At 32.6% G+C, this 72,089-nt stretch overlaps 6 protein-coding genes, 1 long non-coding RNA gene and 1 pseudogene across 8 annotated transcripts in view; 4 read left to right on the top strand and 4 right to left on the bottom strand.

Moving 5' to 3' along the window:
- The window catches only part of LOC100789305 (transcription factor CSA), a 2,796-nt gene extending 2,170 nt beyond the window's left edge, over positions 1 to 626 (top strand). Inside the window, exon 3 of the mRNA XM_003520035.4 lies at positions 1 to 626. This exon is cut by the window's left edge and continues 267 nt beyond it. Within this exon, the coding sequence (XP_003520083.1) occupies positions 1 to 56 (56 nt within the window). The 3' untranslated portion in view covers positions 57 to 626.
- Positions 627 to 3,651: 3,025 nt separating this feature from the next.
- Positions 3,652 to 4,527, bottom strand: LOC100784685 (calmodulin-like protein 7). The gene has a single exon (XM_003518689.5). The coding sequence runs from the start codon at positions 4,325 to 4,327 to the stop codon at positions 3,767 to 3,769; it is 561 nt and encodes a 186-aa protein (XP_003518737.1). The 5' UTR covers positions 4,328 to 4,527; the 3' UTR covers positions 3,652 to 3,766.
- An 18,280-nt stretch (positions 4,528 to 22,807) lies between these two features.
- LOC100788246 (cyclic dof factor 1) lies at positions 22,808 to 26,829 on the bottom strand. The gene is made up of 2 exons (XM_003520033.5): positions 26,232 to 26,829; positions 22,808 to 24,545 (listed from the first exon to the last, which is right to left on the bottom strand). The coding sequence occupies exons 1-2, from the start codon at positions 26,442 to 26,444 to the stop codon at positions 23,301 to 23,303; spliced, it is 1,458 nt and encodes a 485-aa protein (XP_003520081.1). The 5' UTR covers positions 26,445 to 26,829; the 3' UTR covers positions 22,808 to 23,300.
- A 22,174-nt stretch (positions 26,830 to 49,003) lies between these two features.
- Positions 49,004 to 49,654, top strand: LOC113000394 (uncharacterized). The gene has a single exon (XM_026126991.1). The coding sequence runs from the start codon at positions 49,004 to 49,006 to the stop codon at positions 49,652 to 49,654; it is 651 nt and encodes a 216-aa protein (XP_025982776.1).
- Positions 49,655 to 56,982: 7,328 nt separating this feature from the next.
- On the top strand, positions 56,983 to 59,349 carry PHR4 (MYB-CC domain-containing transcription factor PHR4). Of its 2 annotated transcripts, none has more exons than XM_014766434.3 (6): positions 56,983 to 57,455; positions 57,586 to 57,659; positions 57,765 to 57,822; positions 57,913 to 57,991; positions 58,106 to 58,175; positions 58,463 to 59,349. In XM_014766434.3, exons 1-6 carry the CDS (start codon positions 57,323 to 57,325, stop codon positions 59,099 to 59,101), a joined length of 1,053 nt encoding a protein of 350 aa, XP_014621920.1. In that variant the 5' UTR covers positions 56,983 to 57,322; the 3' UTR covers positions 59,102 to 59,349. The 2 variants fall into 2 exon arrangements, with proteins under 2 accessions (XP_014621920.1, XP_003520080.1); XM_003520032.5 differs by having other exon boundaries at positions 56,986 to 57,455; positions 57,583 to 57,659.
- Positions 59,350 to 60,332: 983 nt separating this feature from the next.
- Positions 60,333 to 61,212, bottom strand: LOC121174031 (uncharacterized). The gene is made up of 2 exons (XR_005889718.1): positions 60,842 to 61,212; positions 60,333 to 60,499 (listed from the first exon to the last, which is right to left on the bottom strand). It is a non-coding gene; the product is annotated as an uncharacterized lncRNA (long non-coding RNA).
- A 3,188-nt stretch (positions 61,213 to 64,400) lies between these two features.
- On the top strand, positions 64,401 to 68,662 carry LOC100786626 ((R)-mandelonitrile lyase-like). The gene is made up of 3 exons (XM_003520031.5): positions 64,401 to 64,736; positions 64,940 to 65,590; positions 65,958 to 68,662. The coding sequence occupies exons 1-3, from the start codon at positions 64,586 to 64,588 to the stop codon at positions 66,833 to 66,835; spliced, it is 1,680 nt and encodes a 559-aa protein (XP_003520079.1). The 5' UTR covers positions 64,401 to 64,585; the 3' UTR covers positions 66,836 to 68,662.
- On the bottom strand, positions 67,162 to 68,396 carry LOC100783623 (E3 ubiquitin-protein ligase MPSR1-like; annotated as a pseudogene).
- Positions 68,663 to 72,089: the final 3,427 nt, after the last annotated feature.

Genomic DNA, 72,089 nt, shown 5'->3' with positions numbered 1-72,089 from the left:
CCCCAGATGGTGTTCCACCCCCATTTTTTGACTTCTTTGGAGTAGGAGCCACATGAGGATCAGGAATCAGATTGTATCCAAAAGCTGCAAAAACTTCCCCGGAAGTTCCTCTATATAGGTGTGGTCCAACATTTACTGAGAAGCCATTCGAGGCAAATAGAAAGGAATAGTTGCTTGAGTTTGGTACACTGTGTAAAACCTTGCGTCACTCACTGCCTCTGTGTTGATGGTGATATCACCACCCGTGTCTCTATTTCTGATTTTTCTTCCTTTCTTTTCTCACACAATGGGGGACCCTTATGCAAAAACTATTTGAAAATAATCACGATAATTTAATTCTATTACTATTATCTTCCTATGTGCTCATTCTCGTTGTCTTTTTTTTTCCTCCTTTATATGATTAATTTTTTTTAGTTAAAGCCAAATAGGGTATGTGGGATATTAAATAATGGCCTAGACATTCTTTGTTTCTTGTAATGTATAAGCTAATTCGTTAGGAATGTGTGTGTGTGTATGATAGTGCTAATCAAAACATTTTAGCATGAAAAATGTTGGGATAGGACAAAATTATTGGCATTGTCTTGTTTTATTTTTATAAGGTTGTTTTTGGGCTACTAGATGTAGATGTATTTTTTTTCAAGCATAGGGTTGTTTTGGTTGTTGCTACAGACAGGTGATTTTCTGACCATTTGGAAGATGGTGATGAAAAATAATGACGAGAATAGTCCAAGTCCAAGAAGAGGATAGAAAAGAAGGGGGGGCTTGGTTGGAACTGTTATGAACATCGCTTTCTCATGGGCCTTGAATGCAATAACTGAGGCACAATTTTCTGCAACTGACTTCATATATGCATTCATTGTGTGGAACTGTTCAAATCAATATCCTTCTCATCAGCAGAATCTGAGAATTCATGCCACACTTAGGTGTGGTGTGGGATTTATTTTATCATTAGGCAAGCCACGGTTACATCATCCCTAACAAATTTACTTTTGTATGGTTAATCATGTTGGTGGAGGGGTGTTTTTACATTTAATTATTTATTATAATAACAAATAAATATTTTTAATATAAAAGTTATAATTAAAATGTATGATAAATCAATATTTTAAAAAATATATATATATATATATATATATATATTATATTTTAGATTTATAATAAATAATTTAAATTGATATATAATTATTTTAAAATTAGAAAAGTTTGATGGTTAAGAAGATAAAAATGATGGGGTAACTTGAAATGGTGGAGTCTAAATAAGCGGTATAATATATTTTTAAAATCATTTTTCTTCATATTTTGCATTAAAAAAGTATTCTTAGTTTAAATGGGTGAATTGGGCCCTATTAGCCCATTTAGCTTGTCAAGTTGTGAGGCAAACTGATTTTTTAGTTGCATTTAATTAGATTGGTTGAGTTGCATTAATGTAAATGTTTTTATTATAAAATTTCATCACTTTAAACAAACTTCAGTTAATCACAACACATATTTATAAGTAGGGTTTACGAAATTATTTTAGTAACATTTTTGTAAATATTATTACTCTGTCCCTACATAGTTGCTTAAATAATTAAGAGTTGGGACATGAAGAGAAGTAGAAGAATGTTTTTTTTTTTTAAAGGGTGGGACATTTATTGATAAAGTGAGCAGGAAAAAGGTGGTACTTGAAAGTAGAAAGTGCTAGTTTTGCTATAAAATGAATAACTTTAACACTGTTTTATACTAACATGAAACAAATCACAAAGTCAGCAGAAAGAATTGGAGAATGCTTTGAAATGTCCTCAAAGTAGTTGAAAGGCCTTTTCTTCAAGCACTTCCAACAGCTTAGCAGTTGCAAGAGGTTGACCTTCATCGTCTCTGCAACTGACTCCTAAGCCCATTAATTTCCATCACTACCATGCACACACATGCATCAATGTTTGCTTTAATTAATTTTTCCTGTTTCTGGAGGCTTCCAACCCACATTCCAAGTACTTGTGTCCTGCTCCTTATAGAGTGCTTTATCAATTATCAACACTGCATTGCTGAAATAGTATTAGTACACAAAAATTAGCTCATTTTCTTTTTTCTTGTAAAAAAAGTTTAGATGAATTGGATTAAAAAATTTATTAGGATTAGGATATCGGACTTTATGACTGCTCGTGAATGTTGAAAGATTTCTTCTGAGACAATATAGCTGTCAATAAAAAATTGGTGACTCTAAGAAATTCAAATCCACATTTTTTTTGGGTAATATTTGAACCCATATTTATTGGAAAGATGAAAATTTAGTTTGAATTTATAGTTACTTATATCAATTATTATTAAGATTGTTGGACTCAGTTGATTAAATAAAATAAATGAGTATGTTACACTTAGGCCAACTTACATTAAACTTTATGAACACTGCATGGACCCTAATATTCTCCCCTTAAAATCCCACTGACTACTCTTGTACCAAATGTCCAAATCACCCTGATTAGAATGAAAACCACTCCTACAGCTTCTGCATCCCCATAGGTAGAGTAGTAGAGTTCGAGCCGTAATAAAATAGCTTTAATCCCTTTTCCTATCTCCCGTCCCTAGATAAAAAGAAAAAATAAACAAAATTGTTTTACACCTATATCACGATACTATGTATTAATAATGTGCAATATTTATAACTGGATAAACTTATCTTACATGTCTTTCATTTTTTAACTTGAGAACATAGTTTAAGATAAAAAAAATTAGTTTAAGTAAATAATAATTATAAATTTTGTTCTATTAATGTTTTAGCTATTCATAGTAGAGTTTGAATTCCTACTGTACCAAAAAAAAGAGTAGAATTTGAACCCTAATAATATACCTTTCATCCCCTTTCCTATCTCCTAGATAAAAAGAAAAAAAAACAAAATTGTTATACACCTATATCACTATATTATATATTAATAAAATTATCGTACATGTGTTTCATTTGTAAACTGTCAAAGAAAATTTTGATTTGATCTTCAAAAAATACACTTTTAAAGAGAAACGACAAACTTTAAGTATGATTCTCTAAATTGAAGATTAATCTCACAGTTAACTCAAAAGATTAAAGCTTGTAAGGATACCTTGATATTTCACTGAGAAATCAAAGACCCTAAATTATGATGATTACAAAAAAATTAAGATAATTCAAGTAAATATAAAAAGAGTACATCATAGAAAGAATATTACAAGAAGAGGGTAAGAGAGAGTCTTCCGGCATTCTTCTTACATGTTTATATGTCATAACGAGTTAAAGATTTTTTAACATGAATTTATAAATGCAATCTTAGAAAAAAAAAAGAATAAGAAAGTATACATCTCATGTCATTTTAATTTAGATATAAAAAATAGTCATATGACAGGAGACAATGGTTTCAATGTATTCCATAACTATAGTTTTTTGGGATCCCTTCCAGTTAAGGGCCCTGGGTCGTCATTCCTCTAGCCTAGGCCTAATCCTGGCCCTGATGTGTGCGTTAATACTAATTGTTGAAGAACACAGACAATGCAATTACTTGAGATTGTGTTAGATAATACGAAGTTTTCAAAATAGGCACGAGTAGAGCAAGTAGAAGAGACGCATTACACATAAAAATAGGTTTAGAAACAGAATCTAATGAGCTTGATAACTAAGTAGCAATGATACTTGATTCACAATTATAATCATAGAAAGTATATTTTTTCATTAAAAATGAAAAATCATAGAAAGTACATGAAATATTAGATAGCTTGTAAAGGCAACAGAAATTAAGATAGCTAGCATATGGAGAAAATTTCACCCAAAACACTGTTCCATAATCCTAAAAAACTCATTGCGATCAATTAGTTCATCTCCGTTTTGATCAACTGCATTAATCATTTCTTCACATTCCATCAAGTCTTTCCCTAACCCCAAACAGGATAAGACCCTTTGCAATTCTCTTGCCTCTATAAACCCATCTTTGTTTTGGTCAAACACATCAAAGGCTTGCTCTACCTCTGACAAGTTAACATCCTCATCATCAAACAATTCCCCAATAATTTTTAAACCAAACTCCTCTATACCATCATCACATAATTCAGCATTGATTCCCAGCTTTTCCATCACCAGAACTACGTCTTCTTTGCTCACTCTTGCACTTCTCTCAATGTAGTCCAAACTCTGCTTCACATGTTCACAATTTGAGTTATTAACTCTAGTTTTGGTCCATGCCTTCCATGTTTGAGAGACATAAATGAACACAACCTTGAAGTAAAACAAAAAAGACAAGAAACCCTTTATTCTAACGTTCCATGTTAGAATTCCAAGACATAAAGAGAGAAAAAATAGGATTGTATTACCATTTTTCTTCTCCATATTGATATTTGATATCTAGACTAGGGGAAGATTACACTGAACCAATTTGTATGTGAATCAATTTCAATTTATAGAAAGAAAAAAAATGCATTGACTCGTTCTGTCTGAGCTTCAAGTATAAGAGTCAACCTCAAACGTGATAAAAGGGTGAAGGTGTACAGTGACTACATTTGCTTCAAGATTTCCCGGAAGAAAGAAAATGTTTGTTTAAGAACATTTTATGGCTAGTGTACTGAGAAGTATTTTTTTTCATCAACTTGAATTTCTATGGAATTTACAAAGATAAAATATTGACTTGTCGGTTGAGAAAAGTATGTGAAAAGACTCGGGAACAAGATGACTGAAGACAAGTATTGAAATTTCTTAATTAATGGTTCAATTATTCATAACGTGTTACGTGAAAGTATGTGGAAACATACTAATTTGTCAAAGAAAAACGCTGATATATAAAATGAACGCGAAGTTGCCGTTATTTAAAAAACACGCAAACAAGTGAAATTCTACCACAAGTTCCAACGAAATGGGAATAGCTTTTGCCTCGTACGCCAACAAAGATGTCCTAGTCACTTCACGAATAATATTCTTGTTCTTGCTTTTAGGTGACATGATTTGATTTAGAATTAAAGTCGGTTTTACTTTTGCATATTGTTCATCTCGTGTAACTTAAATCGGGCGTGTTCAATTCACAATTAGAATTTGAAAATTTGTAAAAAAAAGAATTTGAAAATTTTGGCTCAACATGTTACATGTATTGCTATTGCATTGACTCGTGTTTCTTTTTTCTTTTTTCTTTTTCAAATTTGAGTGTTAATTATGGCTTAAGTTAAACAAGTTAGCGTAGGCAACTTACCCGCCTAATTATTCCTTTTTCTTCTTTTTTAAAGGAAATCGTAGCTAAGACAAATTTTTTCTTTCTTGAAAAAATCTGTAGAATAACACTAGCACAATTTCCATAAATCAACATGTGTTTTCATAAACCATCATTTCGTGGCTTTTGTGCAATGCGAATCATACTAAATAACACTTGTGTAAAGCATAAAGAAAAAACTGTAAGATAAGAATGAGAAAGCAAAGTGTTATGGAAAAGTAATCCTAACATCAAGTGAGACGGGATACTCGTATAATCCGGATTATCAAAGTTGAATCTCTGACTTCATCCCTACTAACCTATCCTGAGAACCTCCTCAATACTCGGGCTACCGCAATGGCCTTCTCAGCCACAATGAGAAGATGGTCATGCTGGACATAGCTGGATAACTGATTTTTTCATCTTAAAGCATGATATAAAACATGTCAAACATGGGTATAATAACTAACTCTATTTCATTCTTCACTCCACCTTGTGTTGTATTATTACTGACTTGAGCGTCAAAGTGTATGTAAACATCTCCAACACAACCGTGTCAATGGGAATCACTGTCGTGGTTCACTTCTAGATATATCAGGATCTCTCTTGAACTAGATCTCCATCTCCTGAACTGAGCATGAGCACAAGGTCCTAATATTAATTAATAATGTGAATTTTGCTTTTTGGACAATGAATTAATATGTGATTTTTAATGACTATTAATAATGTGATTGAATCTTCATTCTTTCTATCTTTGTTTGTGGTCAGGCTAAAGAGGAGGGAGTTGCTACGTGCACCCAGCATTATTGTTGGGGCACCCAGCAAACAGTGAAGTGGCGAAACTGTCCTTCAGTAATTCTTCTTCCGGAAGAAGTTTTTTTCCGAAAACTTTCCGAAAGCGAAACTGCCCTTCAGTAATTCTTCTTCCGGAAGAAGTTTTTCTGGAAAATTTCCGGAAAAAGGTTTTCCGGAAAGTTTCCGGAAAAAAACTTCTTTCGGAAGAAGAATTTGTGACTTCCGGAAGTACCCACAAACTACTTCCGGAAGAACGTCATCCGAAATGTTTCCGGAAGAACCTTCTTCCGGAAGTTTCCGGAAGAAGCTTCTTTCGGAAGTTAGCTTTTTTAAAAAAAAAAATTATTTTGTAATAATTTACTTTTAATGGATAAACTAAATTATAAAATAATTAATATTATTATACATAAATAATTAAATAATTAGTGAACGTAATTATGACTAATATTTGTAATTTGTTTTTTAAACCATAAAAATTAATTAATTCGTAAATTTTATTAAAAATATAAATTATTTATTATGATAACATTTAATTTCTATTACAAAAGTTAATATATAAAAAAATGATTATTATTTTATAACAAAATGAAGAAAAAAGAATTTTCATTTTATAATAATAAGTAAAAATAAAATAATATTTACTGCGTATGTAATGACGATTTTGCCCTTGTGTAATTTTCTTTAAATTAACGCGTACATGCTTCTTTTTACTGCGTTTTCTTCTCTGCTTGTTTCTTCTCTGCTTTGTTTCTTCCGTTTTGGTTGCTTGCTGTTGTTTCGGTGGTGGTCCCTTTTGCAGTTTCCATTGGTTGTCCCGTGAAGTATTTGAAGATTTGGTGGTCCCGTGTTTCGTATTTGAAGTTTTGTTAGTGGCTGTTCTTCCTATTTCGTCGGAGGTACGCATTTATGAGTATTTTTTTTCCTTTTCCAGCTAGTTTTTAGTGAAGAAAAACAGTAAAAAAAGTGTATCCGGAAGAAATTTCTGAGGTAACTTCCGAAAGAAGTGCTTCCGGAAAACACTTCCGGAAGACCTTCTTCTGGAATGGGTCTGAGTAACTTCCGGAAGAAGTTCTTCCGGAATGTTAAATTATTAACTTTTTATTTATTTCTGTTTTATAATATATATATATATATATATATATATATATATATATATATATATATATATTTTATTTTATTTTATATATGTTGTGAATTATTGATTTAATTAGGTATAATGGTACAAAAATGTTTTATTAGTTGTTTATTATAGTGATAAGTTTAGTTTAAGTAAATAATGTAGTTATAAATTTAGAATATATTTGTATTAGTTGTTAGTTAATAAGTAGTCAATTTATGGATGTGGTTATATGATAATTTTAATATAGTTGTGTATGATGCATATGTCCTTAAGATGGACGCAGATCAATGGAGGTATGACTTTGCGGTGTCACAAGAAGTTCATATGGATTATGATTATGATAATCAAGAAGAATGTGGGGTGAATGAACCACATGTCGATTGTTCAAATGCTTTTAATACATCTCAGGTAATCATAGATAATTTGAGTCATTGGTTGAATTGATGGTTTGTATGAAAATTAATATGTTAGGGTTGCGTTGTAGGTATTCGCTACTCGAGATGATGTTTTGCAATGGGCTCGAACAGTTGCCCATGAAAATGAATTTGTTGCAGTGATTATGAGATCTGACACAGAGACCGGTAGCAGAGAAAGAAGTTCATTTTTCTTAATTGGGTGTGAAAGGAGTGGTACGTACAAGTGTAGAAATAAAGAATTCGTTAGAAATGACACCGGGAGTAGGAAATGTGGTTGTCCCTTCAGGCTTCGTGGGAAACCAGTGCATGGAGGGGAAGGTTGGATGGTGAAGTTGATCTGTGGGATTCATAATCATGAATTGGCGAAGTCCTTAGTTGGACATCCATACGCTGGGCGATTGACTAAGGAAGAAAAGAAAATTATTGCTGATATGACAAAGTCGATGGTGAAACCGAAAAACATCTTGGTAACGTTGAAGGAACACAATGCTGATAGTTGCACCACGATAAAGCAAATTTACATTGCAAGAAGTGCATATCGTTCTTCAATAAGAAAAGCTGATACCGAAATGCAGCATCTGATGAAGCTTCTCGAACGTGATCAATACATTCATTGGCATAGATTGAAGGATGAAGTTGTGGTGCGTGATCTGTTTTGGTGTCACCCAGATGCAGTAAAGTTATGTAATGCATGTCATCTGGTGTTTTTTATAGACAGTACCTACAAAACAAACAGGTACAGACTCCCACTACTTGACTTTGTTGGAGTGACACCAACGGCGATGACATTCTTTGCTGGGTTTGCATATCTGGAGGCTGAGCGTGTTAATAATATTGTATGGGCTTTGGAACGATTTCGAGGCCTATTTTTAAGACACGATCGCCTCCCTCTTGTTATTGTCACTGACAGAGACCTAACACTGATGAATGCAGTGAAAACTGTGTTTCCCGAGTCTACTAATTTGTTGTGCAGGTTTCATATCGATAAGAATGTGAAGGCGAAGTGCAAATCTTTAATCGAGGAAAAAAATACGTGGGACTATGTAATGGATAGCTGGGGTACTTTGGTTGATTGTCCGTCCGAACACGAGTTCCATGAGTCACATCAGAAGTTTCAAGTTGCTTGTTCGCCTTAGCCGATGTTCATTGACTATGTTAACGACAAATGGATTATCCCCCACAAGAAAAAATTTATTACAGCATGGACGAATAAGGTTATGCACCTAGGCAACACAACAACAAACAGGTATTAAGAACTGATTTTATTTGTTAGTAACGATTAGTATTAAATGGTATTTAATTGTTGTATATTTTCATGTTTGTTGTGTATTTTAAATGTAGGGTTGAATCAGCTTATTGGGCTCTCAAAAGAGTACTACAAAATAGTGTTGGAGACCTATGTAGTGTTTGGGATGCCATGAACAACATGATCACGCTGCAACACGTCGAAATTAAAGCATCCTTTGAAACCAGTACGCATGTAGTTGGCCATGTATATAAAAAAACCTTATACAAGAGGCTTCTTGGGATGGTTTCGAGGGATGCTTTAAATCAGATTGCTTCTGAGATTGACCGTCTATGTTATCTCGGCAACAATCTCTCTTCTTGTGGTTGTGTGATGAGAAGCACGCACGACCTTCCTTGTGCATGTGAGCTTTCTAGGTATACTGCTGGCAGCATCCCATTGGAGTCAGTCCATCTTTTTTGGAGGAGACTTTACTTTTCAGACCAAGGGTTATGTGAGACGGAAGTCACCATCAAGGAAGAGATAGAGGTCATATCTAAAAGGTTTGATGAACTTGATGTGGCTGGCAAAGTAACTCTGAAGAGTAAACTTCGAGAAATTGCATACCCTGATCATAACTCTATGTGCCCTCCTCCGTCAAAGGTGAACACTAAAGATGCACCGAAGAAACCGATGAAAAGAAGTCAAACATCCACAAAGCGTGATCCGTCTTACTGGGAGTATGTTGATGCTTTTCATTCTGTTCAAAGCAGCAACTCTCCAGTGAAACGAAGTGTATCATGTTCTCAACTGTGTCAGCCAACAAGGATCATCCCGATGTTGGATCAATTTGCGTCATTCTTTCAAGGTTTCATTCGTGACGTTGTGGATGTGAAAGCGGACGGTAACTGTGGATATCGGTCCATTGCCGCTTTATTAGGTATGGGGGAAGATTCGTGGCCGTTAGTGCGTAATGAATTGATTAAAGAACTTGGCAGGTGGTCGCATGAGTACATGAACCTCTTCGGTGGCACAGAGAGATTTGAACAATTAAAGTTGTCCCTACTTGTTGATGGCTTTTCAAAGGTATGTTCTTAGGTTAATTTTTTTTAATAACAATGTTTAAATTACTTACATGTGTATGTTTGGTTCATTGAGGTTAGTGTGGACAAGTGGATAGATATAACAGACATGGGATATGTGATTGCTTCACGGTATAACGTAATCCTTGTATCGTTGTCCCAACAACAAAGCATGACATTTTTCCCTCTTAGAAGTCAACCACCACCTGACTCTTCTGGCCACCGCATCATATGTGTCGGTCACGTGTTTGGAAATCATTTTGTTCAGGTACATTGAATATAGTTAGTGTAACAATTATGCAATGACTTCGCTGGTTCGTTTGGCACGGTCAGCGCATGATATAATGTTTGTTCATGTACAACAGGTTTATTTGAAAGACCATTGTCTCTTGCCGCCTCCAGCGCTGTTGTGGTCAAGCAATTGTTATTCTCAAGCAAAACAGTGGGCAATTCCATATATTAGTAGAATGCAGCAATACACAAGCTTGATGTCATTCAAAACACACTATGTAGACCTAAATGAAGACTAAACATGCATTGTTTATGTAATTGTATTCATTATGCGATATAATTTATTGTAACCCGTTACTAACCAATTAATATTATCAAGTACTCGTTTGGTTAAGCAAGGAAATTGTTGGTCCAACAAAAATCATTTACGCGTGCAGCATACATCATTGTCATAATTGACTACACATAATGACATGCATGCGTATTACAGTTTGAGCGCGACAACACATTGGCTGACTTCAGTACACATTCTGAAACTAGCAGTCGCTCGACAACACATTGGCTGACTTGACTACACATTGGCGACAACACATTGGCTGACTTGACTACACATTTACGCGTGTCTATTTTTTTGTAAACAAAGTTAAACAAAGGCTCGGTCACAACCATCTATATATATGGCAGACTAGGCTACTAAATCACACATTATCTTGCTTTCAAATAATCTCCCAACTGATACACAAACTATGACATTTTTAGGAGAAACTAGCAGTCAGACGATTGTCAACTCAAGGTTGGCTTTCATTTATCCAAATGGATCGATTATTCACAATGATACTGGGGTTTACTTCCAAACTTCAACTCCGGTGCCTATTCGAGTACCAAATAGGTGTGATTTTGCAAGCCTAAAAACCAGAATACACAATACCCTTCAGCTATCCGTCAAACAATTTTTGGATGAAATTCACTACCGGAAGCCATTCACCGATACAGGTAACCAAATTCGCTTTGAGTGTATCAAATTGATAAATGATTACGATGTCAACACAATGTTAATGTGTAATGATCAATTTTCTTGTGTTGGTTCGATTGAGTTATTATGCACCATTGGAAGAACACCAGATGGAATAATAAACTTACTTGAACGCACTATGCCTCGTATTCATGACGCGATCCTGTATTACAACGGGAAATGGAACATGCAACCGCAAAACAAATTTGTTGGATGCGCGTTCACAGGAAAAAATCCTAAGAAATTTCAAATTCCTTCAACATGTACCATCGATGAACTGAAGAATTTAATCAAGGAAGTTACACCTAAAGGGATTCCCCCTCTTGGAATTCACGAATCACAAACGGTAAGACGATTTTTTTTTCGGCAACCAGCTCGGTTTGAGTATTCAGATACGATTATAAAATATGAAATAAATGAGCTGATCACCAACGAAGAACTGCTGAAGGTGTTAGTACAATCTAACTACTGGAAAAAATATGGACCAATAGAAATTTTAGCTGTCTTTACTAAATATGTTGAAGACGAGGTCAGTGGGACGTCGCTAAACAACTGAATGTGATGTTTAATTTTTTGTTTTTTCATTGATGTAACCTTTATCTATTTACGGCGTGTTTAATTCCCATAATAAAGTTGAATGTGTTGTTTCAGTGGTCCAAAAAATTAATTGTTAAAAGGGTCCATTTCCTATTTTTTTTTATTTTGAGGCTTTGTTTTGACGTGTTAGTTGACGGAACCGGGGAACGGGACTATTTTTTTTGGGTTCTTTGACGTCCAAACATGACAAATGGCCGCCCCCCATTGTCTCACGGCACTGGCACACCCACGCAAAAAAATCCCAAACATGAGTACTTGAACATGGAAAAAGGGTCCATTTCCTATTTTTTTGGATTTTGAGACTTTGTTTTGACGTGTTAGTTGACGAAACCGGGGATCGAGACTATTTTTTTTGGGTTCTTTGACGTCCAAACATGACAAATGGCCGCCCTCCATTGTCTCACGGCACTGGCACACCCACGCAAAAAAATCCCAAACTTGGGTATTTGAACATGGAAAAAGGGTCCATTTTCTAATTTTTTGGATTTTGAGGCTTTGTTTTGAAGTGTTAGTTGACGGAACCGGGGAACGGGACTATTTTTTTTTGGGTTCTTTGACGTCCAAACATGACAAATGGCCACCCTCCATTGTCTCACGGCATTGACACACCCACGCAAAAAAATCCCAAACATGGGTACTTGAACATGGAAAAAGGGTCAATTTCCTATTTTTTTGGATTTTGAGGCTTTGTTTTGATGTGTTAGTTGACGAAACCGGGGAACGGGACTATTTTTTTTGGGTTCTTTGACGTCCAAACATGACAAATGGCCCCCCTCCATTGTCTCACGGCACTGGCACACCCACGCAAAAAAATCCCAAACATGGGTACTTGAACATGGAAAAAGGGTCCATTTCCTATTTTTTTGGATTTTGAGGCTTTGTTTTGACGTGTTAGTTGACGGAACCGGGGAACGGGACTATTTTTTTTGGGTTCTATGACGTCCAAACATGACAAATGGCCACCCTCCATTGTCTCACGGCACTGGCACACCCACACAAAAAAATCCAAAACATGGGTACTTGAACATGGAAAAAGGGTCCATTTCCTATTTTTTTGGATTTTGAGGCTTTGTTTTGACGTGTTAGTTGACAAAAACGGGGAACGGGACTATTTTTTTTCGGTTCTTTGACGTCCAAACATGACAAATGGCTGCCCTCCATCGTCTCACGGCACTGGCACACCCACGCAAAAAAATCCCAAACATGGGTACTTGAACATGGAAAAAGGGTCCATTTCCTATTTTTTTGGATTTTGAGGTTTTGTTTTGACGTGTTAGTTGACGGAACCGGGGAACGAGACTATTTTTATTGGATTCTTTGATGTCCAAACATGACAAATGGCCGCCCTCCATTGTCTCACGGCACTGGCACACCCACGCAAAAAAATCCCAAACATGGGTACTTGAACATGGAAAAAGGGTCCATTTCCTATTTTTTTGGATTTTGAGGTTTTGTTTTGACGTGTTAGTTGACGGAACCGGGGAACAAGACTATTTTTTTTTGGTTCTTTGACGTCCAAACATGACAAATGGCCGCCCTCCCATGTCTCACGGCACTGGCACACCCACGCAAAAAAATCCCAAACATGGGTACTTGAACATCAATTTTTTTTTAAAGTCAACCTTGTAGTATCTTATATGGCGATTTCATTGTCATGTAATTTTTTTAAAATATTTAGTTTTTGGTACAACCTTATATATTAATGGTGTAAATTATGAATGATGAATTATTAATGATTTTAAAAACTTTTATTTTTTATATAATTCTTACAAACAAAACTCATGATTATAGGTTCCTTTTTTTTAAAAATAAATTTAAAACAACCGTAAACTTCATTTAAGGACAACAAACAATCGGAATAATAAACTATATTATAAAATAATAAATTGTGCAAAACACGTCAACTATATTAAACAAAAACTGTAATAATTACAAATATTCATGTCAACTACAACACAAAAAATAAATACAATGATCAATGGTCCGTGCGGCGTCTCTGACGAGCCCTGACCGTCCCATCAGCACTGGATCCCTCTCTCACGATCGTCAGACAGTCCTGCATAATGTCATATAACTCTGTGCCTGCAGTGACTATCCTAAGGTTGAGCACACGCTCCAACCTCTGTGCAATCGCCTCATATCCCTCGTAATCATCCTGTCAAAGTCATTAAAAACATTTATTGTGAAATATAAAATAAACAACAACTCATAAAACATTAAACGCGCAAATAATCTTACCACATGTGGAGGGGGGTCAAATGTCATTGGAACCTGGGGGCTGCGCGGCTGTATGTAGTCCTCAGGGTCTACAGCTGGTGCATCCCTCTGCTGGTCACTTGCCTGGGTCGGTGTCATGAAAGGGTGAGATATGCGGAAAAATCACTCCATGTAATCCGCAGATACCTGCCCAGGCACTAGACAAAGCTGACCCGCAGGTAGTAAGTGATCCGCAAACTCCATCCACCTGTCATCTATCTGATCGTGTGACAATCGTGCACTAACAGGCGGCGGAGGGATGCTCTGGATGTAACCGAACTGGCGTACCACCCTCTCCGGTCGAACTGTGACAATCATAGGACCCCATCTGAGCTGACCCTGGAATGATGAAATCTCCTGAAACGCCCTAACCGCCCGATGCTCAGTGTACGGCAACCAAGACACATCTGTGACGGTCAAACCATCACAACGTGCCCTGTAAGGTGCTCATGTGATGCCCTTCATGTGCGCCTTCGACGTCAACCACCGGGAAGCACGTGGGGACGTCTCCTGGTATGTATCGTCAGTCACGCATTGGTGCACACTAGGGAAGTGCTCATAGATCCAGCACTACACAATAATTGAGGTTAACATAACATAAAAACATGTTTAAATTATAATCGAACCTAACATATTAATAAACACAAAATTTACCTGAAGTAGCGTCAAGTACCCCGCAAGCTGTCGGGTGGTGGTCCTACAAGCCTCATCTAACTGGTCATACATATGAACCAGCGCGGAAACCCCCCAAGCGTAACCACCACTATGAGCGAGGTCTCGGAAAGCGTCAAGGTGGACCACATGCACGTATGTTGCACTCTTATTAGCAAAAAGAGTGCAACCGACAAGGTGCAGCAGATAAGCGCGAGCTGCGACAATCCACCGTCGGGCCTGACATCTGGTCTCATAAATGTCACGAACCCATCCTAATCGTACATATGCTCCATGTGTGAGTGCTGTCTCGGCTCTAGCATCCTCGGCAGACACTTCCAGCAACTTCGTAAGCAAGAATTTGGCCTCCTCCGTAGAGAGAGCATGGAAATTGTGCAAGGCGTCAGTGATGGGCAAATGTAGGATGGACGACACATCATCCAATGTGATCGTCAGCTCTCCTACAGGAAGGTGGAAGGTGATAGTCTCACTGTGTCACCTCTCCACAAATGCGGATATAAGTCCAGGATCGCCAGTAATAACTGAACAATCTATCAGTGGACTTAATCCTGTGGCAGCCACCAGGCCTTCAATCTCAGGCACTGGCCTCCCAATCAGTGTCACCTTCCTCCCATGTGACACTAACTTCAAATCAGGACGTTCCTGATTTGAAGTACAAATTATACAATTATTAAAAAAAATTAATCATAAACAAATAAATAAACAATGACAAATAATTAACAAATTAAAATACTTGTCCACTCCACACGGCATGTGCAACATGCTCGACAAATGATGTGAGCACTGACAGGTCACGTGGACCACCAGGGAATCCCTCTGCAGCATCATCACCACCTGATCCGTCAGCACGATCAGCTCCCTGTGCATCCGCAAGCATCTCAGGTGCCTCCGTAGGCTGCTCAGGGACATCATCAGTCATGTCAGCGACGTCCTCAGCCATATCACGTCCCTCCGTAGTCATCTGATGAACGCGTAGCCTACGGGCTGAGGCAGTAGGCCTACGCCTCTCGGGAACATCGCCAGCAGGTCTATCTCTGCCTACAACTCTACCTATGGCACGACCTAAATCTCGTGTTCTGGCCATGATCTGTAAATCATGTCGAACACGTATTTTTTTCGGTTAAAATATACACAATTTTCTTTATAAAAAAACAACTTTATTTATAAATAAATAAGACTAACTTAAATCAAATTATTTTCAAACATACACAACCTAATTTTAAAAAAAAAATTAAACAACTTCATTTATAAAAAAAAAACAACTAATGTAAAAAAAATTTATTAATAAACATGCACAACTTAATTTTTTTAAAAAAATTAAACAACTTCATTTATAAAAAAAACACAACTAATATAAAAATAATTCATTACTAAACATCCACAACTTAATTTAAAAAAAAAATTAAACAACTTCATTTATAAAAAAAACACAACTAATGTAAAAAAAAATTAATTAGTAAACATCCAACTCTTAATTTAAAAAAAATAAGAAACTTCATTTCTAAAAAAAAACACAACTAAATTACTTAGTAAACATCCACAAGTGGTTCTTCTGGAAACATTCCGGAAGAAGTGGTTCTTCCGGAAAGGTCTTCCGGAAATTTGAAAGTTCTTCCGGAAGAGCGTGTCTTCCGGAATTCTTCCGGATGAACCACTTCTTCCGGAAAGTTCCCAGAAGAGGTTTTCTGGGAGTCTTCCGGAAGACGTGTTCTTCCGGAAGACGTTTGGTTACTTCCGGAAGAACACTTCTTCCGGAAACTTTCCAGAAAAGGTTCTTCCGGAACTTCCGGAAGACTCCGCCGTCAGCCTTTTCCGTCATTTTTTCCGGCGTACTCTCGTCTTCTACCCTAAGGTTACTATCCTAAGGTTCCACTGCTGAATCAATACTGGATAGTAAAAGCAATGGAGAGTTAGGGAGACTAACCTCGAAGGCTGTTCGCGGAGAAGAAGAAGAAGCTTGGCTCGTGGTGTCGCGAAGAAGATGAAAGCTTGGCTCGCGGTGTCACGGAGGATCAACAGGAATGGAAGAAGAAAAGAAGCAGCAGTGGTCTTCCGAGAAGAGGAGCGCGTTTTTAAATTTTTAACTTAAAGGGCAAAATGGTCCATTGACTAAAATTGCTGGGTGCACCAGCAATATTGCTGGGTGCACCTAGCATATCCCTAAAGAGGACTGTACATCATTCCTTTAGGCCCATAGGCTTGATAAAGATACAAAGTAGGCCTCAGCCCAGTTGATGTGGTAGCATCCTAATTTGTTTCCGTTGTTCTTCATGTGTATTATTTATTTCTTTTGCACCATTCCCATTTTTTCTAAAATGAAATTATACTTAATGATCAAAATTGGTAAAAATAAAAGGAATGATGTAAAGCACTACCTGAAAATGATATCTTTATGTCTTTTGCTATAAATGTAACGGGATTGTGATTTTTTTAGGTTCCTTCTGCTTTCACTCTTGTGATTACGATTAGTATATATGATGTTTCTTTTTAATTTTTTTTCCTTTGGTCTAAATTATCAATATGTTTTTTATACTATTTTTTTATATTCAAATCATGAACATCCATTGAACGGTATGTTTAAGTAATTTTTTTCATACTGTAAAACAAAGTAATTTTTTCATACACAATTTAAATTTAAACTTTGCTTAAGGAAAATTCAAGTAATCTTTTTACCTCTAGTATTTCCCTTCATTCTATTCCATTGATTTTTATAATCCAAATATAAGGGTAGTTTCTTAACTATAGCTCCATTATCCATATTCTGTGTGTGTGTGTTTCATTAAGCAAGTTGATGTTCAACTTCCATACCTCTAAATAAACGAGGGAATGCTATGTTTTTTTGTTTTTTTACCCTTTAGTGTAAGGAAAATTTATTGCGTCCCCACTGTCTATTAATGGTATTGGTAGGGTCAAAACAGTAGCAAAGCTTGCATGGACATTTTGCTTGTATTTTTCTCTGTGGGGTGGGAAATAATAAGGGCGCACTTCCACAATTTTGCTGAGAAAAAATTGAAGCCTTTAATTTATTAGACTTTATTGCACCGAAAAACAAAAGGATACCTTAATTTCCAAAGTCTTCGTTCTTACCTGTAAGTGAAGCAACCGGAAGTTACTTCATATTAAATGCACAACTTCAATTCCACTCTATACCTAAGCCCTAGTTTGTATATATAAGGACATCTAGGCACAGGCTGAGACAGGAAATAATTCAATGAGTTACAAAAAGATATTCTTACGTAAAAATGGCGCTATCATTCTTACGCTATTTCTGGTTCGTATAATATAGTAAAACAAATAGTATATTCCAACACATTTTTTCTTTTAAAAAAAAACTAGTGTAAAAATAATAGATTAAATTATTTCGCAGTTTCTAGTAGTGTTATTAAATTTTTAATAGGAATTTATAGTTTTTGAGTAGGGCTATGAAAAAAAAAACAGTTGTTTCAAAAATTGAACCAAGTATTTTATAAAAGCAATTTAGTTTTTAGTTTGGGCTTATATGTTTTTAAAGAGGGATTTGATTTGCTTTTTTCTCAAAACGGTTTGGTTTCTTTTGATTTAGTTCCGGTTTAGTATAATTATCTTTTTTATGCTCTTATATGATTTATTTTTTTTAATTTGGTTAGAAATGTCACTTGAAATAATTCGAAAATTCACGATCTCTTGATGGTACGAAAGATATGCCACGCACATACTTGATAAAATATTACCAGGTGAAATTATAAACTCTTTGTATGTTTTTTGAGAATTTATTTTCTTTTAAACAACAGAGTTATATATGTTGGGCCTATTTGCTAATATATGTAATTTTTGGTCTTCATACGTGATATTTTTGTTATATAAAAATTAAGAACAATTTTTTTTTGATAGACCTAAAACTTAAACTTTGTTTTACGGTTATATATACTCAATCTCATTTTGGGTCAACTTACCTAAAAGAATTTAGGTAGAAAAATATTAGGCATAGAGAAATGCTAACAACACATTTTCACACACTCTTTCCCTTACATTCTTTTTATGATTGACTTAAAATTTATTAAAAATTATAAATTTTCATGATCTCTCTTTCAAATCAAGAGAAATAATCATTAAATAAAAAATAAAACCTATCAAAATTGATAACTTTTAATTTTAATAGATTTCAATCAATTATAAATAAAATGTTAGAAAAAAAATAGCAGAAAGTATCATTAACATTTCTCTTAAATATTATATTATTTATTTGTTTGTTTATTTGACTATATATAATGATCAGAATAAGGTTATGACTTCATACGTATTATCTCAACTTTTGATCACTAAATCGACCCTAGGAGTTAGGTATCTTGTTTGGTTTCTCAACATCTGAATTGGCAAGCTCATGTCCCCTATTTGTTCTGACTTGATGATGCCAAACCAAGATATGCCGATAGAAATAGGGACCAAACAGGCCCTTTCTTATAAAAGATCGAGAAGGAATGAACAACCAGAAAAGCAGATCATAAAAAGGGAGAGATTAATTAAGGACCACTAGCTAGACTGAGTAATGCCAATACACAAAGTGTCCCTTAACATTTAACAACCATATATGCCTAAAACTTGTGGCCACCCAAACTTGACGGCAACAACGAAATATCTCTGTGTTTCTAAATTCCCCGACTCATATATTTAAGTGACATGTGTAGGTTAATTATCTGAACGTGACATTTGCCTATCATATAAATAATTAAATAAATACAAGATATAATAATTAAATGTTGGCTTTTAACGATTTCTCGTTAGCCGGACCTGGCTTGGCTCACACACATAAAAGATGAAAAAAAGTAAAGAGGGTGCGTATAAAGTTTGATGGCTTTATGTTGTTTTTCCTGTTTTGGATGCTATCAACTATATGTTTGAACTTTTGTCACAATTATTCGAGTTTATCCACACAAGTGAAAACCTACAAAGTTTCTTTTCTCTTTTTGAGTTCTGCTTTGCTATATATAATCTGAACAGTTGTGTATTTTAGGAGGTAGAAATACAAATTAAATTAGTTGTCAAACAAATAAATTCAAATATTTTTGAAGTAACAAATGTAATAACTAATAAGTAAAAAAAAAAATGTAAGGAAATCTCATGTTAAATAGGAATAAATAAATTGAGTAACATATAAATAAAAAAGACTCCTATATATTATTAAACTAATATATGATATTAAGTTCACTTGTATATACTTAAGTTATATAATTTGTATATATTAATCAAATTAGTCAAGTAAATTATTGAATCATGGATGAACCAACTTTTTGTACCTAGTAGTATATTAAGTTTTGGGTTTTTATAATTTATATTCTTCTAACATACTATCTTAATTTGATTCTATTTATAAAAAAGTTATAATATTTCTTATAAATAAAATGGGAGGTAGTATTTGTTATTAAGGACTTCAATATTATGGCAAAGAAACCCATGGTATTGTTTCATTCTTTGAGAATTTGGTTTGGGGTTTATCGTGATTATGAATTTGTGATGGCTAAGTAGGTAGTGGTGAGCAGCAAGTGAATGGAAGAGGGCGAGGTCATGGTGTCTTTTAAGATGAATAAGTTATTCCACAATTTCAGATTTATTGTTTCCTTTAAAAGTACTGGTGAAGATGATGTTATGCTGCGTTGATTAAGGTGAAGAATTTAATGAGTTTAACTTAGTTAGCAACACATATAAGGGTGTACAATCAAATCAAACTTATGACCTATCCAAAATCAAATCAAAATCATTTTATAAAAATGGTTCAGTAACCAAACCATTATTATAAAGTGATTCGGTCACCTTTAGTTTTTGGAAAACAATCGGAATATTGGTTAAAAAAAAAACAATTGGACTATATATGAGTGTAAAGTGAATAATTGAATTAAACTAAACCTAATCTATAAAAAATAAATTGTTCCTATAAAAAAATCAAACTGAACCATTTTATAAAATAATTTGATTAATTGAATAATTTTTATAAAGTTCATCAATTCCGGTTTTGAATTTTGAAAAATATATATGAATTGTGCACAACCCTAAACACATTAAATTTTTTGGGAAAAATATGAGTTTGATTAATATAAATTTATACATAATACTCCTTTGAATAGAATCAGTGAACTTTAAATATCACTAAAACTTTGACTAAGGATTAGTTCTGTAATGGACCTAAGAAATTAAATTGTAGAGATATTTTAAAATATCACTAGAAAACTAAAAAGTTCTAATTAGGATTTTTTTTATAAAAAAAAAAAACTAAAGTGGAGATAAATTAGGTAACTCCTGCGCCGCTGACAAATTAGCTAACCATGGTCTCATAGTTAACTCTTTCACTTGGTGGGGTTTCATTTTCTCTTTTTGTATATCTGATTATATGCACAATAGGTTAGTCCGTCTTAACTATAGATTTTGTTGATTCCTCTATGTTCATGGAGTTTGGTACATTCTTCCATGTTTTTTTGTATACCCAGTTTTCTTTATTGATATTTTGGCTTGCTGAGGATGTTTAAGAAGTGACGGCTAATCTAGTTGGGATTCATGTTTCTTTTTCGTGACTCCAGCTTGCCATTTCCAAAAAAAGTGAAGATAAACTTTCACAAATTTTTAACTTCCTCAGTTAACTAATTAAGGTGAAAAATGTTGGTGTTGTAATGGAAATAGAATGGTGTTTTTAGTGAGTTCATCCTAATTTCCCATGTGTGGGTCTTTTGAGCCTTTCCCACTCTCCAGAAAATTGTTTTCCTTAGTGGGTGGATGAGTTTTTCCTAATTAGTTAGAAGGGTTCCACCGCTCAGAACGCCTGGGATTGGATCGGGGAGCCTGAGTCAAGGCATTAACATTAATGATGCATTTGAGATGTAGGATTTGTTTGAGTGTTCACTGCAAACCAATTTTCAACACAACTGTAAATTGCAAAAATTATTAGTATAATTTTACTCCTTGCATATAAATAGTTAATTAGACTAAAATCTCAACCACATTTTTTATGTGTTAAATCAACAAATGCCATTACTTGGACAGTTGGACCAGCTATCGACCATTTCCTTAATTTTCAGAGAATTCATGTTAATCTTGTATCATTCAATCCCACAAAGATATCGACATAAGACATCCTCAAAAGAAATAAAAATAAAAAATAAAACTAAAACTTACCCAGAAGAAACGACAAAACTAGCTACAGGATTTAGTTAAGTTTTAGTTTTTTGTTTAATTTACCATCTAGGTTTTTTATTTTACTATGCGACGTTTTTAAATTTTTGCTTTTATGCATATCATTATTCTAAGTTTATTAAGTAACAAAAATCATTGATGTGATACGTTAATGATGATATGATATTAATATATTATGATACAAATAACATGACAAACTAACACATATTTATATGACATTAATAATTTGTTAATATCAGCATATCACTCAGTATCATGTTAGGACAATGTTAATACCATATCAACATATTTATTATTCTACCAGATTATCATGTTAATGTTATCTCATCATTAAAAAATTGACAACATACTAACCATGAACTAAAATGGTTTAATTTTAAAAATATGAGATCAAAATTGTATCATCATGAAATTATTATAAGGATTAAAAGTAAATTTAAGTCTCATTTTTGTTTTAAAATTATTTATTTTTAAAATCATTTTTGTTGTGATTAAATGTGAGGGTCTCATTCTATAAAGTATAATTTGTTATTGAATGATAATAAACATATGACCTTGTCTTTTACATTGTTAGATCAGATGCAAGAATTTGTCGCAGATGATAGTGTTGATACTTTTTTAAAGTGTAATTAATTATTCTAAAGACTCTTTTTAAAATTTAAATCATTATTTTTTCATTGGTAGTTATCAACTTTATTAAGTGATCAATATAGTCTTTAGTCCTCAGCCACCATAAAGAAAATGCTGTTTGACTCCACTCGTGCGAAGGTCACATCAGTGCTTTATCGCTTTGGCACATCATGGATTTCTATATTGTATACCCATTATTGAGCAATGCTTGCTTGGTGCTGATACAAGATATTTAAAATTTGTCAGAACTGACAACAAAACATTAAAGGTACGCTAAAATAAGATAATAACAAATTAAAAAGTCAAAGTTACACCGAGTATGTAACAGCATGTAAAATAAACAAACATTAGTATTCTAAATCTAATAAAACTTGCGGAAACTGACCTAACACAGTAAAAAGAAACAGTGAAATAAATGTAAGTGTGTCACAATCTTTTGGAACTAAAATTATACTATATTAATGCAGAGAATCTCAAAATTCAAAATTAAAAACATAACAAAAGAAGAAAGAAGAAGCAACAACATAACAGGCTTTTGATGAAGACCCTTAAACCATTGGATTTTAGTCCAAGAATCTGCTTTGGTTTGTCTTTTCTCCTTGTTATTCATGCTGTCTCTTATATATATATATATATATATATAATATTTACATGTACATCAAAGATATTTACTCAACAAGTCTTCTAAAACTGAAAGAAAAGAAAAAAAAAACACCTGTTCACTCTGACAGGCTCAAGAAGGAAACTATACTATATATGTATATATAACTCCTGTCCTACAAATGCTGCAGAAAGGTTGGTCAATAATACAAGTTCTCATGGAGAAAAGCAAAAAACATGTCACCATTCACTACCCCAGAACAAGGTTATAATAGTTGAAGACTTGAAGTACTTGCATGGCCTACTTCAGAAACATTTTTTGGAAGTTCCAATTATGTCCTCTCATGGAAGACAAGGGACCTTGACAAAGCTGCAGGGTTGGCTTGCAACACTGGTGATGGGGATGCTTCAACCATCACCGCGTGGTTCTTCTTGTCATCACTGTTACCCTTTGATGCAAATGCCTTGAAAAGCCCTCCTCCATTGAGGGAGTTTCCCTTCTCATTCTTGATCCCTAGTGTTGACCATATTGAGCTCTTAGCAGCTTCAGTTGGGTCATCAATTCTCAGTGTCTTTGGGATCAACACTGTGTTGTTGTTGTTGTTTGCTGCCATGTCTGTGCTAAACAAGATATCACCATCTCTTGAGTGTTTCCCTAAGGTGGGTGAATTTGGACCAGAACCAGGGGCAGATTGGTAGTTTACACTCCAAGAGGGTGGTGGCATGGAACCCCAGAAAGCTTGTGTAGGGTAGAATGGCACAGGGTGGCAAAAAGCTGAAGGAGTCATTATAGGGTTATTGGATGGATAAGGCCAAGGAGAAGAAGAAGAACCTGGGAAGCACAATTGAGGAGTGAAACCTTGATGATGATGATGATGATGATGATGATGATAACTCTTATGATTATCCAATGATTCTTGACGTGAGTTAGTACTAGTAGTAGCATTGTCTCTCCTTTCACTCAAAGTTGAAGCCATAACAGTATCATAATATTCATCCCCATTAGGTGAATGAAAACCATTTTGTGTTGTTTTCTCAGCAAGGCTCAACACAGAAGCCATGGAGTCACAAAGGGGAGGGTCTGATCCAAAGGTCAAAACAGCAGCACCGTGCAGTGATCCGTTCTGAAGGCCCTCAGGAACCATGATCTGGCGAAAATGCGACAGAGAAGAGGGAGTGTTCTTGTTCTTACGGCGGCCTGCACCCACCGGCACGTTCCTCATGGTTCCTCCGGCGGTCCAATATCTCTGGCAGTTCTTGCAGAAATGGCGCGGTTGGTTCACGTTGTAGTTGTTGTAGTAGCAGAACTTTGTGTCCATGCTATTGCAGCGTGGGCATGGAAGCACCTTGTCTGGTTTCTTTAGAGTTTTGTCCTGTGATGGACTTGTTGTTGTTGCGTCGCTTTGGTCTCCGTTTTTGGAAGATTTCAGTATGGAAGTTTCTCTTTCTGTTGAAGGGGTCTTGGGGTTCTCAAGATTGCATGAAGATGATGTTGGAGATTTTGGTTCCTCTATGGTTTGATGTGAGGCCTCCTCGTCTTCTTCTTGTGCCGAGGTGAGTTCTTTCCTTGATGGTTCCTGAGATTCATAATCAATAATTAGATTAAACAAGCTTATGATTTACTTATATTATAGAGATTTTTTATACTGTGATGTAATTATATTTTATGATGTATAGTAAGATTGTTTGATTTTTGTAAGAATTATTTAAGTTATATTTAGAATGATTTGCAATTTGGTTGATTGTATAAAAATATGTATTCTCATGTTGTGTAAAAATAAAAGCCATTCACTAGTTTATATAGCTTACAAAAAAATTGTGAGATTGCAAAAATAAAAAAAATGTGAGAAGCTAAATTGGTTTATTTCATATCATATAGTGGCAAAGAAGATTGCTATGTGTGTTCATAAATTGACGATAGGAATCGATTTGTTTGTTATTCTTGATATTATGTTATGTTTTAGAGGCACAACAAGTTTTTTCTGCAATCTCCAGGTGATTTATAGCAAAGTAGATAAAACAGGGGAGAAAACAGAGGCCAAATAGATGCTTTATACTTCCTTGTTAATCAGGTTTTAATTAATTAAATATGACCTTTGTTTGATGAATGAGAGCGTATGTGAAAATACAGATTAGAGATAATCAATAGAATATTTAGAACATTTTATAATGAAAATCTTCCTTAATTTCTGAAGAAAAGAGAGGGATACGGAATGGTATTTCTTGAAGTTGAATTGTATAATCAGACGAAGCTTTCAGAAGAAACAAACTAGAATATGGTCATTGGAGGAGAAGTAATAAAGCGAAAAGCAAATTAAGTCCTGAATACAATTGTTTTACATCAAAAACATTGAATGGAAGAATTTTGATTTTCTTTTTAAAAGGTCTAGGTAAGAAATTAAAAAGTATAAAATAAATAGTTCAACAATAAATAAAACAAAAATATTCTTCTATAAAGGATTCCTCCGTGCGACAAGTCTTGTTTGGAAACAGAATAAGCAATTGAATGTGGACTGTGTCGAACTACAATAAAATTAGATCCAATAGAAGTCCAACGCGTGAAAAGCAATTATGGTTTGGTAGAGCCAGAAATTCAATAAGAAATCTTCAAATCATATATCCAAATGGTTACAGAACTTCAGAGATGCTGCAATAGATCCAATAAGAAATGAACTTGAAGTTGCAAATCAAACCGGTAGGATCAAAGTTTTCAAACATGAATAAACTGAGCTCTTTGGAATTTGGATTACTAAAGTCTAAAGCAAAAAAAAAAAATTATTGATTCACCGATAACATGGACAAAAACCAAAGCAAGTCCAACCACATAATATTATTCGTTATTCTTAAGATTATATTCTGGGAATGAACTGGATCCAGTTTCGCTGACAGTGCCCCTCAATGACTTGTAGCCACCACTTAAGAAAATATTAAATAAAATTTAATGAAAAAGGAAAAAAAAGTAAATAATTTCAGGAACCATCTGTGATCATGCAAAACACTTTGTGTACTTTTTCAAACAAAAAGGTTCTAAAAAAAACAGCCATGGGAAATTGCAGTGAGCCTCACTAGACCCCATAACAAGGAACCAAAAAGATGAAAAATTTGAGCGAACCCATTAACAATTAGGAGCTTTTGAAAAAAAAGTCACTCTTAAATTTTCAAAACACACTAGTTCTAGTTAGATAGCTCCATAATATATATATTTTGTTTTTCTATTCATATTTCAAACTCAACCCTTTAATATACACCATCATGGTTCATACCTTATCCCTCCCAGCTTCATGTTCCGTTGTGGAGCTCACTTCACGTGGAAAAGATGAAGATGAATCTTCAGGAGGAGCAGGTTCATCAGAAGAAAAACCATTAGCAGAAGAAGAAACCTCGTTGTTGTTGTTGTTGTTGTTGTTGTTGCGTGACAGAGAAATTGTTCTACCAAACAGCTTTATGGCAGAGTCTTTAGTAACAACCTCAGACATTCCTGTGTTCTTAGTAAATTGTAACTAAACTAACAGCCACTCAGCTTCAGGAGTATTTCTCTCTCTCTTCTCTATTTTGGCTCAGACTCTTTCTCTTTCTTGAGAAAAAAAATGAGGGAAAATACAAACACACGTATAAAAGTTGTTGATGATGTTGTAGGTGTAGGTAGCAGTGTTGTTTTTGTTTCTTTGCTCTCTCTGATTACTTGATCATCGTGTGCAACGAAAAATGGATAGTGAATAGTGGAGAAAAGGAAAAAAGAGAGAGAGGGGAAGATTATGTTGTGGTGTGAACTGGTTTATTAAGTAAGGTTGGAATGGAATGCCACTTCAGCAAAGGGGAAAATTTGTGAGCCACAAGTTCTTGTGGCCTATGAGATCTTTGTGTGCGGTTGGATTCCCCCACGTTACTTATAAAGATAGTGGCTCTATGTCCCACCCCCTTTTTCATTCCACATCAGCTGCTTTCATCTTTTGCCTTTTTGTCAATCCCCTCAATACTACTCTTCAACTTCTTCCTTCTTGTTAGTCAAATAACCTCACAATCCAACCTTTCATTTCTGACCTTAACCTTCTTTGTTTCATTCTTTTCTGCTTCGGCTTCAGCTCTATTTTTCTTTTTGGTCCATTTTATATCTGTTTTCTCTTTGAGGAAATTTTATCCTCCTAGATTTTATATTGTTCTTTCCTAACTTTTTAAGTAGTAATGATGCAAGAAAGAAATATGTTCACATGTACAAAATGTTCTTTTAATTTTAAAATTTTATGCACTAGTATATTTTTTTTACCATTAAACACAGATAAATTAATGTGAAGTTGTGGTGCCGGCTTAATTAGCATTATGGAGTTCAATTAATGGTTATGCAGCCACATTTTGAGAGAGAATTTCGCCTCTTGTGAAAGAAATTATTAGCTGGTCTTGTACACCATGATTTCAGTTAATATCTACATGATATATAATTACTTGTTGTGTTGTTGATAATGTGTGTTTAGTGATATATATAGTTGAAGAAGCAATCCACTTTTGAAGCTTTCTAATTTTGCAAAGGAACTTCTTGCTCGTAAAATAGTGATGACTAATGCTAAGGTTGCCTTTTCTTCTTATCTCGATTATTGTAAAAAATTAGTTTGGGTTGTGAATTGTGATTAACATGTTAAGAAAATGTTCGAGCCAGATCAGGAAGTCAATTTTCTTGAATAAAGTGTAATATTACATGCTGTATTGTTGATAATGTGTGGTTGGTGATTGATAGCAGTATGGAGGTAACTATAAAAAACTACTAAGATCTCTCATAATTTTTGCAGAACAAGGCCCAACCCTAGGTATTCTTCTAGAGACACAATTCAACGGCAGGAAATTCATTGATTGTAGAATTAATTAAAACTAGAACACGAAGTTCAATTAAAAACTGAAAATAAAATCAACGCAAGTATCAAAGTTTTTGGTTAAATAATCATGGTTACAGAATTATATGATAAATTCATAATTATGCAATCTAATTACAAGTTATGAGATAATCATCTTAAATCATCGTATATGTATTCAGGAAAAATGAAAAAAAAATAATCAAGTATTTGATTTACCCGAATTCAAGCACTCGATCTAATCAATCAATCACAATAGGATTAATCAATCCTATTCTTATTCTGAATTTACTTCTTTAAATCTAATAATAATAATCTATTAAACCCAAAAAAAATGGAAAATAAAAATGGGGAAGAAGTAGGTTACAAATTTGAAATTTAGGTATAGAGAAACTCAATTTTACTATAGGCTTTGGGATCTTTGAATTGAAAAATGAATTTAGCTTTCCATGAACATCTTCACTGAGAGCTTCAAAATAGAAAATTGCAAAGAAGAAGACAAAATATGATGGAAATCATTAAGTAAAATACTCAATTCTTCACCCCAAAATTCTTTGTTATATGACTCCCTATTTAATGGGAGTTTATGATAATTGTTGTGCATGCTTAGTTTTTGCACATATTTTTCACAACAATTATCTTATTTCTTCTCATTTAATGCTTAGTTTGATCTCAATAAGTTAGGTGTTAGTGTTTCCTTAGGTTTTATCCTCTTGAAGTTAAATTTTAACATTTTTTAGTTTTTGAATGTGTTTTTTGCTGGTGTTGTTGCATCAAGAAGGAATTGGAGATTTTGAAGCTTGGAGTGGCTCGCTTAGCAAGTTTGGAGTTGCTTAGCACGAATAAGGCAACAAAGAAGGCCATGTGTCAAGAATTTGGAAGCTGAAGGGGCTTAGGCAAGTTTTCTCTAAGCACTTGGAAAATGGAGATTGGAGATTTTGAAGCTTGGAGTGGCTCGCTTAGCAAGTTTGAAGCTGCTTAGCACGAAGAAGGCCGTGTGTCAAGAATTTGGAAGCTGAAGGGGCTTAGATAAGTTTTCTCCATAGGTACTTAGAAATTTGTTTGCAAGCTGAGTACCTGCAATTTCTATCTGTCAAATTTATTTTAAGAATTCTTGTAATTGGGCTTAGCGAACATGTTGCACGATAAGTCCAACATAGTTTTTGTCAGCATAATTTTGCAGCTTACTCAGCGAGTCATGTCGCGCTAAGCGAGTGATCCATTATGCATAAACGACGAAACAAAGATCTTGGACCTATTTAAGTTGTCAAGTCATTGTATTGAAGAATATATCCACTTAGGGTTTTTGCTATTACGATTGAGACCTATTTTTCACTTATCTTCATCTTCTCCACTTTTCTCCATTGTTCATGAGTTTTGGGGTGGTTTCTGATGTCTGAGTAACTAACCCTTTTGTAATTGGAGATCTAGTGTACTAGTAACTTTCATGTAACTATTCTCAATGTCTATTTAATGAATATTCAGTGTTATTACTATTTCTCAATTCTTATTGTTAGTTTGTGGATTAACCAACCATTTTCTTATCTTATAGTTTTCTTTGTCATTGGAAAATGTTTTGAAAACTGAGTTTTGAGCATAATAACTAATGAGTGTCTCTTCTAGGGATAGAGTGATGTTTGTTAGTCTCTTAATGACTTTTGCTTATACCAAATCATTTTACTAAGGAATAAGGAGTGGGGTTAAATGATTTAGCTTCTATCTATTAAGGGATCAAGGTTAGAAGATTATAGTGACTTGAGATGACATTGTAGCTTCATTGAATAGGAAAAAACCTTTATTCTTGCTGAGATGTTTGTCGAATATCACCATTATCCCCAACTATTCCATTTAATTGTTGTTTACAACATTTGCATTCTACGTGTTGGATAAGTTGCTTGTGTGAAAATTTGTTATGTTTTTACATTACTTCTTAGTTCATAGACTTTAAATTCTGCACTTATTGCATTAAAAAAAATTATTCCATTTTCCTAGAACTTGATTTTACACTAATAGCCTAGTACAAACAAGATCATATAGATATGATACTTGGACTTCCTCATTTATACTATTTATCCGATATTTTGGTATGCTTGTCAATGACAAATCAGTTTTAAAAAATTAACAAAAAATAAACCCTAAATAAATATCAGACCTAAAGATAAGATTAGATGAGCTAAAAATGATAATCCTAATAAAGGAAACAAATCTTAATATAAGATTCTCATCTTAATAAATAAAACAAATTCAAAGATAAGATAAAAACATATTCTAGTCATCTTAAAAAATCTTTTGATAAAGTTCACTCCATAACAACCTACCTAAAAGTGTAATTGGGACATTGATTACAAGTTAAGCCCAAAATGTTAATGCTGAAACATTTAAGTATAGAGAAGTTACATTGGAGTTCGATTTTAACCATTGAAACGTCCCAAATTAGACTGAGTCTGTGAGACACAAAATTGTAGAATTCCTCGTTAGCTTTAAAAAAAACTAAAATTAGTTTAATTGAAACTGTGTAAAATATTATAACATGTACCGTAAAACAATGACAATCATGAAAAAATGTATGAAAATATATAAAAATCAATACTTGGGCTATTGAAGCCCAATGTCACAAACTTGACTAAGTGTGAATTTTTATTAATTTATGTACATTTTCTGATTATTGACATTGTTTTATTGTACATGCCATAATTGAGGACACAATAAAAATGAGATAATTTTTTAGAATACTAGTTCATGTTAAGAGTGATGTCTCAATGTTTTTGTATGAATCTCTTTTGCAAGTGACACAACTTTACTTAATAGGCTATATCAGTTATCCTCGCACGAAAACTGATAACTTTTACAAATACTTTGAGATGCTGGTGGGTATTTTTTTTCTTTTGTCCAAAAATATTAGAATTATTGCTCGTTTTAACAACACATTTATTCCCCACTTAGGAATCCTGGTTGAAAGAACTACAATAACAACCTACGTGACACAAGAACATACAAGTGAAATATTGAAGACAAGTTGACAAGTCAACTATAGAGGTGGAAAGCAGGATGACCACGTTAATGGACCAATTTACCCTATTACTAGTAAACCTTACCCATGGGAGATATCCAAAATCTATGCATGATCCAGAATTATTACTAGTAAACATTACATTTGTTTTTGATATTTTGATAATCATATATTTCTCAATTTACAAAGAGATTGTATGATCTTATCATTTGCCATTTTTTTGGCATGTTTCTTAAGACTAGCATCAATTGTTGATTCTATTATTAAAATTGTTGTTGCTAGTCAAAATTGAGACAAGGCGGACTATTTTAGTGAGATTTCTTACTTTGTTGCTATTCTCGTAAAGCTTTTTTTCCCCTACTTATTCATCTATGGAATCATATCAAAGTGGAATTTCAATATATTGTCTGGTATCAAGTCGAACTATGCTTGTGAGACCAGCGAAATTCATTGTATCCAAAAATTAACTCACTTTCATTGTGCCCTTTGAACTCAAGCAGGTATTTCTTAAACAAGTTTTGAATTCCCATAAATTAACTCACAAGTTAATGAAATTAAAGTCCCAGATATTCTTGATGATTATTCATTTTCTTCGTTATATAGTGCAACATATGCCCCAAAATACAATATTGTAAATATATATATATATATATATATATATATATATATATATATATATGAATTTAGTAAACTGGACAAAAAATGGAAGTGCGCTCTATAGAGTGGAGAGAGATCGAGTGTCCTGGTAGTATGTTCACATAAAGCTGCATATCTTTTGGCATGATAATGTGATGAAAGTAAGACAAGCACACTGAAAAAAAATGTTATGATCTGTTTGTGTTGCCCCGTATAACCAATGAAGATTGAGAAAACATGTTTTAGGCGATTGTTTAGTTCGCTACAAAAAAATCTGACATGTAAAAATAAATTAAAGTTAGTCCATGTAATCCAATTTGAATCTTAATCTTAATTATTTATCAATTTAATTTTAATATGAAAATTATTATTAGTTATTTTTATATTCTCATACATAAATTGTTATCCCAGGAGTCATTTTTCTCTTTATAATAATTTAATCCAACCCGTCTAGTGTACGGGTTTAAAATTAAATCTAATAGATATGATTTTATACCAATATGCACAAACTACTTTTAAAATAGTCTTTTCCTAATCATTAATGACACGTTAAACATACAAATTGTATTATCTTTTTGTTTTTATTCTCGAGAATCGAGATATAGCTCATGTCAATCAAGTGCAAAATGGGCTATTTACCAAGAATAGGACCAAAGAGTGAATTTGTTGTGAGGAAACTTTTGTAACATTTTCTAAAAGGTTAATTTATGTCATTTGATATAAGTTTCTAGTGTACTTTTTTATCATTTATATTTCCTTATCATATTATAATTCCTTTTTTTCATATTTTTTAATATTATTTTACACTTATCAATTAATTTTATTAAATACTTTTAGTTCAATTAATTAACTTCTCAAATTTAACTTTAAATTAATTTTTGAAAGTTCAACTAATATCTTTATATATAAATGCACAAGTCTGTCTATCTTGCTATTCTTCCCAAAGTCCCTCACATTCACTCCATTCATTTGAATACTCTTTTTTCCTTTTGGTGAAGTGCTGTACTTCACTCTCCTATCTCCTCACTCTTCACACATGTTTCTGTATATGTAATTTTTCCTAAATTTTTTCTAGAAACTAGAGCAACAAAAAATAATAATAACAAGATGACAAGTAATCTAAAAACTTAATAAAAAAAAGTTAAAAACAAACTAAAACAAGTTATCAAACATAGCCTAAAACACTATTCTATGTAATAATTTTGGTAAACGCGGCCAAACTCTCAAAAGTCAAAACACCAAAACTTTTTGCAAACAGTTTGAATGTCTAAACAATAGGCCCAATACGGCCAATATGTGTTTTCTGAGAATATATAACAACTAAATAGTCGAAGAATCGGCATTTAGAGGCTTTGAAATAACTATTATAAAATCCCTTTCTGTACCTAAAGATTAGTGCTTGCATGATTTAGATGAAGTTGGAGAAACTTACACCTATGTTCGGTTTAGGAACCTAATCAAGTGGAAGATATCTCAGCGCATACTCCTATAACCGTTAATCTACATAATCTTAAGCAGCTACGTGGCTATGTGCCACATATAGCATCATAACTTAAGAGTCTTAGACTAAGGAAGCGTTTGATCTAACTTTATTTTTAAATTTTTTCTTAAAAAAGAAGTTGAACCAAACAATTTTAGAAAAAAAAATGAATTTTTGAAAAATAGCTTTTTATGAATAAAACTCCAGGAAAAGGAATTGAACATCTTAAAAAAAGTTAGCTTTTTTCTTATTTCAAATCCCAAAATCTAATAATAATATTTAATTAAGAAATTTTAACTTAAAAGTAATTTTGAAATTAAAAAATTTATAAAATGATCCAACAACTTTAACCTTAAATTAAAAAATCTTAACTTTTTAACTTAATTTAAACAATAAAGAAACTTTTGATATAAATTAAAAGACAAGAAAAATATTACCTAGATCTGATAAATATAATAACACTTGGCCTCATCCTATTTCTTTGGTAAGATATATAAGTTCAAGCACATTCCAATCAGTTTCTTGAGCTGATTTCTATCGTTGGTGAATTCCCCATGTGTAAACTAATTAGAACGAAAGAAGACATATTGCAGACCGTTATTAAAGTTGTGAACAACAAACTAATTGATCTTAGAAGAATAGAGTGTTATGTATTTTCAGAATGTATATATATATATATATATATATATATGCTTGCTATAAGAGAAGCAAAACCAATACCATGCTGCTGCCGATGTAGAGCAGTTTCGTTATGACTTGAAAGAAATAAAAGAGATTATCTCGAGACATGATCAATTAATGCACATTCAATCTCATGTTGCATATCTGAGTTCTAAATAATATTCAACTAATTTGAGTACTATAAGTATTAAATATTAATAGGGTTAGTTTTAGGTGAAGGAGCGAATTTCCTACAACGTGATAACTAAGTTCAAATTTCTATTTGGTATTTGCAAAGAAAGGAAGAGAGAAAAGAAAATGAAGAAAGAGAGTGGAAAGAAGAAAGTGTAGGTTGTCTGGTAAAATGGAAGTACAAAGATTTTTTTTTTGAAAAAATGTGTAGAACCCACTCTGAAAAATTTCTATGCAAAATAGAGTGAAAAAAATATGGAATAAGCTTCACAGGCTTCGCATAATGGATTACGCTATGGGCAACTTTTCCACACGGATTGTCCATTTATTATGCCTGTGTGTTGTGTTTTAGTTTAATAATAATAATAAAATATTTTTTAAATTTCTCTTCAACCAAATAATATTTTTACTATACTTTTTTTTTCTATTTCTCTTATTTTTTTCCTCACGTATTCACTTCTATTTCTTTCCTCCTAACCAAACAAAGGCTTAATATTTGACTGATTAAAATTACTTTTACAGAATGATACCTGTAAAAAAAAAAAAAAAAAACCACAACTTGGTCTTTCAACTGATAATAGAGGATATAACAGGTTAAGAACCTTGTCCACAGATTGGAAAAAAATTGTAGTGGTGGGACTTCGGCATATTTGTCGTTTTGTAATAAGGAATTTAGGTAGAAGATAAAGTTACTCATATTTATATTATATATAAGGAATTTACAAGTCACTAAGTGCTGAGACTCTTATAGCTGATCAGTTGGAGGTTTCTTTGTTAGCCTTTATACCATGGCATGCACAGGAATTGGTTATTGTCTACAGAAACAGTGATAGTTTATGGATTATAATGGAGTATGAAAACCCTCATAAATCAAAGTATTGTACAATTTGTTCAAGTAGCTCCATTCATTTTAAAGAAAATATTCACATTTCGCTATTCATGCACGTATCTTCAAGGGAAAGAAGGAACAAGGAAGAAAGAAGAATTTAATTATCTTATATGTATCTTTGAGGTTATCGATGCATCATATTAATTTTATAAATACTAGGGGAATATTTTCATTTGTATTGTTTCTCAAACTTTGTAAATGGTTTTCGGTATGCTCGTACCGTGCGTGATTATAATATACTTTTATTTGCGGTTATTGAAGCATGACTATTTTGTCATAATGAATTACGAAATATAAAATGTTACTTCTCTTTTACAGTTAAAACCATTAATTTTATTTTCATATAAATAATATTCTGTTTACAGCAACAACAAAGACTCTTTTTTCTTACAGAGAAGTGGGGCACGTAGTTTTTTTTTTCTAAACTGTTTTCTTGACTTAAAATTTGATAATTTTATTAATATCAAGTTTGTCATTAAATTTATAGAAAAAATTCTATGTAATACTTAAAAGTGCGGATTCAATATTGTTCGTTAATTAAATTATAATTTTACTTTTTAATAATAATAATCAACATTAGCATTGAGTGTTCGTTAATTAATTTTTATTGTGCAAGTTAATAGGATAAAATTCTAATTTTAATACGAAAACAATACTAAAAATATATTTAAAATATTGCATCGTCTAAGTGTTGTCCTAAATTCAGTAACATCCAGATGTCACAGCAGTGCATACAATTAAGTCACATCGCGCTTAGTTAACAGTACTTTAATCAATCTTTTTATTGGCCACTTTAAATAAGTCCCACCTAGGAACTTTTTGTAAAGAAGAAAGCTACTTTTTTGGAGATAACATGGAGAGTTTGGTATCCTTGCGTAGAAAGTTTGCCCTTACTCTTCTAGTACTACTCTTGTGCCTTTTTTACTTTAAAGTAGTGTTTGCCACTCTCTCAATGTTCATGCCAATAATCTGTTAATGTGTGTGCATAAAGTATGAATTAATTGAAAGCTAGTTTGGTGAAGAGATAACAATGTTTATAATAGACGCCATAATGTCAATTTAATTACTTCCATTTTACTAATTGTAGATAAAAATTTGATATGACAAGTTAAAAAAAATTCTTCGCTCGTCAACTTGTCATTATTTTGATGTAGTCACCTTATAATGTCTACCCAATACCCATTATAGTAAACTTCGGTAGTGGACTTGGTTATTTTATTTCACCTTTTGATTTTTGTTCTTGCATAAACATTATTTTTTATTTGCGAACGTACGTGGGAACTAAAAGTTCAATTGATCATCTCAAGATATTTTTACATTTAGCATTAAATAATTAGTAACAGCCACATGTTACTCTAAAGATGCATGACCACTAATCTACTATTAATTAAACTTTGGTTGTATGTCAAGGAAACAAATTAGGATACATTTGAAGCCGTTTATAGTTTGATTCCTTACATAATCTCTCTCGATCTTATAGAGTGAAGATTTCTTTTTATCGATAAATAATTATTAATTATTAATTATTTTAAAAAAAATCAAATTAACCATATTTTTATTTTTTTCTCTTTTATTATCCAATCATCCTCATAACTCCCTTGTACAAACTCCATTATAAGTGAAGATAACTTTAACAACTACAGTCTACGTATAAACCAACACACGTTGTGCGGTCAGTTACATCACTATAATGAAACTTTGATTGGCCACTTTAAATGAAGCCCACCTACTAACCTTTTGTAAAGTAGAAAGCTACGTTTTGGAGAGCATTGGCAAGTTTGGTAATCCCGCGTGTAGAAAGTTTAGCCCTTCTACTCTTGTAGTGACTAGCGGTTCTGTTTTGATTTTTTTTTTTTTAACTTTAATCAAGAGAATAAAATGTGTGATACTGATAATTGTTATTTATAGGTATATTTTAAGATTAAATTATATAAGAATTGATAATTTTTCTCTCTTATTTTTTTCTTGTGTAAATAATTATTATTTTAACATCATTTAAGTTTTTGTGCACAAAATATTAAAAGTTGATGAATTTATGATGCTTAGTGAGTAAAGTAAATCTCAAAAGAGCAAATTGAAAATATGAAGAAGCGCGCTTAGCGCGTCCCAAGCACTCAGTGCAAAGCACAGACTCAGTGGGCAAAACACGCTCAAGGTTAGAAAGATAATTCAAGATAGTGAAGGTTAATTCAAGAAAGCATGCTAATTCAGGAAAGAGACATGTTTAGCGCGAGACACGGGCTGAGCGCGCGAGGATTACCATCATACTCGCTAAGCGCGGCAAGCGCAAATGTTGCATAAAAACTAAGCTAATATGTACTTATAAAAGAAGGAGAGAGAAGAAGAAAAAAAACAAACAGAAAATTCAAGAGAATATAATTCCTTATAGAAGACGAAGACTAGAAGAAGGAGAAACAAGCATTAAGCGTCATTCCTTCTCTCTATTCCGTTTCTCAATTTCCCTCTTTATTAGATATTCTCCTCTTGCAATTGTAAAACCTTCTATGACAATGAGAGGTTAAATCTTTTTTTGTTGGAAACTTAGCAGTCAATAGTCATCTGCTCTTGATGTAATTTCTCTTCCTATCCATTATGAATATTATTTTTGCATTATCCTTTCTTGTGCTTAATTTTATTGTTTATGGCTTGATCATCCATTTGAATGATAAGTTTTAGGGGTAGCATCGAGAAATGTTATTTTCTAATAGAACTGAGAAAGAGTATCTAAATAACTTCATCACTAGGGATAGGTTGATTTTATTTAACATGTTATACATCTCTATTCTTAATGTAATTTAATTATTTTATCTCTGCAAAGGGATTTGGGAGAAAAGATAGATAAGTTAGACTCTTTCAATTAAGGGATCTTGGTTAGAATATATGAGTAGATGCAAATGTAAAATTGGAATAAACATAATTAGAGAAAAAATCATTAATATTTCATCAAGAGTAGTTCTGGTAGGCCAAGTTTTCAACATTCGCATCTTCTGAACTTAACTTCTATAATATTGGTTTTTCCTATCTTTTCTGTTTTTAATTAATTAATTTAAATTCATGTTTAATTTCTTTCCTTATTTATTTTAATTTTCTACCAATTTATTTTACTGTTTTCTTCACAACCTTTCAAACCAATTTAATTATTGCTTAAAAATTATATATTTACCTACCTAAGTACAAACAAAGTCCTCGTGGATTCGACACTTGGACTTGCGTTTTAACTTTACTACTTAGAACAAATTGGTACACTTGCCAACTGTTTAACAACCACTTAATCAAAGTTATTGGTATAAGTGATTTGACATTTGAGGCTTTTATCCAAGGTTTGTAGTTTAATTTTCAACTTGGGCATAGATCAATAACAACTAAAAGCACCACTTTGTCCGAAAAATACACCAACCCAATGAGAAAAGAATTGCACCTCCTCCTTGTTTCCCAAAAATAAAAAGTGTTTATCACTTAGAATTAATGTTCATTCCAATAATTTGTTATGTGCATGTGTTGAGAAAAAATTACACATGTACACCAATAAAGATTGGAAATGAAAACCCACACAATTGAACATAATATAGAGAGAAAAAAAAAACATGTTCAAGTATAAGTAGAACCATGCCATAGTATACCAAGAGAACAATAGACCCTCACATACTCCACGTGATAAGAGGCTAACAATTCTAGTTGGAAAACCAAACTACCTAAGCGCATTTTAGAGATAATCCTAGTTGACTTTGTCATATGCCTTCGATCTCCAAGTTAATTTTTATAGCTATTGGACCTCCTCTTTCTTTGGTCGTATGAACATGATTTAGGGCTTGTTGAGTTAATATTTCAATATCCATAATGCCTCTACTAGGTATAAATTTCTCCTAAAAATTCCTAATCAAATCATATATATCCAACTAGGAGCATAGCATATTGGAACACGCCACTTGATTAACATATCGCCAAGTTGACTTTCGACACAAAAATCTCATACGGATCTATCATCAACATTCTCAAACTTCTTCAATACTCATCTTTGGTCATCAAGCCATAGGATCAATTCATTCTAATACTAATTGTTGTGTGTGCATTAGAGTGGATTGATCCTATGACCTGATGGCCAAAGAAGAATATTGAAGAAGTTTGAGGAAGAAAATGGTGGATCTATGTGTGGGATCCTTATGTCGAAAGTCTACTTGACAATGTGATAGTCAAGCGACGTGTTCCAATGGAGGCAGTTGATAGTATAAGTTTAGAAGTGTCACCATCCAATACTCATGGAACGAATTGCAAGAAACATAGCAAAGAGTGGAAGATAATTGTGACGAGCATTCAAAAATCAATAGTTGAGGATGAAATTAGAAAATTTTAATTGAGGGAAAAGTTGTTGAGAAATAATTCAAATTTGTAAATTTTAAATCTTTAGGATATTGTTTAGATTTAAAAAGATATCTTATTTCTAAGAAGTTGTTTAGAATTAAAGATATTATCTGGAATTAGGGATTTGTTTTCTCATTTAAGACTAGAATGCTAGGTTTATAAATAGGGAGTTTTGATGAGAATAACCACCCAACCTCAAGGGGGGTCACCACACTAAGTGAGAGAGAGGACCATGCGGAGGGAAGACTCACAAATTTGTCCAACTTCTCCTAAAAACTTGTTGTGAGATCGTGGATATAGGAATGATGGCCCGAACTACGTTAAATAAATTTATGGTCGTGGATGTAGGGATGAAGTCCTAAACCACGTTAACAAAATAATGTGTATGGATGTAGGGATGAGAATGGAAAAGTTGATTACCATATAGGTGAAAAAAATACTCTTAAACCGGAATTTTAAGATTTTGGATTAAAATATGGTGTTAAATTCAGTTATATAATTCTCTAAGCCCATTGATATAAATCTCTTGACTATTTATCCCTTCAATCTACAAGAGTACCTTAGTATAAATAGTAACAACTTAAGTTAATAAGTCACCTTGGATAGGCTGATAAGGAGAAATTCCTTAAAAAGGGTAGGATAATCTATTTTCGGGGTCAAAGTATTGTCTCTAGAATTATGTGATCCTCTATTCCTTCTATGAATACTATTACTTTGTCAGTTTTTTGAACATGTGCCAAAGATCTTTTCCTACAATAATATAAGCTAATATTGTTTGAAAAAAGAAAGGCTAAAAATCATCTGGTCTTGACACCTTAAAAGATTTCTTACCTCATCCATGATCATTAGTCCAAGAAGAACTTGTTGCACTTTCCCATTAAGTTGAGAAATGTGATCAACCTGGAGCTGATTAGAAGAAACAGACACATAATTAGATTAATAAGTTTGATTAGAAAAAGAAGAGAAAAGAACAACATAGAAAAAATAAAGAAAAAAATCTAACCTTTCCCGTCAAATAATGTTACTGTGGGGGGAAAATGGTCTAGGTGGTACCCCAGGCATACACACATCAAGGCCACGGAGACAATAAGACGAATGAGACTTTTGTCTTAGGCCCCAAGGATTTTATTTTTTTTCGATTTAAATTATTAAATGTTAAAGTTTGTTAAAATATTATCTATTATTTGTAATTATTTTTTTATTAATAAGATTGTATAATTTTAAGTTATGAATGTAATGATTATCATAAATTATTTAAGTAAATTTTTTATTTTATTTCAAAAAATTAAAGAAAATTATTTTACATCTATTTTAGTTTCAAAATTTAAATTTAAATTAATTTAAAATTTAAATTTAATGAGTGAATCTATGATTGATATATAAAAAAAAGATATTTTAACGAAAAATAATGATTATAAGATCACACATTTAATTAAAATTTTATCTCATATTGACATTTTATATATATAAATTAATTTAAATTTTTAATTGAGAGTCGATTTGAAATTTAAATAATATTTAAAATTAACAAAATGTTTTAAATTAAAAATTAAAGTAAATTTGATCTTTTAAGTCTCACAATCTCTAAACAAGGGCCTGACACACATTTCACATTTTTATAGCAACCATATTCTCAATCAAATTGTGTATCTTTTCTTTTTGAAGAAAAATGCCCGCATATTTTTAATACGTATTGAAATTAATTACTTCTCTCTCTATCATATCTTTTGTTCCTTTAATTAAAAAAATGATACATGGATAATCTTTTTTTTGAATATAAAATTTTTCTTTACTGAGATACTATTTTTTAACAGGGAAGAAACATACAAGGAAACAAGTGATTTAGTTTCCTCCAACATAAATCTACGATTCACAAAATGACTCGTGCTTCTGATGTAATTTAACACTATTGTGCAAACAATATTAAGACAATATAGACAATGTCACAATGATAATGTTGAACATTTTGTACTATGGAATACATCTATTATATTTAAATAGATAGATTTTAGTCTAGTGGAAATGAATTAAATATGCTAGTTACAAATATTCATGTAAACATCCTAACATATTTTGGTTGGAAACAGAGCAGCAGCTGCAGCATGCAGTGTTTGTTCCTCATTTATTGTACAATGTTCAATAAAGAGAAGGGAACCCAGAAAAAAAGCTACCACTACCTCTGAGTTTTCCATTATCAAAATGTTTGGAAAAAGTTACTAAGTAGCATGCCTTTTAACGTTAGTTGCCTGAGCATTTTGCTAAAGATTCTCACGTGCAAGAATCAAAAGACGTTTCTTTGAAGCATTGGATATATTCTTTAATTTTTTTTCTTTTCTTTTATACGTGAAATGATTGTTGAGAACTTAGGTTAAACTAGTGGATGTCTGTCAAAGGATTTAAAAGCATGCCATGGATGTAGAAATTGACCATTTTGGTGGACAAAGTGGGTGTGAGGTGTCACTCACTGCTTTGTCATATCCCATCTCTTTATGTTGTTCTTCATTGTTCCCTCTCTACTCTCTCTTACTAGTGCATATGAATGGGAATATTATTAATTTCTCACCGCGTAAGAGAATTTTTATTATCTTCATGGCTAGCTGACAGTGACTCAAAGTTGAGTACAAGATTTTTATTAGCTTTAAAAGGTGCTGTAGAATGTTTCTTGTACAATTTACATGGACCACCCTTTACATATGCATAGCAAGTTATATACCTACTAGTGAATTATGCATTCCAAGTTGACATATTCTGCTGGACTTGGAAGTTTTAAGGAGTTTACCACCTAATGTTCACAATTATGGTAACATTTTATTTTAATCTAAAATATTGTTCGGCAGAATTTAAAAACTAATCATTCGATCAATGTAAGGAACTTATATTTTTTATAAATATTTTTTTATATATCCAAGAGTTTAAAAATTATATTACTGATGACATATTTAAGATTATCTATCAATCAAATCACAATATATTGATCAATTGTCCTAACATTAGATCAACTTGGAAAATTATGAATGTGTCACATTTCACGTGTGAAAAAGAAATGTCGCATTCTGTAGGGTTGTTATCCTGCCTATGCCCATATACAGAGAACCTTGGTGTGCAGAGGTGATTAGTTCAGTTCTTGCCATTTCTATTGTCAAATATATATTGAATAATTCTTGTTGTCTACATCTACGTATTCTTATGAATTTAAATATCAGCGTAAAATTCAAAATTGAAACTCTTTTGTTTTTTATTTTCAAGGAAACTCCATATAAAATTAGCTTTTGAGTTTTTATCTGATACTTCAACTTTAAAGTTGTTGGTTGCATATTATATTACTCATTACATCACTTTACCTTCATTATCATATAATTTGGAGTCTGAAAGCATATTAACTTCCTCTGTTCCCCCTTTTCTTAATATGGAATTAATTATTTTTCTTACTGAACTAAAAGATAGTATTTGTCATTTATACCTGAAAACTGAAAAAAAAAATCAAAATATTAGAGTAATGCAGCCAAAGCTTCAGAAGCATCACATGAAGTCATTTCATAACAAAAAGTGATAAAACCTTGACACAAAAGCTAATGCATATATATAACTACTACAATCAAAATAGCTTTGGCCCAAACCAAATCCTTCCCGTCTATAAATAAACAAACTGATCCTTAGTTATGCAGTGCAGCCCCATGATTGTCCCAAAATTGTTGTAATAGAAGTATAATATATAATGAGAAAGAAGATCTATTTCTGCAAAATCTTCTTTTCTTAGGAAAAAAAAAGTTCCAATATTATTTCTGGGTTGTTTCTAAAGTATAATTTTTCCTTTCCAAAGTGCATGGTTCCCAAAGAATGGAAAGATGCGTTTTGTGGCAGGACCAGTGCCTAACTGACATCGTACCTGCCAATTTTTGAAGGAAGAAGATACTTAAAGGAAATAAATGTAACAGGAAAGTGTTTCATTTGTAAGTGCCTATAGCTAGAACTCCAAAGTTATTGATAATAGTGAAGCTTTAAAACCATGCATCTTCACTTTCTGGGCAATATATACTTTCCTTTTGGGATCAATTTAATGTTTATTAAATCATAAAAATAGAAAGCGTCTTGATTATGAATCAATAATATAAGATACATTAAAAATTACCGTAGGATGTATTATTAATAACATTTTTTTATAAAAGCTTTCTACTTTTGATTCTTTAACCAATCATTTTAGAACAGTAATTAGCATTTGCCAAATAGAAAAGGAAAACCATCTTCTGATTAGCACTGGTGAGTTATTGATAAGTGCAGTAGTCATCATTAATTGTTCTTTAAGTTATCTAGCCTTGAGTGTGTTGTGACCTGTTGTTAATTTGTCATTGGTTTCATAACTTGACTAACCATTTGATCATGGTGTTGAAGAATAACGGGATATTTATACTTCTTAGTATGAAAGATGCCTTGCATCTATACGCATGTCATGCGGTCCTGTATCTCCTTTATATCACAAGATGGATGTAATTATATAATATTGTATGATAAGATCTGATACTGTTTTTGATAATTGTCAAAATATATATACCATGATCTTGGAGGATTTTATTTCCTACTTAAAAAGAACAGAAGAGAAATGGTATAATAATACACTATTTTGAATAAACTCTTTTTTATTATTGACTGAATTTTTAAAAATTACAAAATTTAACATATATCCCGTGCTCGTAATTTTGAAGTTTCTAATAATTTTGACCAATACCGTAAGAAATTATGTGATAGAAGAGGTATGTTAAAGAATGGATTATTGTAACTCCTAAATAGAATGATCCTTGTACAGTGTACTTGTATGCATATTTACAATCCTATATATGTCATTTTAATATTACCTTATCACAACATGTTTTACAATGAGGAGAGAGATAAGTAAGAAAAGAGAAAAAAATATGAGATAAGATGTGTGATATAATGGAAAAAGAGAAAAAAAAAATAAGGAATTGTCAAAACATGTATTTTTTTATAGTGAAAATAACACTACCCGTTATCTTTTATGGAAGTATTAAGAAGTTGAGAGTGGACTTGATGCCCTTCGTAATTGGGCTGACATCTCAAACCCAAAAAGGGTCCAGTATGTTCATAGTGGTTGGGAAAGCTCTACGGCTCTTAAGAACCCTTTTGTAACCAACCAATAAAACTTTAGTTCATATGAAGTTAATTCATCACATCATACAACTTCTAAATCAAATAAATGAGTAAAAAGTTAAGATTGTGTTTGATTTAGAGTGGAAGTAGAAAAATTACTTTTCATATAGGACCTACATATTTTACAGTTAGCTTTAATTAAAAAATAAATAAATTATTTTTACCCTTTAAACCAAATAGTCAAATGCACCCTAAGTGTCACTTATAAAACAAGGATGCTTCCTCATGCCTAGTTCTCTCTATGTAAAGGCGACATGCGACATGCGTAGAGGCTGTGGACCTGTACCTCGTACATGCATGTCCACAATATTTTTTTAACTTTTTAGCAAAATTTAATTTAGTTTTTGATATTAGTGCTCTCCATCAATATGATTCTTAATATTGCAAAAAAAAAAAAGGCAAACTTAATTACGATTTTTATAGACAAGCAAACAAAATTAATAAAAATTGAAACAAACAAAATTTTGTTGAACTAAACAGTCAATAATGTATTATATATATAATATAAAATAAAGGCAATATAATTATATAACGGAATACCAAATTTTGGTGTACATAATTTTTATTCCGTTTTATCCTTATAATTACTTTCATAAATATTTTTTTTATCTATATAACTATCCTACTCCAACCATCCACTATTATTTAGCTTCTATTATAATTTTTTGAACTATTTTTAAGAAATTACAGAGACATGGAATGGCTCTTTTTTTTTCTAGTATAAAATAAAGGCCATACTCATATTTGATTTTCACTTTTCCTTAAAAATATTTATCATTTAACTGATACAAATCACTCTTAACTATTATAAATCACCCATTACTCTATTTAAATCTTATTCAGCCTGTAACTAAACCAACTTAATTCTTAATTTCTGCTGCGGTTCTCTTCCAATTTATTGTGAAATTGATGTGCCAGAGGCGCAGAAAAATGTGATGTTTTGCCTGAATTATATATGCGGCGAATATTATTGTACGATTTTCTTTTGTCTTCTCAGGCTGTCATGAAAGACCTTGCATGCTTGAACAATTATATTATGCCCCAATGAGATTCCAGAATTGAACGAAACTGGGCATTCAATGTTTAACAACTGTAGCCGTGTAGGGGTTTGTAGATACAGTGAGCAATTATATTTTTCAACATGCCCTAATTTATAATAGTTGTTTCATCTAATTTCTCTAAAAAATAGAATTTTTTTTATAAATTAATATGTGCATGAGTTAATTTTAATTTATGAAAAAACTTATTTTATTTTATTTTTCTTATTTTCTTTTCTGACTTCTCCTAGAAGTACTTCGGAATAAATTATCCAAACATGTCACCGTAGAAATTGCAGTTGCAATTTTCCAATTTCAAATGTTAAATATTTTTTTTTTTTTACAGATTATGAGAAGAGGGCCAACCTCAATATGGGTTGGTAAAAAAAAGTGAGCCAATCTAACTCAATTTACTTTATTGTGTGCCAAAAAAAGGTTCAATCCAGCTCAATCCACCATGGATTACTTATATTGGTTGACTTACTTAAAAAAAATAATAAATTAAGAAAATACCAAAACATGAAGAAAAAAAATTAAATAATTGAGGTGATAAAATTTTTTAGGCACTGAATGAAAACTACAACATCAATAGTTTTATCATGTTGTGTCCCACAGTTTATATATATATTCACTATTACGTTCTAATTCTATATCTATATATAAAAAGATAAACTAATGTACTATTGTCCTTTGTCATGATTAGAATAGAACTAAATAATTGGGTTTATATATTACTTACTTTAATTACTTAGTGAGTTAAGGTAAAAAGTTATAATTTATAAGAAAGGATCCATTATTCAAATGAGTCAATTTTTATCAAACCTAGCCTGATTTAAATCTTTAATGAGTTTAGTTGACTCGCCTGCTTTAATTACAAGTTAAACAATATCTTATTCAAGTTGAATAGAATTGTTGAGATAATAAATTTCTCTAAGTATTTAATCCAACTTCATATCAATACTCAAATTGCTATTAATTAAAGTGGAGCGAAAAAATATCTGATTCTTTCGTATATTCTTTAATGAACCTCGGATATACTTGCATCATATAATTGGATGGTATTTGTATGCGTTTTATGTCATCCACCTTGTTCAATTATTTGAAGCACTCAGTGTTATGACAATGTTTACTTTGATGGGTAGTGGGCCATTTTAACTGGAGTTAGACTAGGATTGAGCCTAAGAGAACATTCTTGATGTGAATAAGTTATTTGCAAAAATTCAAGCATATGGAAGCATTGTTAATACTTTGATCTGATAGAGAATGCATTGATGATACATACAAAGCATAGGTTAAGTGTCCTTTTAGGGGCATTTTGGAACACATGGGAGGCCTAGTTAGGGCTCCTATATACTCAGCTTGCCCCTCAAAACTGTTCCCTTCTTATCACTTTCCACGAATCCATGTCATGAGATCATATTGAGGTACCTTTCATGACCTGATCTGTTGAAACCTATACAATTATGGCACCTTATAGGTCTGAATATACGATGTTCAAGTTTCCTAATTGTCCGGAATATGTCTTGACTTTCATTTGTGCTGTGCTGACACAAATTAAGCAAAGGACGAAGTGAAAGAAATTCATGTAACAAGATGTTATTGATAAAATAAAGGTTAAAATATATTTGTGATTTTTAATAAATATTTAAATTTTCTATTTATTTTTTATTAATTTATTTTTGTTTTTTGATAAAACAAAATTTTTATTTGTGATCATTAATATTTTTTGTAATCCCTCGTAATTAGTAAATTCTGATTTTGTTTTCTAATGATTTTTTTCATTTAACTAATAACAAATGAAAAAATTATTTGAGAACAAAAATAAAATTTGTTAATTTATCATGAACTAAAAAAATGTTAAGGATAAAAAAGTAAATTATTCTTTTATTAGGGTTTCAATAAATAAAAAATCAAAACAAATATTAAATTTAAATATTTATTAAGAATAAAAATCATATTTTAACGTAAAATAGAAATCCAATGCTTCATGCCTACTCTACCACTCTTGCTTGAAAAATCTTACATTTACCTAGTGACATGTTGCTGACCTCATTTTGTGCAAGTGACCATGTTTGACATAAAAAATTTCTTTCAGTAAAATTCAATTATTCTCTATGGTGGGATGTTGACAAGTTCCTTTTGTTTCTCTTTTTGTGATTCCTGAGGCCACATTCTTCTCATCTTCTTTCACTGCTTTTGGATTTGTGAGATCTTCCCTTGATGGGGCCATTAAAAGAGTAATAATTGATGAGGCAACTTTGATTGCTTAAATGACTTTTGATTCACCGGACCTTCTCCTACTGATCTAATAAAAATACCGGGGTCCCTTTGGATTTAGCATCATCATGGAATCTCCTTTACCTGTTGTGGAATATATTAAAGCAAGAAACGGAGCTTCAAGTACATCAGCTGTTAAAAAAGATTAAGGTCTTGCAATTACTCACCCTCTTTTTTTTTTTTCAAACGAAGTCCATACACCACAAATACATGTAATCAGTAATAATATTTTTTTCTTCCAATGTGAGCTAAGTTTGCTGTTAGAAAAAAATATATTAAATAATATGATAATGTGACTCATGTGAATTAAAGATCCAAACTTGATTTAATAAAATAAAGGAACCTGTTGGTAAATATAAAAAGTTAATAAACTTATGAGAAGTTAATAAACTTCTGATAACTAACTTGATGAAAGTTTGTTAATAAAAGGCAAAGGGTTTCATCTCTGCCATAAGAGTTTTTCCCTCTAATTATCCATCAAGAACGTGAGAGGAAAATAAAAGAAGAAAAGAGATAGATTGAGACAAAGAAGATTGAAGAACTTATACCTTTCATGGATCAAGGTAAGTTCTACTTACTTCCAAACTGTATGAGAAAATCATAAATTCTAAAATCCTTACAATATGTAATAGATTCATTGAATATAAATGTATGGAATCTATAACTAACATGTGGCATCAGAGCATTAGGTTATTGAATTTATGATTCTCCATGAATGATGTTTCTTTCACACATTGTATGAATCTGATTCCAATTGGAAAATTATTCAAACCATTTTTATTTTTTGTTGTGCATATTATAATTGTTTTCGAGTTTGGAATGCCCTGAATCCAATTTTTGAATGTCTTGAATTGAAATTCAATATTTCTCTCTTACGTCAATTTCAATTCAAAAATTGATCTTAAATTTACTACAATTTGAAATAGAAATATGTTGAATGCCTTCATATGGTGAATAGTTACATACTTGTGAAGCAACTTGGTTGTAATTGTAGTAATTTGGATTAAATGTATGATAGGTTTGTAATCATCAAAGTGATCAAATCTTTATGTTTTTGTTTAATTCCAAATTAGGGACAATTTTATTTCAATTACCCATAGAATGGATGCTACATTATAGATTATTGGTTTATGGGTTAATTGAAGTTCATTATTATAAGATATTTATGGATCACCCAAAGGTTGATTAGTTGTTCTTATGATTTATGGATATGATTATTGGTAGTATGTATGCATTATTAGTTTTATTTATATATCCAAAGATAATAAGTATTTCTAATTAATGCATATGCATTACTAAGTAATGTTAAAATTATTAGCATTGGTATGATTTTTGTGTATTAATGTATCACCCAAAGGAGAACATTAGTATACATAGAATGTTTGTTTGTTGTTTGAATTTGTATTGTATGTTTAATTTATGACTCAAAGTATTAATGTTAAGCATGTGTTAATTGTAGTATCCTTTCCTATATCTTTGCTTTCTCTTGGTATGTCTGTTCCGATTTTTAATGGGTTAAATTTCTCTAATTGGAGCAAACAAGTCCAATTTCACTTAGGTGCGTTGGATCTTGATTTGGCTCTTCAAGTTGAAAAACCTGCTGCTATTACTGATGCTAGTAGCAATGAAGAAAAAATTCATTATAAGGCCTGGGAAAAGTCAAACAGAATTTGTTTGATGCTTATGCACATGAGCATAGCAAATAACATTAAATCTGCTCTTCCCAAAACTAAAAGTGCAAAAGAATCTATGAAATCTGTGGAAGAGCTCTCCCAAACTACTGATAAGTCTCTTGCTGGGACATTAATGAGTACTTTAACCACCATAAAGTTTGATGGTTCTCGTACTATGCATGAACATGTCATTGAGATGACAAATATTGCAGCAAAGCTTAAGTCTCTTGGAATGGTGGTGGATGAAAATTTCCTTGTGCAGTTCATTTTGAACTCATTATCATCTGAGTATGGTCCCTTCCAAATGAATTATAATACCATGAAAGACAAATGGAATGTGCATGAATTGCATAATATGTTAGTTCAGGAGGAAACCATACTTAAGAATCAAGGAAACCACTCCGTTCATTATGTGAATAATCAGGGAGTTGGAAAGAAAGTCAATAAGAAATATGGAAAGGACAAATGACCATTAAAGATTGTCGAGTCCTCTACTAAGATCCAGAAGAAAAATGACAAATGTCATTTCTGTGGGAAATCTGGACATTTCCAAATGAACTGCCCAAAACGTAAAGCTTGGTTCGAAAAGAAAGGTGAGCATAATGCTTATGTATATTTTGAATCAAATTTAACTGAAGTTCCCCATAATACTTGGTGGATTAATTCTGGATGTACAACTCATGTTTCTAATATGATGCAGAGATTCCTTACAACCCGAACCATAAACCCAAATGAGAAGTTTGTCTTCATGGGGAATATAGTGAAAGTTCCAGTAGAAGCTGTTGGGACTTATCGTTTAATCTTTGACATTGAATTTCATTTAGACTTATTTGATACTTTTTGTACCTAGTATTTCTAGGAATTTAGTTTCTTTGTCTAAACTTGATGTTGCTGGATTCTCTTTTAAGTTTGGGAATGGTTGTTTCAGTTTGTATAAGCGTACTTGTATGATTGGATCCGATACACTTTATGATGGTATATATAAATTGAATCTTGATAATTTATATGCTGAAACTCTTATGACCTTGCATCATAATGTTGGCACTAAACATAGTTTAGTGAATGAATGTTCTGCTTATTTGTGACATAAACGTTTGAGACACATTTCCAAAGAAAGGATGCAAAGATTAGTAAAGAATGAAATCCTTCTAAATTTGGATTTTTACTGATCTGAATGTATGTGTGGATTGTATTAAAGGCAAACAAACAAAACACACAAATAAAAGAGCCACAAGAAGCACTCAACTTCTTGAAATTATACACACTGATATATGTGAACCTTTTTATGTAAATTCTTTCAATAAAGAAAAGTACTTTATCACTTTTATTGATGATTTTTCATGTTATGGGTATGTATATTTACTGCATGAGAAATCTCAAGCAATGGATGCCTTAGAAATTTTTATAAATGAAGTGGAAAGACAATTAGACAGAAAGGTGAAAATTGTTAGATCAGATAGAGGTGGTGAGTATTATGGAAGATATAGTGAAAGTGGACAACATCCTGGTCCATTTGCTAAGTTCCTTGAAAGGCGTGGTATTTGTGCTCAATACACAATGCTAGGTACATCACAACAAAATGGTGTGTCAGAAAGGCGTAATCGAACCTTAATGGATATGGTTAGGAGTATGTTAAGTAATTCATCTTTACCATGTATTTGTTGAACAGGGTTCCTAATAAGACAGTTCAAAATACACCTTTTGAACTATGGACAGGTAAGAAACCCAGTTTGAGACACCTACATGTTTGGGGTTGTCAGAAAAAAATTAAAATATATAATCCGCAAGAAAAGAAATTGGATGCAAGAATAATCAGTGGATATTTCATTGTTTATCTAGTAAAATCAAAAGGGTATATATTTTATTGTCCTACCCATAGTACAAAAATTGTTGAAACTGGAAATGTCAGGTTCATTGAGAATGGTGAAACCAGTGGGAGTGAAGCTTCACAAAATGTGGAGATTAAGGAAGTTAGAGTACAAGTTCCTTTAACTAGTGCTTCTACTTTAAGAATTGTTGTTCCTTATACTGTTGAACCACACAACAATCAAGAAGAACAACAAATTAATGATCCTGAGGTTAACAATGAACCTATAGTAGAACAATCACAAGAAATAGTATTAAGAAGATCTCAAAGAGAAAGGAGATCTGCTATTTTGAATGATTATGTGATTTATCTACAAGAGTCAAAAAATGACTTAAGCATTGATAATGATCCAGTTTCATTTTCAAAAGCCATTAATGGTGATGATTCTGGAAAATGGTTAGATGCTATAAAAGATGAGCTTAAATCAATGGCACAAAATGGTGTATGAGATCTTGTGAAATTGCCTGAAGGATGCAAGAGAGTTGGGTGTAAATGAGTCTTTAAGACTAAGTGTGACTCTCATGGCAATATTGAACGACACAAGGCTCGACTTGTTGCTAAAGGTTTTACTCAAAAAATGGCATTGATTATAAGGAAACATTTTCTCCAGTTTCTAAGAAAGATTCTTTTAGGATTATCATGGCACTAGTAGCTCATTATGATCTTGAGTTGCATCAAATGGATGTTAAAATTGTCTTTTTGAATGGGAATTTAGAGGAAGATATTTATATGGACCAACTAGTGAGGTTCATTGAAGAAGGAAAGGAACACATGGTGTGTAAACTTAAGAAATCAATATATGGCCTTAAACAGGCTTCCCAACAATGGTATCTTAAGTTCAATGATACTATTACGTCCTTTGGATTTAAGAAAAACACTGTTGATTGGTGTATATATCTAAAGGTCAGTGAGAACAAATTTATATTTCTTATTTTGTATGTTGATGACATCTTGCTTGCAACTAATGATCTTGGTCTATTAAGTGAGACTAAGAAGTTTCTCTCTAACAAATTTGAAATGAAGGATATGCGTGAGGCAAGCTATGTGATAGGAATAGAAATATTCTGTGATAGATCACAAGGACTGTTAGGCTTGTCTCAGAAATCATATATTAATAAAGTTTTAGAGAGATTCAGAATGGATAAATGTTCAGCATCTCCCGTTCCAATGCAGAAAGGAGACAAATTTAGTCTCATGCAATGTCCAAAGAATGATCTTGAACGGAAACAGATGGAAAATATCCCTTATGCATCTGTAGTTGGGAGTCTGATGTATGCTCAAACATGCACAAGGCCAGATATTAGCTTTGCAGTTGGTATGTGTTAGTCGTCATCTACGACTAACTTTTGTATAGAAAAGTTTTACAAAATGTATATATTTTTCCCAATTTATGGTTCCTTTTGTAGGATTGTAAATATTTCTTGTTTAGTTTTTATCTTTGCTCAGTAGAGGCTCTTCACATGGAATTAATGTAAATTTCAGGTAAAAAGGAGAATAATTAGAAGGTGCAGAAGCTATTGTCTCGCTAAGCCGAGATCGTGCGCTTAGCGAGTATCATCCGCTAAGCGAAGCAGCAGCTCACTTAACAAGTAAGAGAAGTCTTGAAGGGAATCTGCCATGCCAGCACACGCTCAGTGCGTCATCAGCTTTCCCAACGAGAAGTTTATCTCTTTTAGCGCTTAGCACACCTGGCTCGCTGAGCCAAAATCCACTTACTCGCGCTAAGCGTGAAAATGGCGTTAAACGCACCTTCGAGGTTAGAAAGCCCTTTTTAAGCCTGAAATGGAAAATAAGAAGGGAGCTTTTGGGAGAATTCAGAGTCTTAGCCTGAGAGAAGAGTGTGCTTACGTGAAAAAGGCAAGGGAGCACCAAAGACCCCAACTTTTAGGAGGATTCTAGGTTTTAGGGTATTTTGTAGGTTCATAGAGGTGGAGGAAACATCCCTACAACTTTGTAATTTGTATTGTGCTTTCTAAAATCCTTTTGTAGTTGAAAGGTGATATCTTGCCATGGAAGGCTAAGCCCCCTTAGTTGGGGAATCCTGCTAGGAACTTGATGTAAATTCTTATCCTATCTATTTGAAGTTGTTTTTATGTGTTCAATGTTTCTATTTGTGCTTAATCTATGCATGCTTGTGGCTTGATCACCCATTTGTATGTAACTTAAGAGCTTTAGCATTGGAAAATGTACTGCATCCTTAGAACTAGATAGGACGGGCTAGGTTATCGTATGTCTGGACACATAGTGCAGTAATTTAGTTTTATTATGTTGTGACCTTAATGTTGTTCAGTTAAGCTAAGTTCGATGAGACATCTGAGAATGAGATTTAATTAGAGTTAGCCCAATCATGCGAGACATCTATGTTTGGAAATTTTGTCCTCAGCATAGAACACATGAACATCTTTAAATAGAGAAAAAACCTTAATTGCATCAAGTAACTCAGTAGGAGGACCCAACGCTTTTTAATTATTTATTTTAACACCCACTTGCTCATATTTTCTGTTATTAATCATTAGAATAGAATACACCCTTGCTTTGATTCATGATTATTGATTCTTTGTATAAATGTCTGCTTATTGAATGATATTTCACCAAATGAAACAAGTTTCCTGAGATCGACACTCGGTTCTTACTGTTTTATTATTACTTGTACGACTCGATACACTTGCCGGTTAGATTTACACATCCATAATAACAAGTAACACCGAGGCAGAAACAGTATGCTTGGTAGATACCAAAGTAATCCAGGATTGGATCATTAGAAAGTTGCAAAGAAAGTCTTAAGATACTTGCAAGGGACAAAGGATCACATGCTACTTATTGGAGATCTAGTCATCTTGAGGTGATTGGATATACAGATTCAGATTTTGCTGGTTGTATAGATACAAGAAAGTCTACATTTGGTTTTATGTATCTTTTAGTCAGAGGAGCGATTTCATGAAAAAGTGCAAAGCAGTTAGTCATTGCTGCATCTACCATGGAGGTTGAATTTGTGGCATGCTTTGAGGCCACAGTTCAGGTTAATTGGTTGTAGAATTTTATTTCAGGACTTGGAGTAGTTGGTAGTATTGCCAAGCCACTGAAAATTTATTGTGATAATACCGCAGTTGTCTTCTTTTCTAAAAACGACAAGTATTCTAAAGGTGCTAAGCATATGGAATTGAAATACTTTGTCGTTAAAGAAGTTCAAAAACCTAGAGTGTCAATAGAACATATTAGCACTGATATAATGATTGATGCCCCTTTAACAAAAGGGTTATCGCCCAAAGTATTTACTGGCCATGTAGTGAATATGGACATTATGTCTGCTAGTGAATGTTGAATGTTATTATTATTAATAATGCCTATTTGATACTTTGAGCTCATTATTGTGTAAGTTTCTGAAGTTTGTGTTTTCTACTTTATGTGTATATGCATGCAAATTATGATGTGGAAAACATATTATGTTTTTGTTAATGAAAGAATGACTTTTGTTTAAACCCATTATGAACTTCTCATTTTACAGTCATATTAAAGAGAAGGATAATATAATAGTACATGGAAGGGAATATGTTGATTAAATCACATGTAAACACCATGACTCTTATTGTTTTTTATCTTTAATTATAATTAATGATAGAGCTAATTTATCTAAAGTCTTTTAACGTGCATTATGATTTATGTAATTATTAAATCATGAAGTGTTATGACATCACAAGAGTTAAGTGGGAGAATGTTAGAAAAAAAAAATATTAAATAACATGATAATGTAACTCATGTGAATTAAGGGCCTAAACTTGATTTAATAAAATAAAGGGACCTATTGGTAAATATGGAAAGTTAATAAACTTATGGGAAGTTAATAAATTTTTTATAATTGATGGAAGTTTGTTAATTAAAGGCAAAGGGTTCTATCTCTGTCATAAGAGTTTTTCCCTCTAATTACCCATCAAGAACGTGAGAGGAAAATTAAAGAAGGAAAGAGATAAATTGGGACAAAGAAGATTGAAGAACTTATGTCTTTCATGAATCAAGGTAAGTTCTACTTACTTTCAAACTATATGAGAGAATCATAGATTCTAAGATCTTTACAATATATAATAGATTCATTGAATATAAATATATGGAATCTATAACTAACATTTGCCACTAAGGTATTGAATGTATTTCAAGACATACACATACAAGCAGCATATGCTTACATAGGAAGAACCTACCCTTTCACCCTTTTTCTGGTGTAGGACCTACAAAGGCCACACTTCTCTACTACTATTTGTTATAAGCTTATCTGATAATGGTAACTATTGGTTAGTGGATTTTTTAAAATTTCACACAAAATATTGTTTTGTCTTACATTCCACTAGCAGTTGAATATATTGTGGTAAGTCAACTAATCAGGATAGTGTGAGTGTGGAAGTGTTGCTCTTCTGATGGATAGCTTAAAAGCTAATTTGGGACGATTTTCCTCAGTCTTGAATCATGGGATACTGTTAGCAATTCATGGTACTGAAATGGCAGTGGCAGTGTTTTGAAGGCCAAATAATTGAATTTTGATTATAGTGATCAAACTCTAAACGCCAATCCCCAAGAGAAATAATATGAAGAGTGGCTTGCTTGCATTGACTTTTACAATTTGTTGTTGGCCATTATAAACCCCCTTTTACCCTTTTCTACTTTCCTTTTATTTTTGGTGAAAACTTCTTTTCTTCTCTTCAACTTGGATATATATCACAGCATTAAAGCATGTTATTCCCTTTAGAATAATTTCTTTACGGGGCTTCTATGATGAGTGAGCCCTGTAGATACCTTTCACAATAATTCATCTTACAAAGAAAAGTGCAAGGCCACATAGTGTGTGTATGTTCTATCCATCTCCTGATTGTAATAATAATTTTTACTAACTTTATTAGTTAGGTCGTTGGCTTGCAGGTCAACAGCAATATACATAGAGGAACTTCTCAGTACAAAGCAATTGGAATAGAAAACTTCATTCTATTATTTAGTTATTTTAATTTGTGTACGCTATAGACTCTTATATTATGCATGTTATGGACTTACGGTATGGTTCAATTTCCTTGATGGAATACAGCTTTACAATCAATGATGGATTTATATATATACATGACCCTACCGACTGATTGGGTTAGTGCTTAGTTATGTCATGACAAGCACTGAACTGTGGTGATGGTCCCTTAATGAACTTGGGAGTTGGGATTCCTTTGCACGGATAATGTAACAAATTAATTGTTACTTGTTCAATGTCTTGAAAAAACAAGTATTTTATTGGTTTCATTTTCATAGTAGCTCCATCTTAATCTTTGAACAAGGCTTGATTAGTTCTCTTTCTTCGACATTACTTTCTTTGTACAAACATGGGGACTATGGGTCCAAAAATCCAATCCTAGATTCTTTGATTCCTCCATCCCTACATGGAACAAAAAGAATCTGCCAATGGCTCCACAAACAAACACTACATAAAAGAAAATCATAATTAAAGTATTTGACTAGACTATTTCAAAAAAACATTTAAAATATTAATTAAAAACAATATATTTAAAAATAAAGTGAGAACTATTCAATATTTTGGTATTTTGTTGGACTTGAAGCTATTTTTACTTCATATAGGAAAAAAAACTGTGTCAAAAATATCTTCTTTTGAAAATGAAATTTGAAAGAAAGGTTAATTCATTTAGTTTTCACTTTGAATAGCAAGATGAAAAATATCCTTAACAGCATGCCCATGATTTTATTTTTCCCAAAAGTTTCTCACAGCATTAAGAAAGTAGTACCCTATTATTCATTATGGTGGGCCTACCTAATTCAGTAGGGAATCAACCATAGAGATAGATAGTGAAGTGGGAAAACAGCAAGATAAAAACAAACCACACACTTTCCCTCTTTTCTCTCCTTTTAAGACTAAAAAATTGAGCTGTTTTGCTTTCCCTGTTTTTGCTGCATCAGAGATTCTCTCCACTCCATTCAAGTCAAAGAAAAAAGCTTATAGGGAAATTTTCATCTTTTTTTTTAAAAAAAAAAAAGGAAAAGTTGGTATGAAATGGGATGAGAGAGAGGAAGAACCACAGCTCATGGCATATATTCCCCCAACGTAACCCCACTTATGTTTCCTGATATGGAGTGAGATCATAGAACAACACAACCAACTCCAAGTTATAAAGAGAACTATAGCTGGCACATATTGATACATACATAGCTAAAAGGATCTAAAGACGCATCTATCTATGTTTCAGTCCTTTGCCAGCAAGTAAGTAGTAACTCATCCAAATATAGCAAATGGATCCACAAAACATGCAAAACCAAACCATGCATTTTGTGCTGTCCACTGATTCCAAACCAAGGCTAAAATGGACTCCTGAGCTTCACCGACGATTCATTGAGGCTACCAATCAGCTTGGAGGTGAAGATAGTGAGTATAACACAAACCTTGATCACACCTTATTTACTATTCATATTATTATTACTATTATTATTATTAAGATTTCATAGAACATCTTAGCTTATATTATTTGTCACACTGTGGCATCATGTGGCAGAAGCAACTCCAAAGAGTCTCATGAGGGTGATGGGGATTCCAGGACTCACTTTGTACCATCTGAAGAGCCATTTACAGGCATTCATTCCCCTTTTGTAATGATATATTATAATTCTTTGTTTTCCATTCACTGAATCTGGAAATCAGGATTTGTAACTTCTTTTTTTATGTTTCTGGTTACAGAAATTTAGACTTGGAAAAAGCCAACAACTAGAAACCTGTTCTGACAACAAACAAGAAGGTGACTTGTAGTGTGTCTAGTTGAACAGCAAATTACGGCATGATTGATAATTATCTCAGTTGGCATAATATATATCCTTTTTTGGTGCAGATTACATAGAAACCAAGAGCAGCAGTGATGGTCATTGCAGCAGGGAAATCAGTCTTGGGGCCCAGAATCAAATTACTGAGTAATAATTTGAAATTGATCAAATATTTTATTTTAATTTTAAAGACTATGTGTCTCATAGGGAAATGGTATTTCCTAGAGCTTTTATTGATCTAGTTCTGTGTTTGCTTACCAGAAACATGCAGATTGCTCAAGCTCTCCAAATGCAAATGGAAGTGCAAAGGAAACTCTATGAACAAATTGAGGTAGCACATATAATATGATTTATCAATTTAAACTTGCTCTTATCAAGGTTTTAAATTCCGGTCAGGTCACGGTTTCATTACATTCCTTGATATTGTGGAAAATTGTGAACGAATGTGATTGATATGACTATAATTGCAGTCACACTGCGGTCGCAGATAGTAAAAAAAAAGTTTTATGCTGTGGATGAAATCACAATCGCAGAATTTTTTAAAAACCTTGACTCTTATCTCAATTTTGAATGATGGTGCATAAGGACATGTTAATCAAAACTGGATGGTGATTTCAGGTGCAGAAACATTTGCAGCTCAGAATTGAAGCTCAAGGGAAGTATTTACAATCAGTGCTAAAGAAGGCACAAGAAGCACTTGCTGGATACAATTCTTCCCCAGTTGGGATAGAACTCACAAAAGCTGAACTTTCTCAGCTAGTTACCATCATCAACGATGCTTGTCCAAGTTCTCCCATCTCAGAACTGACAGAAACAAGAGGGTTGAGTTTAAGCTGTGGGGAGAGGAAAAGAGACAGAGGCACTATGTGTTCACTGGAAAGTTCCTTGACATCTTCTGAAAGCTCAGGGAGAAAGGAAGAGAAACAGCCAATGGAAGAGATTGTGGAATTCAAGAGTTCCAATAATGTTTCATTTGAATTGCCATTGATGGAGATTCACACTGAGGATAAAGCATCCAATGGAGGCTTATCAAGCAATGAGGGTAGTGGGAGAAAGAGAAGTTTAGCAGCAACAGAATCTGATGATGGAAGCTGTGTTGTTGAGCAACCATGTGGGAAAAGATGTGGCAACAAGTTGTTGAGGAAAGTCAAGTTGTCAGAAATGCTTGACTTGAACAGCCAATGTCAGAGTGACATGGACTCAACAGGTTCAAAAACATTGGACTTAAATTGCAGTTTAAACTTTTGGGAACCATGAAGATGGTTTTTATATACTTCACTTCCTAATTAATTATTATATAAACGTATGTAGCAAAATCATTGTCATAAAAGAAATGTTTATATAGTATGTATATTTTTATTATTATAATGGAAAAAAAGAAAGAACAATTGACTGTATATCCAATCCTGGTCAAGAGAAAAGGTGCAGCACAAATAAAATCGTAGGGTATGGTGTGGCACTTGTATATCCTGATCAAGAAAAAAAGGTGCAACACACTTAAATCATATGGTGTGGCGTATCGATAAGTTATTAGTATGAATGGTATTGGGTTATTGGGCTCGATCTTCTTAAGTAAGGTATTTAATTCAAATATTATAGATTGAAAAAATGTGATTAAAAGACAAGACTCTACTAAAAATAATTAGTCAGATTCTTCAATAATAATTAGTCATCAATAAAGCGGTGAGTAATTTGGACCAATAACATATTACAATAAAAAAAATATATGTGGTTTGGTGTCAGGTGTAGCACCCCTCTCCCACCAGTAATCACCCTCCCTCTTTCTCAATCTCTTGGTGCTTCTGATATTGGGCCACAGGATAACAAATTTCTGCTGTTACAAGTTGGTAATGGGTACCCAGTGGTTTGGTTTAATTATTAGCCTTCTAAAGGCCCTACCAAAATGTGTTGGTAACGTCTAACCCAGATCACTATTCCATTTTGAACCCATTGTTACTTCCAAGTAACTCACCATGATTGTTGTGTTAGGCACATTAGTTAAGTTTGTTCATATAAAGTCAAATTGATGTTAACTAGACAAGTTTACTTGAACCCTCTAAAGGGAAGAAAGAAATTTATATGACATATACAATTAGCATTAAGTTGTCGGCAAAAGGAAAAAATGAAGGAATGGGTGAATGATGAGTCAAAAAACCATGCGCATTTGAAAATTTATATTCGATGAGGTCTAACTTTTTAATTTATTGGTGTAATATTGTCGATATCCAAGAGGCAACACATAATTTGAATAGCTCATTTTCATAAATCAAATGATGCCATCCATTTACTCGCAAATGAATATGCATTATCCATATCAAATTTAGATATGGAACTCGCAAGCAATTAAACAAGTTCATAAGCATCTCACAGCACTTTCGTTTTCTTATTTGGAAACTAGGGTCTCTCTCCCTTCACTCACGTGGTAAGCCAAGAATATAATTCACTTGGCTGTTGCCTTGGTGAATTGAAACAATTTGGATGGGTCTCATTGCCTCTTTCATTTTGTATCTCATTTGTATCTTTATTATTGAGAATTAGATCTATAGTGATTTGTTTATATAATTGATTTTAATCATTAGTGTTCTTACCAACTCCCTGTAGACGAGTTCCTCTTTCTGCTACTCCTGGTGTATTGACAGAGGCAAATTCAAAATCCTGATTCAACAGAGGCAAATTACAAAATTTAAAATCAGAGGGTTGAGGGTTCAAATATATAAATATAGATGGAAAAAAATACAAAAATATAAGATTTGACACAACACTATCATATTGATTTAATTATATTATATCTATTTAACACTAAATAAATTATAATAAACATTAATATTTACTATATTATAATTTACTGTAGTATATTAAAATTAAGTATTGAACAATAATAATCAAACAATTGAGAGACAAAATCAATGAAAAAGTAGTGGGGAAGTAGCAAAATACCCATTTTTTAGTTAGAAAAAAAATTTTAGAGAAAAAATCAAAAAGAAAAACCATTCTCACCATGAATTTGAAGTATTGAACAACTCCTCTCTACTTCTAGAATTCCTGAGGATGAATGTGATCATGAATACAAAAAACTGAATGAAAATCATTTGAATACATTTCCATCAGAATATGAATTATACAAGAACTTGTGGAAAAGGCTCTATTCCATGCCAACATAAATCATAATACTTCAGCTCTGATTCTAAAACTACCAGGTTTGCAAGTCTTTTTTCCCTATGTTTGCTTCCTTCATATCCTCAGTTTCACCATTATTGAACATGGTAAAACCACCAAGCTTCTTTCTCATATCTGATTCTGCAGCCAAATCAAGTTTCAACATCCTCAGTTATGACAGCAAGAAACTCGAACACTGAGTAGAGGTACTATTTCAAGGCTCAATTCTACATTAATCTATTGCGTGTAGCAGGGTATGTTAGCCACTCAACTTCAATCTCTGTACGTTGGCCAATGCATATTAAATGTTTGTAACAACTGGAGGTATAATAATAAATGATAATATTATTGAAAAATAATAATAAATGATAATAATTATTAATTAATAATAACTAATGTATAAAGATTATGTTTATGCCACCTAACAAATTAATGATTCGTTCAGTTCATTTTTAATTTATTTTCAGCTTCTAATGATTTTACTAAGCATGTATGGTCTGACAATTCATTTGGCTTCTGAGTAGTAGTTTCTGTGAGCATAGGGGATAAGAGGAAAAAGGTGAGGAATTGTAGGAGGCTGCCACATCAGCAAAACATATGATGAGAAAAAAATATATAATATTAAAATGTTAGCCTATTGTTGCACACTTTAGAAATTATATATTATAAATAGAATGTCTATTTAACTATGACAATCGTTGTCAAAAAAGAAAAAATAAATAAAACTGTGACAAAACCAGCATTGTGATTTAACTTTATTTCCTTTTTTTTCTAGTTTCAACCGATCCAAGAGAAAATGAAACCACAACGCTCAATAAACTCGTGAGAATATTATAAATTCAACTCATAGATTTAACTTGTATACTCGTAAAAGTCTATTTCATACAAAAATAATAACAAAATATTTATAGATAACATACCAATTGAACATTTCAACAACATAATAAAGCAAAATAATAAATAATAAATTTCGCAATACTTAAATAACTCAGTCTAGTAATGCATCACTACTAGATAATAACTTGCAGATGTTATAGCAGGTAGAGTATTCTCATCAAGAGTTTGATATTGTTAGAGAACAAGAGTTTAATTTGATGTTGTTAGAGAACAAGGGTTTGATGTTATTAGATGTGAGAATTTTTCAATCGAGAACAACATATCAAATGGAGATATGTTGAACACTAAACAAACAGAAAACAATCCAAAATATTTGACTTTTAGTCAAATTTTTTAACTTGTTGACTCGGTGGTAAACTCGAGAATCTATCGATTTTACTTAGAGTTTATTGAGTTTATCCAAAGTCTACTAAAAAGAGAGTTTACACACGAGTCAACTCGCAAAGGATAAATGAACTTGTAAACTTGTAAGAGTTAACGAGTTAACTCGAGAGTTTAATAATCACGCTCAATAGTGTTTTAAGATGGTTGTTATGATTTATGAGTTTTTAAAATAAAGTTGACTTATGATTATGAGATTACTTTTGATTTGTTAAAAAGACATGGCAGACATAATAACATTGAACAAGTAATTGAGTCACATGATAATTTTTTGTATTTTACGTTGTTTGGTGGTTGATGCATAGTACAAGTAATTTTATGTTGTATCTTGTTTAAGATGCTTATGTACTAGATAAAATAATGTAAATTTTACTATAAAACCCTAGGTGCATTAGCAGTACCTTGACGGTGCAACAAAGGAGAGGCATCTCCACGGAGGAGGTGCGAACCCTGACATCACTGGGCACAGGGCTTGGCGGCACAAGGTCGCCACAAGATCACGGTGATGGTGGTAGCAGCATGGCGACATGATGCGGCCTCACCGGAGTTGGCCAAAAGAAAAAAAATAGCGAGAAGAAGAAAGATGACAGTGGAAACATTTGAATAAATTAACAATAAAAAAAAATAATGAGCAAAAAAGAAACAACAGTAATCCGTACATCCCTCGCTGGTAGCCAAGGTGCACACACCAACGGTCAAGTTACAACGTTTACAAAATGAGACACATATGCAAAAAGAAAAAAAGATGAGAGAAAATGAAAAGTTAAAAAAAAATAGAAATAATATTATATTTCTACTTTTACTAGACATTAAATTTTGAAATATTATTGTTTCAACACATTCCCTCACATCATACCATCTTAGATGGTTAGAATATAAGTTTAAACCTAACTCAATCCTAAAACCTAGTTCAAAGAATGAGAATTGCTCTTCAATTATATATTCTAATTTAGTTTTATTTTTAATCAATATGGCACTTAAGTTTTTTCCAACAGAATTAAGTAGCAAGAAATCTTCTTTTAATTAAAACATTCAGCTCTAACGTTGTTTATTTGCTTTTGACTAGATTAAAGAAGTGAATTTGCCAAGAGTTCATAAACTAGTCCAGACACCACCTAATAATTACAATTATAAAATAAACTGATAACTGAAACAAGTTAAATAACACTCAAATAACCTCACCGTCTACTTCAAACAGAGAAAGACATAATAATGCATAAAAACCATGGCCGAGTATCACTTAAACTTGGATATCACATAATTAATTCCTATATCACTTCATATGCTTGTATCAAAAGTTACAGAAAATTAGGAGTCCCCCATTTACTCCTTTGGGTACATCCCTTCGTCATATTCAATTATTCATAGTCAACAAAAGAATACACATATGGTCGTATGCGAGGCACGTGACACACCTTTCTAACCCTCACTTTTCTCTTCCAAACATAGCCGTGGATCATGGGCCATAGTCACCAATTTCCACCATAACAATTTCCTAACGGGTTGCCACCAATACAATTTAGAGGAAATTATATTCACCTTCACCTTCTGAAGTTTGTTCTTATTATATCTGATATCTTTGGCTTTTGAACCTTACGAAAAAAACTTAATTTTTGAGCTTTTATTACACCCACTCTCCCTTTTAGGCGGAAATCGTTACACCAATCCCTTTTAGAATTTAAAAATGAAGGAGTATAGAGTATAACAAGAATAAATTTAAAAAATTTGTGTAATTTACTCTATAATTTATTACCATTAATTCTTAAAGGCCCTAATTAAAATGTTAACAAGTGACGTCTAAACCCAGATTATCAATGGTGTCTACATGCATCATTATTGTTATAATCCAGATCATAGATTATTCCATTTTTACCTACATGCAATTATGCCAAAAGCTACATACATTGTAATAATTTTCACTTTTTGTTAGCGTATAAAAGTCTCCCTGGTCATGCTAAGAAAGTGAAAGTTTAAGGATTTAAGAAATTACTTACATTGAATAGAATCATTAGCCTTGATATTCAAAAAATTGTGTGGACTTAATTCACACGAAATATTATTTTAACAAAACCTACAGATTTAGTTTCTTTTAATATGTCACAACCACCAATGAAATTCAAGGTTAGCCGAAAACATCATGCCCCTAGCAGACAACGGTTGTCGCCAACAAAGGAAGAAGGAATGATTGGTTACACCATGCGCATTTTTTTATATATATTTTATGCTATGCAAACTTTAATCAATTGGTGTCACCAGCCAAAAGAAACCAAATGATTTGTATAGCCCACATTTTTGGCAAATAAAATCATGCTCTTCCTCTACTACTCACAAGTCAATGCATTAGCTGATTGCAATATGGAACATCCACAAATTAACAAGGTTCATAAGCTTCTTCTCACAGCATTTGTTTTGTTCTTCCTTGCAAGTTTGGGTTTGTCTTTCCCTTTAGAGCCTCCAGGTAAGTTATATAACTTTGCTTTCCTTATTGAACTTAAAACAATATATCTAAATCTTTGATTTTTAAACGTGTTGAATGGTGTCGTGTGATCATTGTAGCAGACCTCACCTAGTTGGATACAGCTTTGTTGTTGTTTTTTGTTTGTATTGAGCTTAAAACAATGTTTTGATTGGTCTCAACCAGCACTTAATTTCACTATGTAGGAAATAATAGGCAATGGCACATGACTTCAGATGTTAAGCAAGTGGCAGGAAAATCTTATGACTATATTATAGTCGGGGGAGGCACTTGTGGTTGTCCATTAGCTGCTACACTATCACAAGATTTCTCTGTGCTACTCATAGAAAGAGGTAGTTCACCATATGGGAATCCCTTGGTGATAGATAGGAGGTACTATGGTTTTCCATTAATTAAGACCGATAAGTACATGTCAGTGGCACAAAGTTTCACATCAGAGGATGGAGTTGGCAATGTGAGAGGAAGAGTTCTTGGAGGATCATCAGCTATAAATGGAGGGTTTTACAGTAGAGCAAGTGAGGAATTTGTTTGCAAAGCTGGTTGGGACAAGGAACTAGTCAAAGAAGCTTATGAATGGGTGGAATCCAAGGTTGTCTTTCCTCCTTTTTATCTTTCACCATGGCAATCTGTTGCTGAATTCAGCATTCTTGAAGCGGGAGTTTTACCATACAATGGCTTCAGCTTGGAACATATCAAAGGAACCAAGATTTCTGGGAGTGTGTTTGATGAGTTTGGAAAGAGACACACCTCAGCTGACCTTCTGAATGCAGGGAATCCAAATAACCTCACAGTCCTTCTAAATGCCACAGTCAAGAGTATCATCTTTCATCACAGTAGTAAGTTAAAAAAAAAAACCCTTTTTTTATAACTATCTATAATAGGTGGTTAAAATTTTGATTGGATACACTTTTTTTCATAAGTACTTATAGAAGAAAAGAAATTAAAAAATAGAATAAATTAAATGTCTCCTATCAGTTAAAATCAACTTATACACTTTAATTTCCATAGAAACTCTCAACTTATTCGAAAGCTAAGGTACATAAATCGATTATGGCTTATGAAAAGAATTCAATTCATTTTACATTCTTATTTTCTTCTCCAATAAATATTTATAGAAAAGTTTATCTGAATAGAGCCTAACTGGCATTTTTCAGTCACCAATTCAGAATTCAATCTTGAATTTTGACCACTCAAATGCTGTAGGTAACAGGAATGAAACTAGAGCTAAGGGTATAAGGTTCATCCAGAGTAATGGCACCTTGGATGAAACCTATGAAGCATACATAAACAAAGCCAAGAATTCAAGTTCAAAGGGTGATGTCATTTTGGCAGCAGGTGCATTAGGTAGCCCTCAACTTATGATGCTAAGTGGCATAGGGCCAAAAGAACAGCTGAGAAGGTTCAACATTTCAATAGTGCATGAAATGAAAGGGGTTGGGCAAGGAATGCAAGACAACCCTTGCATAGCAGTTTTGGTGGACTCAAAGCCACAGAATAGGCTCCCTGATCCACCCCAAATTGCTGGCATAACAGATGACTTCAAGATCATAGTTGAAGCATCAATACTTCCCCTAACTTCCAACTCATCAAGGGTTAATGTTGCTGCCAAGATAGCAATGCCTACTTCAAAAGGGATGCTTGAACTGAACAACACTGACCCTAGGTTGAACCCTTCTGTGAGGTTCAACTATCTAGCAAGTGATGATGACATGGAAGAATGTGTCAAGATGACAAAGCTACTTGAGAGAATTGCAAGGTCGAAGTCTATTGCATTTTTCCTTGGAGAATCAAAGCAAGAAAAACTGACATCTACTGATATTGATCTAAGAAACTTCTGCAAGAAAAATGTGAGAACAATCTATCACTATCATGGGGGTTGCACGGTTGGATCAGTGGTTGATGAGCACTACAAGGTTTATGGAATAAAGGGATTGAGAATATTGGATGGCTCAACTTTTTCAGAGTCACCAGGCACAAACCCAATGGCCAGCCTTCTGATGCTAGGAAGGTATCAAGGACTCAAGATTCTAAGAGAAAGGAATGCAGAATCTGGCTTAAATGCCAAAGAGCACCGAAAATGAGTTTCTTGATTACCTTTTTTACCTGTTAAACAAAACCAGTGTGTAAAAAGAATAAGGCAGTGCTTAGGAGCCTAACAGTTTGTACCATGAAAACCACAATTCTATTTTCACCATGTAAAGTTATTTCATTTCATTCCTTCTTCATTGGTTTAAGTTTTGAACCACTAAAAGAAAAAGACCTTCAAAACCTCTCCTTTCTTTTTAGACCTAAAATTGGATAAATTTCTGACTTCAACAAGTTTTAAATAGCAATTTCAGTAAAAATTGTGTTACAATTATCAACATCAATGCAACCGTAGTTTTAAACTGAAACAAAAAATGGAATATAAGAGCAAAAAATCATCATTTTTATTTATCACCACAAGATATAATAACAATTTTGTGCATTTTTGCCTGTACATATTTTCCAGTCCTCCCCAACTTGAAAACCGACAACACTCTACCCCAAGATTTTAAAAAACGATCACAATTTTGGCCACAAAATCAATGTTTTTGGAGTCACCACCACGACCTCAATTCCAACAACATCGACTGCATTTGTCTGTAGTTTCCTGCAACATCAAAGACCGACCGCAACAAAACCATAACTGTGACCGCAATTTAAAACCTTGATCTACCAGAAAAACACAAAAAAGAAAAAAAACCTTCTCTAACTCTCTTCAGCAGCACCATCTCCATGACTTGATGAAGAACCATCATCATCATTTGAATCACCAGAATCAGCTTGATCATGATCTTGGTTTCTTCTACTACTCCTATTGAAAGAAAAACTAACCCAAACTTCACCACCATCACTCCTTCTCCTCTCACCACCTTCCTCCTCCCTCTTCTTCCCCCAATCAATCTCCTCCACAGGCATCTCATACCTACACACAGGGCAAGACCCATGCATCCCCAACCACTTCTCAATACAATTACCATGAAACCTATGCTTACATGGCATCTCCTTTGCCACCCCACCAACCCCAAACTCCTCCAAACAAACCACACACTCCGAATCTTCGTTACCTTCTCCAATTTCCACACTCGGCAAGGCCTCAATGGACTCCTTAGAAGCCGGTGGTCGACCACCTTTTCCGTTGGTGAATTCGCGAAACAGAGCCTCGAGGCTCGAACCACCGTCGATCACCACCATGCCCTGAGTCAAGGGGTTCACCAAGATTATTCTTTGACGTTGTGGGGCTTCTGTGGGAGCAGTTTCGTGATCTGGGTCGTCGCTATTTCGTCCTGGGGTGGCGTCAGAGAAGCCGAAGAGGAAGGGCAGAAACAGAGACATGTCTCTGTTTTGTTGAAACCTTTCGAAAACAGAGGAAATAATATCCGGCACCTCTGTCTCTGAAGCCATTGGGTTCAAGAAATTAACTTTTTTTTTTCTTGAGAGAAGGAAAGGGGGTGATGATGGTGAGAAATAATTGAGGGAAATTTTGTGGAATAATTGTGAGAAGAGAAGAATAATGAAGAAGAAGGTGGAAAGGGGAGTGAATATAAGGGGAAAACAGAGGAGGGGGGCTGCGCCCACTGATATGATACTGAGAGAATGTTGTGGAAGGATCTGGAACATTGTTTTGGTTGTTGCGTCGCTGAGTTGTGCTGTGTTATGTTATGAGGTGACCGGCCATGTTTATCTTCACAATTCAATCACTATCTTAGTCATTAAAACTTGAGATATTTAAGGCAACAATTGGGTACTTATGGGCACATCCTTGGTATTGTAGAGTGGAGCTTTTGGGTTTTATCATATCATCCGAATCCGAGTTCACACTTCATTGATGTATTTCAACTTATTGGATAGAATATTATGACTAAAAGAAATATTTCTTTTAATAATCCATACCTTGTGTAACATTTCTTTTAAAATATTTTGTTAGAAGATTTGTTAAAAATGCTATATCGTTAGTGTTTAGTATGATGATTTTGGTAGTTTAATTAATTAATAATTTAATTTATTAAAATATAAAATTCAAGTGTAATTAGTTAGATAGTTTTAATTGTTGTTCTTTAATTAAAATTAGAATAAAATTTAGATACAGTTTTCTTCAATGTTGTTTCTATTGTTCTCCAATTAAAATTGCAGTTTCACTTTCACCTTGATATTGTGTATATAATCATTTAATGCATACCTTTTTTATCCTTTTCAAAATATTTTTGGTGAGCAACACAAAAATATTTTAAAAGTGCATTAAAATGTGAAACAAAAATGTTTTCATTCTTATAATAAGGAGAGAAGGGAGTAGTATCTAAAAAAATACATTTAAATTTTGTGTTATAAAATAAAAGTTGTCTGTGCTGTTTTACATGTGACGTTTTTATTTAATATTTAGAGCAAATGAACAATCATTTCTGTTAACAAGTTGACAATTTTTCCTAACATGAAGTCATTAGCAATTTATCTATAACTATAAAAAAAAATCATAGAATAAAGCATGTGTAATTTAATCGTAATAATTTCATCATATGATAAAATATGTTTTTGGGTATGTTCAATGCTTAATCGTAATAGTTTCGTCATGTGTTATTTACCTCACAATTATTAATCTTTCTTTCGACAACTAGATGACAAATAACAATACCAAATCGTACCAACTATATTGAAAAGGTTTAGTTGTGAAGTAAATAAATCAACAGGCCCATGACTAATCTTCGTACCTCACAATTATCCCTGGCTGCAACATGTCATGGTTGAATTCAATACCGATTTGTGCTTGCATACTATAAAATCTAGTTTTGTCTAGAAGTTACGGTAATTAGGTTAGACTCAAACGTTTTAAAAAAAAACTATTGCAAAATCCCCAGCCTCCTCCATGTGTCATAACTTACTGAAAATTTGGAGAGAAAAATAATTGTCAAGATATGTGTGGAAACTGCCAACTGCCAACAAATATCATAATGTTGTAAAATAGAACTTGTATAGAAGTTTTTATTTGTTAATAATCTTTAATTGTCCTTGAATCTTTTAAGTTTGATGATTCAAGCAATTATAATTGCTGATTTAATTATAGAAATTGTGTGGTGGAGATTTATGATGACAACCTGGTATGATTTTTTGGTGTAATTCATGAAATTTCTTGTTTGGTCTATGTGGAAATTTTTTTTTTTAGATTTTGCCACATTATTCCATTTGTGATATTTCCATCGTCACTTCCTAGCAGGACCCCGCTGACGAACACAACAATAGTTACAAAATCTCGTAAGCAAAAACAATTATTAGTTATTAGTTGCATGGAAGATCCATATTCAATAATACATAACGCGTTTCCATACAAGGAAACACAAACTAAAGTTAGTTAAGACTTATGAGAAGTCTCGTTGGCGCAGAGAACATACACCATGCCACTACACCAGCTCAGGAGTAGCATGAAGAGGATTATTGTTGTAAATAATTTTTCTACCCAAAATACAAATAATAAATCATTAAGGAAAATAATTATAAAAGAGTGTGATTTTTTTTTATTTAACTTGTTTGCAAGTATCTTTCTCTTACTAAAAATTTCCAATACCGGAGACACATTATATTAACTCATCAAATCTTTAATAACCGACATTCTTGGTCTGTATGACTATGGTAATTGTTGTAAGACAATTTTGTAAGTTAAAATCCTGTATAGAACATTCAAAATCTAATTTTTAATAGTGCTTCATTATTTAAAGTTAATCAATACTTCATTATTTCATATTTTATTTTACCATATAATTAATATGTATGAATATTTACAGTATATAATATATTATATATGTGATCATTAAAATAACATCACATAATTCAATAATAAAGTTGATAAAAGTCTACTTTCAATTTATTGATTTATAATTACATGTTTTGGTGATGATATGATAATGGGTTAGGTCATTTACTTATCATGTAGCAACAACCCAAATACTCCTCCATTTCCTTCAAAAAGGGTAAGTTCATCAGTAAATCAAATTTTTGGTAAGCAACAAAAATTTAGGATTTATTATTTGATACTAGTAAAAACATTCTTTTGGATACATTTTTTATTGTTAGTTGAAACTTTATTAAAAATTATAAATTATTGTGAGTCTTTTTCTTACGTAATGAGTTTCTCTTTCGATTTTATCATTTTTAACAAATTTTAATAATAAAGTATGTTTTAGGAATTATGTGTTAGAGAATGAATGTATTATTAACCTTCTTCTTTAATACCAGTATTGGATTAAATAATTTTTTAGGGAGATTAATAGATAATTTCTAACAAATTTTTTTTTTAAGAAATAAAGATTGATTTAATGGTTAACAACTCATATTATCCAAAGAAAGACTTGAATCCCATTATCCATGTAACTAGATGTGGTCATGGGTCCAACCTAAATCAATGAATCCAAATCAAACCAAAGAGAAAAATTTTAAAATTATTGATTTGACTCAAATTTAAAAAATAAAAACACAATAACATTGGTTTGAGTATGATTATCAAACTCTTGAGTTAATTCATTAACTCTTACGAGTTTACGAATCTACTTATTATCTGTGAGTTGACTCTTGAGTAAATTCTTTTTTTAGTAGATTCTGGGTAGACTCTATAAACTCTAAATAAACTTGATAGACTCTCAAGTTTACAATTGAATCAACAAGTTAAAAAAATTAGACAAAAATATAAGTCATTTGGGGTTATTTTTTGTCTGTTTAGTGTTCAACATACCTTGGTTTAGTGTGTTATTCTCAAATATGAAAATTTTCACCTTTAATAATATCACACCCTTGTTCTCTAATGACATCAAATCTTCGATGGGAATGATCTACCACTATTGTAGCATCCGCAAGTTATTATCTAGTAGTGATGCATTACTATACTTGGTTATTTAAGTATCGTGAAATTTATGATTTACTATTTTACTTTATTATATTGTTGAAATGTTTATTTGCTATGTTATTTATAGATATTTTGTTATTATTTTTATATGAAGTGAACTCTTACAAATCTATGAGTTGAGTCCACAAGTCGAGTCTATGAAACTCTCACGAATTTACATAAACTCTAGACTTTGATAACCTTGGTTTGAGTATCATATTTGAGTATGTAGAATCTAAACCTATTAAAACTCATACTATTTTAGAAAAAAAAATAATTTTAATGTTCATAATTCTATAATTTTTATGTTGTGTAATTCTATAATTGTCACTTGTAATACTATCTACTAGTTTTCTTTCACTTTATTATATTTTCTCTTTCTTTATTATCATTTTGTTAATTATTTTTATTAGTTGATTTGATAACTCGATTCAAAACAATTTAAA

The sequence above is a fragment of the Glycine max genome, chromosome 2 (genome assembly GCF_000004515.6).
Source record: "Glycine max cultivar Williams 82 chromosome 2, Glycine_max_v4.0, whole genome shotgun sequence".
In the NCBI taxonomy this organism is placed as follows: domain Eukaryota; kingdom Viridiplantae; phylum Streptophyta; class Magnoliopsida; order Fabales; family Fabaceae; genus Glycine; species Glycine max.
Note: the sequence above shows the minus strand (reverse complement) of the source record. Positions and strands in the feature narration are given on the sequence as shown.

Coding starts and splice junctions, on each gene's coding strand:
- LOC100784685 (XM_003518689.5), bottom strand. CDS start 4,327: ATGGAGAAGAAAAATGGTAATACAATCCTATTTTTTCTCTCTTTATGT.
- LOC100788246 (XM_003520033.5), bottom strand. CDS start 26,444: ATGTCTGAGGTTGTTACTAAAGACTCTGCCATAAAGCTGTTTGGTAGA. Junction 24,546..26,231: donor ATGAAGCTGGGAGGGATAAG/GTATGAACCATG, acceptor TATGAATCTCAG/GAACCATCAAGGAAAGAACT.
- LOC113000394 (XM_026126991.1), top strand. CDS start 49,004: ATGTCTGTTCCGATTTTTAATGGGTTAAATTTCTCTAATTGGAGCAAA.
- PHR4 (XM_003520032.5), top strand. CDS start 57,323: ATGGATCCACAAAACATGCAAAACCAAACCATGCATTTTGTGCTGTCC. Junction 57,456..57,582: donor TCAGCTTGGAGGTGAAGATA/GTGAGTATAACA, acceptor ATCATGTGGCAG/AAGCAACTCCAAAGAGTCTC. Junction 57,823..57,912: donor TTCTGACAACAAACAAGAAG/GTGACTTGTAGT, acceptor TTTTTGGTGCAG/ATTACATAGAAACCAAGAGC.
- LOC100786626 (XM_003520031.5), top strand. CDS start 64,586: ATGCTCTTCCTCTACTACTCACAAGTCAATGCATTAGCTGATTGCAAT. Junction 64,737..64,939: donor TTTCCCTTTAGAGCCTCCAG/GTAAGTTATATA, acceptor TTCACTATGTAG/GAAATAATAGGCAATGGCAC. Junction 65,591..65,957: donor TATCATCTTTCATCACAGTA/GTAAGTTAAAAA, acceptor CAAATGCTGTAG/GTAACAGGAATGAAACTAGA.